Source organism: Artibeus jamaicensis, unplaced genomic scaffold (genome assembly GCF_021234435.1).
Source record: "Artibeus jamaicensis isolate MK-2021 breed Jamaican fruit bat unplaced genomic scaffold, CSHL_Jam_final scaffold_847, whole genome shotgun sequence".
Lineage (NCBI taxonomy): Eukaryota > Metazoa > Chordata > Mammalia > Chiroptera > Phyllostomidae > Artibeus > Artibeus jamaicensis.
Genome location: NW_026522057.1, coordinates 15,707,278 through 15,779,090, shown reverse-complemented (window position 1 = coordinate 15,779,090; position 71,813 = coordinate 15,707,278). Strand labels below are relative to the sequence as shown.

Here is a 71,813-nt window from a genome sequence, read left to right as displayed (position 1 = left end):
ATAGAACGCTCACTATGCAGCAGTCACTGGCCTAAACACTCCATGTGCAAAAACTCATTTAATCCTCATTACCAATCTTATGATATATAATTAGCCTAATTATAAAGATGAGAAAACAAGGGCGACTGGGGCCAAGGGATTTTCCTGGGATGCGGGGTTTCCAGTGCTAAGACTGAGAAAGTCCCAGGCAAACCCAGATGAGTTGGTCGCCCTAATGGAAACTGAGGCACAGAGAGGCAGTATCTCCCGTAAACGTGATACACAGGGTCCTGGCCCTAGGCCCCACACTTTGAAGGGCTGTGCTCTCTCTGCCCTCATCCAGCTGTGCCCCTTCTCATAGGCAAAGAGCATCCCCTGAGTCCAAGGAGACATGGCCACCTGGAGCCTGGTAACCGTTCCTAGACCATACTCAGGCACCCAGGACTCCAGAACTCCCAGCACAAACAGCCTGAATCCACTTTCAGCGTCTGCACCAGCCCCTCCCCTTGGTTCCTCCTCCAAAGGGTGAACTTCCCTGCTGGTGAGTGCAGGGCTGGCTGCTTGTGAGGGGTGTGGAAAGAACCAGGGCATGTAGGCCAGAAGGTGAGCACAAAACCTGGAGTAGGAAAAGGGAGCTGGCTCTGCCACAGTCTGACCTGGAGCTCCAAAGAATCTCAGAATTCTCAGCTCAAAACCTGGCTTTCTAACCGTGGCTGGTGTAGCTCAGTAGATTGGGCTTGGGCCTGCCAACCAAAGGGTCACCGGTTTGATTCCTAGTCAGGGTATGTGCCTGGGTTGGGTGCCAGGTCCCCATTAGGGGGCATGTGAGAGGCAACCACACGCTGATGTTTCTCTCCCTCTCTTTCTCCTTCCCTTCCCCTCTCTCTAAAAATAAATAAGTAAAATCTTTTTTAAAAAAAGGATACCTGGTTTTCTAGGTTAATATGGAGGTATATTTGTCAAGGAAGAAGGATAAAACACATATTTTTAAAATAGTGTGTTACCTTGATTTATCACTATTAAATACTTAGACCTAGGGTATATGGGCTTCCCTTTTACACTCTTGCCCGCCTTGGGTCTGTCAAATGTTAGCAGCAGGCTTGCAGAGAGATTTAATCACTGTCCAACTAGGCTACAGAGAAATACAGAGCTTTGCAGTCTGGCTGGAAGTCTATGCTTTTAGCTATCACTCTAAACTGTTTCATCAGGCTATTTATTTTATGGATTGGGGGAAAAGGCCCAGAGAACTTTAGACATTGGCCCAAGGTCACACAGCTAATTAGTGTCATTGTAGGAATTTGCATCTTGTACTTTAAAGGATGCTGCACGGACAGCTCAGTTGCTATTTGTGTGAACTAGGGCATGTGACTTCCCCTTTTTTGGCCACATTTCATCTTCTGTACATAGGAATAATCTTCTACCTCCGGGTTGTTGTCAGGGCTAGATAAGATATGAAAAGTGCCTGGCATTGTTTCTGATCACACCACCTTTCTGATCAAAACACTTCATTAATTAAACTTTGGGGAACATCATATGAGAAGGTAAAAATTCCTAAAATCTAAACAATTTGCCAAGTTCCTTGAATTACAGTCTGAGAGTCCTTGGCATGGCCCTTGAGACCTTCTATGAGGTAACTGCAATCTACCTCAAGATCAATTAAAACCCTAAGACTCTTTGATTCTTTTTTTTTTTTTTTTTAAAGAATATATGTAAGCCCTGGCTGGTGTAGCTCAGTGGATTGAGCGCAGGCCTGCGAACAGCAGGGGACTCAGGAGAGGCAACTACACATTGATATTTCTCTCCTTCCCTTCCCCTCTAAAGATAAATAAATATCTTTTAAAAAACGGAATATATGTATATTTTTTAAAGAATTTATTTATTTATTTTTAGAGAGAGGGACAGGAAAGGAGAAAAAGAGGGAGAGAAATATCAATGTGTGGTTGCCTCTCACATGCCCCAATCTGAGGACCTGACCCACAACCCATATTCGGGCATGTGCCCTAACTGGGAATTGAACTGGTGACCCTTGGTTCACAGTCCAGCACTCAATCCACTGAGCCACACCAGCCAGGGCCTCTTTGATTCTTACTGTACTTATAGATCTGTCATCTCAAAAAAGGATAATTACAGGGAAGCACAATTAAGATGCATGGAAGAACTGTGATCACTGGACTCAGCTAACAATAGAATAGACCTCTTAAAGAATGAATGAGATTCTTTTTTTTTTTAACTGAAAATCTTCCACCATTCAGCTTTATTTCAGTGCTAGTGTCTGGTCCCCAAGAGCTACAGGAGTGAGCACCTTGACCACATGACTGGGCCCCTTGGGGCACAAATGAGATTCTTTCAATGAGACGTGTCCAGACATCTACCCAGATGACTTGTCAGTCAGCCACTGAGGGTGTTGGAGGAGGATTCTTGCCATTTGGAGGAAGGTAGACTAAGCAATCCCCCTTCATACTTTGATTCTTTTGTAATAAGATTGGGAAAGGCTTGTGATATTGCACTAAATTAAATGAACTGACCAAGGCCACCCAACTGTGTGTGAAATATGAGCTCAACTAGGAGCAAAATATAATGAAGGAAATGCACCAAAATATGTGTCCGGAGGGTAAAATAACAATTGAGTTTAGTTTTCTTCTTCGTACTATTCTGGATTTTCCAAACTTCTTAAAGGGAACATATATTACTTTTATTAACGATAAAACAATTATATTTTTAAAATAGAGAAGAGTTCTGTCCCTCTCACTGACCTTAGGTCCTCCTATGTCTCTGAGGCCTCCACCCTTGCTTCCTCCATGCCTCCGAGTTTCAGCCTCACCAGACTATTTCTAACTCCTTGAGAGCACACACCTGTGTGTCGCAGGGTTTTCCTGACATCAGCCCTCAGGCTTGAGTCCCCTGGCTTCGGGTGTCTGTCAAAATCTCTCTAGCTTGATTAATCTCTCGGATCCTCACACACCGTGCTGACATTGTAACTATCCGTACAAACGTGCGTCTCCCTCACTGGAGAGTGAGCTCCTTCCGGGCAGGACTTTACCTGAGTCTGCCGTGCTATCCCTTCAGTGCAGTGAATGCACACCTGGCAAATGAGGAAGCGTTTGGCTGTCTTTTGGCCACTAAATACCGCTTAAGGCGGAGGCTCAAACAGCATGATTGAGGGTCTGTTTTGTAGGCTGGTCTCTTGCGATTCAAAAAGTACTATATTGGGGATATTTACAAATATACATTTGAAACTTTTAATTTTGCAATCTTTTTAGATTTCCAGAGAATTGCAAGGGTAGATAGAGAGTTCCTATTCACCCCCCGGCCAGCTGATGTTGACATCTTACATATCCAAACTAAAATGCTAACACTGGGTGCAACACGATGAACTAAACGTCTGGCTTTAATCGGGGACCCAGCTCAGGGCCCATCCTGCATGCAACACCATGTCTCCGTAACCAGTGACGTTTATTTGAATGTGGAGGCTGAAGGTTATTACTTTCTATTGTTTCTTCCAATGGACCTTTTCCAAGTAACGAAAATGTGAGCAAGAAAAATAGTGTGGAGATGGGGGGGTCGGGGCACTTGCCCTCTGCTGGGAGCTTCAAACAGGAAAATGCACTATTTTTCCCATATGAGGTGAGGGGGAGGATTTTCATTTGTGATCTAGTCCTTTCATTGAATGGGCACTTGGTGGGCCTAACACGGGGGGCGTTACTAGTTACTTTTAATTTCTTAAACTTCAGGCCCCTCCACAGTCTGTTTTTCCACAGAGTGGCACAGGAACATGGTCACAGTAATCACAAAACTTCCAACAATCTTATCAACAATCTGAATAATTCAGTGAGAACAGAGGTTACAGCTGTCACAGGAAGTTGAAACCAAGGCTGCTGAAATCACACCCACTCTGGGGCTGGGTGAAAGTATTCACTGAGCAGCATTCAAGCCCCGAAGGTGGGGGTGGCTGGGGTGTCAGGTGGGGAAGGGTGGGATGCTGTGTATGAGAAAATACACGAGGGGAAGAAAAGGTGTCTTACTGGAACTCAGGGCTGATGTGCAGAGCTTCGGAGGCTTACGGCTAAGCCCGTGCATCCATTAGTCCGCATCAGCACTGCAGGGCGTTTGCAGACCCCGCCGCTCTACGGGATCACTACAGCAGCCTCCTAATGGGTCCTCTGTCCACTCCCTCCCTCAGTTCCATTTCCTACATAGGCACCTGCCAACTCAAATCACTGGAGAGTGCAAGTGGGTATGTTACGTTTCTGGGGCTGCCTTAATAAAGTACAGGTGTCTATTATCTCACAGCTCTGGGGGCCAGAAGTCCAAAATCAAGGTGGCAACAGTGTTGGTTTCTTCCCTGGGCTGTGAGGGAGAATCTGCCCTGCTTCTTTTCAAGCTCCTGCAGCCTCAGCTGTTCCTTGGCTCGTAGGTGGCATTCATCCCACGTAGTCATATTGTTTTTCCCTCTACTCATGTCTGTCTCTGTGTCTAAACTTCCCCTCTTTATTTAAAGAAAATTATGATTGGAGAGAGAGTGTTATTGTTCCACTGAGTTATGCATTCATTGGTTAATTCTTGTCTGTGCCCTGACTGAGGATCAAATCTGCAACCTTGGCAAATCAGGGTGACTCTCTAACCAAATGAGTTACCTGGCCAGGGCCAAATTTTCCCCTTTTATAAGGACACCTGCCATATTGGATTAAAGGCTACCCTGATGACCTCACCTTAACTTGACCGTGTGTGTGCGAAGACCCGATTTACAAATAAGGTCTCATTTATGGATACAGGGGATTAGAACTTGAACATCTGATGAGGGGACATAATTCAACTCATAGTGGGGAGCTCCCTCTTAGCTTTGCCTGATGGCTGTCCTCATTTAGGGACCACCTGCTCTTTTTCAGTAAGGATCATCTCAGTGTGGCGCCCCGGAGCTCTGGAAGTTCCCAGCACACCTTGGAGCTTTGTTCACCTGGATGTTCAGCATTCTTACTCTGCATATTTAAGCACGTGCAGCAAAGATTCAGCACTCTTTCTGGGCCACTAAGCCTATGTCCAGCCCCACTGTGGCCCGGGCGCACCTACCAACTCCACCATCATAACAGTGGGATGGCACCCATTGCTTCTGTAAAGTGGCATCCTTCAGATACTTGGTGGCTTTCAGATATGCATACTCTTGATGGCCTGGGCTATTTCATGAGTGCTCTTAAAGTAAACACAAAGTTTGAACCTCTTGATTTGCATGACTTTTTTTTCTGGGTCAAGTGAATAGTGAACCATTTTCAGCGGTCACCTCCAGCAGCTTTGGAGAAGAGCACCACAATTCTTTCCCATCTCTCCAGGATCCTTTCCACTGTTCCTGCCATGTCCTCACCCACGGTTACATCCTATGAAAAGACGTGTCCTCTTCTAAATGTGCAATGCTGTTCTAGACCTCTGTGACTTTGCCCTCTTCCTTTGCCTGTAGTGCCCTCTCCCCTCCACTCTTGCTAGTCGTTGTTCAAGTACCTTCTTATCGCCACCCCGTCTGTGAAATCTTCCCTACCCACTTCCCCATGGTTAATCTCTTCCTTCTCTAAGCTTTCTCTGCACCCTGCACTTCTCCAGTATAGCACCCAACAGTTTATCTGCTATTGATCACAGGCCTGTCTCTTGTGGATCATGAGCTCTCTGAGGACAGGAACTACTGACCTGGAACTCCTGGCACAGACCACGGCACAGGGTAGGTACTCAGTAAAGGTTGATTAAATGCATATTCTTTGCACAGCACTCAACTAGGTATCATGAGGAACCCACAGAAGCATCATGGGGAGTCCCTGTTCTTGAGGTCTTTTCAATCAGTGGGGTTCACAAGATACCAAAGAAGAAGAGGTCAACCACAGTGGTGGTGTATGACATCAGGCAGAAAGAGAGGCTACCGGGGCCTACGGTGATCGGTGATTGACACTTTCTCATTTGGGACAGAAAAGGTCCTCTGTTGGTGGCTTGACAGAACACCGATTTTGCATGAAAAAAGGTCAAGACCATCTGGCAAACCCTCTCTGGAACAGGAAGTCCCTACACTGTGTGCTCAGGTAAGTAGGGTTGACTAGGGGGCTCGTTCCAAGAAGAGAAAGCGGATGGACAAGGAGAAGAGGGCAGGAGAACACACAGGGAAACAGAGAGAGAGAAAGAGGAGGGTAGAACGAGGAGGCAGACCTGGGGTTCCACGTTTGTCTCAGCTGCCTCTCCTGATCAGTTTTTCATACCCTACCACCTCTTCCCCCCCAACACACATTCACGCTGTGATTCGTTCCACCTCGGAACCCTCCCCACCCTGAGTCTTCCAGGGCCCCCACCTCTCTGCTCTCCATTAGATCACCATTCTCTGAAGGGCTGTCTTTGCAGCCCAGCCCCTCTCTGCCTTTGCTGTTTAACACTCTTAAGAAAGACTTGGGTTCCACTGTGCTACAGACACGACGCTTGCCAGGATCACCAGTGACACCAGTGACACCAGTTACTGCATCCCAGTTCCACGTTCGCTCATCATCCTTGCCACAGCTGACCTTGAATCACACAGCCCCAGCTGTGTCCTGGGGGCTCAGAGCACACCGGTCAAGAGTAGTAGGGGTTCTACACACCTGTGTTGTTCGAGGGTCAACTGTAGGTTTATTCTCAAGTATTTGAGTAAAGTCAGTGATGAAAACATGGTGATATTCATTGCTAATGATGCAAAAAATAGTGCAGATAATGGAATAATTGGCATAATGATAAGTGGCATTATTTGTCATTATCATTACTAATGCATTGATACTGTTGGTTAAATAAAATGTTCATGTTTTTATTAAATAAAAGAAAAGAGTGTGGGTTCTGGAACCAGTTTCTGAGTTCAAATCCTGGTTCTTCCTCTTCCCTTAAGAAAGTGGAACCCCCAGAGTTTCTGAATCTCTGGAATGAACACCGGGAAGATTAGCCCAGAGAAGAATTCACTGCTTTTGATGCTGATTGTCCTTCCATTTAACAGAGAGTTGCTGAGGAACTCCGAAGTTCTCTCTCTGAGAGAGAGGGCCTTAGTCAGGCCCTGCACTCTGGGAGCACACAAATGACAACGAGCTCACGGTAAATAGACCACTGGCTCAGAGTGACGGAGTCAGGGAGCTGACCTAGGCAGGGAGGAAGGGCAGGAAAGGCTTCCTGGGGGGGGACTGCTGTGCTGATGAGCCCTGAAGGAAGTCTGCAGAAGAAGAGGGCAGGGAAGAAGGTGCCAGGAAGAGGAAAGAGGGCAACTCAATGCCCAGAAGAGAGAGCACAGGCCCAGGGCAGTAGAGAACCGCAGGTGGTCTGCCCTAGCTGGAGCCCTCAGGCTGCAGTTGGTAAGTCTGGGTCAAGGCTGGGAACTGGGCTGGCGCAGGAGCACCAAAGCCCTTCAGGGTGGGGCTAGGACTTCAGGGCTGCCAACCTAGAATCACTAGAGCACAGGCTCTTTGAGGTGAGGGATTTGATGGGTCACACAGTCACCCTTGAGTCCCTCCCCTGAATTGTTAAAAACTAAAACAAACCCAAAGAGTACAAAGATGAAAACAACAATTACTCATATTCCCCATCACCCAGAATTAACCATTGTTTACATTTTAAAATATTTGTTTCTTATGAATATACAGTTTAAATTTCCCTAAGTAACATATGAATGTACTGTCATTTTTTTAAAGAAAAAATTTAAACCATACAAAGAAAGTTGAAGTTTCCTTTCACTATCTATGCCAACTTCCTCCCCTTCTCCCCAGAGAAAGCCACTCTTGTGAGTTAGGAGTATATTAAAAATGTTTTTACAAGCATAGGTGGATGTGCCGTGCCTTCTCACACAACCAAGTTTAGAGACAACTAAATATTAGCAACAGAAAACACAGTCAGAACACGGAAAATTGAACTTTTCGGAAGTCCGTTAACAACAAATTCTTCAGCCTGACCGGTAAGGGGCGAAACCAGCGGCTGGTGAAGCAGGATTGCACAGGAAAACTCGGTCAGACGGACTCAGGCTGGTGGAATCCAGGCGCAGGGCTGGACCTAGTGAGCGACCAAGCGAGCCACCAGGCGAGCGACCGCGGGGGAGACAGCGGGGAAGCGGTGCTGCGTGTTGACTGTGGTCGCGCATTTGTGCGCGGGCGGACAGGCGAGGGAGTGGGCGGTTGGACCGGGGATGGGCGGGTCCTCATGGCAGGCGGCAGTAGAGGGCGCCGCCATTTCCCTGCTCTGACCCCACCTCCACATACAGCGTCACAACCCAGCGACCTGGGAGTCCAAGGCGCCGCTTCTCACACTAAAAGGGCGCAAACAGACCAAAAATGTCACAAGAAGATCAAAGCCCCAGAGCCCATAGATCTAAGTGATGAATAAATAGCAAAGCTCTCAGACGCACAGTTTAAAACACTGGTCATCAGGATCCTCGCAGAACTGGTTGATTATAGCCACAAATTAGACAAATATATGAAGGCGAAACTAATTGAAATGAATGGAATTGCACGGGACACCAATAGCAATGAAAAGGAAACTGGGACTCAAATCAATGGAGTGGACCAGAAGAAAGACAATAATGGCCAAACAGAAAAGAGTCAAGAAGCAAGAATTCAAAGAAATGAGGAGAGTCTTAGGAACCTCCAGGACATCTTTAAATGCTCCAACATCCGAATTATAGGGGTACCAGAAGGGGGAAAGGCACAGCCACCAGTGGAAAACTTATTTGAACAAATAATAAAAGAGAATTTCCCCAATCTGGCAAAGGAAATAGACTCCCAGGAAATCCAGAAAGCTCAGAGAGTACCAAAGAAGTTGGACCCAAGAAGGAACACACCAAGGCACATCATAATTATATTAGCCAAAATTAAAATGAAGGAGAGAATCCTAGAAGCAGCAAGAGCTAAGGGGACAGTCACCTACAAAGGAGTCCCCATCAGACTGTCAGCTGATTTCTCAAAAGAGACCTTACAGGCAAGAAGGGGCTGGAAAGAAGTATTCCAAGTCATGAAATCCAAAGACCTACAACCAAGATTGCTCTATCCAGCAAAACTTTCATTTAGAATGGAAGGGCAGATAAAGTGCTTCTCAGATAAGATCAAATTCAAGGAGTTCATCATCACCAAGCCCTTATTATATGAAATGTTAAAGGGACTTATCTAAGAAAAAGAAGTTAAAGAAACATGAACAGTGAAAGGACAACAAACTCACAGTTATTAACAACCACACCTAAAACGAAAGCAAACTAAAAGGACAGCTAGCTCAGGAGTGGAAACATAGAAATGAAGATCTCAAGGAGGGTTAGCAACAGGGGAGTGGGAGGAGGAGAAGGGGGGAGAAGGTACAGAAAATAAGTAGCATAGACAGTAGATAGAAAATAGAAGGGGGGCAAGAATAGCATGGACTTAGATTCTAAAGGACTTAGATTCTATATTTCTAAGGGACTTTAGACACATGGTCATAAACTAAAGGGGGGGTAATGGTGGGGATGGGGGGTAGGGTGGAGGGGAATGAAAGGGGGAATAGAACAACTGTAACAGCATAATCAATTAAAAAAAATGTTTTTACAAATACCTGAATATGCCATGGAAAACCCACACTTCTATTCTATACATTGCCAATATTATATTAGGTTGTACGCATTATTCTGCAGCTTTCTATTTTTACTTAATAAATTTTGAGCTCTATCCATGTCCCTGCATCCATAGATCTAGTTTATTCAACTGTGGCCATTGCGACCCATTAGGAATATAAACACTATTTTTATTTATACTTTCCCTATTGGTGACCACTGAGCTGTTCTCAGAGGTGTGTTACTTGCTATGGTCCGGTGGTGAGCAGCCTCCTTGAATGCGTGTGCAAGAAGTTCTCCTGGGTGACAGGAGAGGAGCGTGGTGGCACAGGGTATCGGTATTTTCAGCTTTACTAGATAAGGGGAATGGAGAGACTTCTTCTTCCCACCCCTCACCAGTACTTGACATGGTCTGATTTTATTCCTTCTTGCATTTTTATGTAAGAGCAGACTGAGGCCTGGGGTTGTACTGCTTCTTTGCAGTCACAGAGCAAGTTTGGGGTCAAGTCTAAACGCCAGGTCACCTGGTTCCTCTCCGCACCATCTTTGCACCACGCCACATGGTCCCTGTCAGCTCTCCCTGGAAAAGTCAATGGAAGCCTCCCCCACCCCCCATCGTCTGTTGGGGGTGGCTGGGGGGGAGGGGGGAGGGCGGCGGAGGGTAGGGAGCGGCTGAAATTCTCCAACATGGTGATGCTACTATGAGTGGAAACGAACGACCCCATATCCTCCCAGAAAATGGCTCTGCTGTGCTACACAGATCTGCTCTCCCACCCGAGGCAGTTTCTACCTGCCTCTTTCACAGCGACACACAAGGATCTGATTGGCTCTTTCTTAGCGGAGATGCGGGTGGCAACACAAATGGCGTCTGTCCCCAGCCGCTGGTATTTCAGCAGACATTTCTGTTCTGGGAGAAAAGGCGGGGAGGCCACGCCTCGCTGGACTTGTGTTGGTGCGGAGCCCACGGTGGCCACCCTGAATCCGGGCAGAGCTCGCCATGCACCCAGCGGGGGTGGGCTGCCTCAGGCCGGGCCCTGCAGCGGGAGAACAGAGCTGAGATTTCCCAAGAGCCTCCCCAGCCAGGGCACACCCGGCCGCGCCCCCCGCAGCTCTGAAACGCTGGACCCCCGGAGACACGCGCAGCAAGCGTCTGCTGTTAACTTTGCGTGAGAAATGGAAAGCTGGGTCAGGGCTCCTGTCCTCCCAGTCTTTGGTTGGAGTGTAAGCTCCACAGCAGGGACCTCCACGGAGGGTGAAGACTAAACTCTGCTTGGCTCCTCCGAGGTGCATAAGGCGAATGAGGGTGAGGCCCCTGACCCCGGCCCCTCTTCACCGCTGACCTCGGTGTGGGATGTTTCTCCCCCAGGAGCTGGTGGCCAGATTGCCTTTTTTTTCTTCAAGGCAGGGAAGACCGGTGGGGGAATTTGAGGGAAAGAACAAAGCTGGCACCGCCCAGCCCACTTTTCAGAGCCTGGAAGGCTGTCTCCCTTCCTCTCACTGTCGGGATTACTTGGAAGGCCAGCATTTTTTTCTTAAGTTTTTTTCCTAGTTACCACCTTTTGAGCCTTGGTGTGTGCCAAGCACTGCACTCGTGTATTATCTCATTTCCTCCTCATGGCAACTCTAAAATAGTACTGGTTCAGCAAGGGTGAGCAATCCCCCAAGATCACACATATGTAGTGGCAAAACTGGGGCTGGAAATTCTCCCAGATTCTGTGTTTTTATTTTAAAAGTTTTTTTTAAATTAACTATTTGCTCACTTTTGCAAATCTTTCACAGATTCTTTTGAAAGGAAAAAAAAAAAAAGACAATTGGGAACAAACACCACAAACACCACCATACTATTTTTTACTCAAATCCATCCCCTTTAATGAGGAAATGGTCAGCCTCTAGGGACATGGCAGTAGCGATCAGCATGTAAAATACACATTCCCTGGGACCCAGCAATTCCTCTTGGAGACTGTTCTACAGACAAGTGGATGTCCTAGGGCATGGACTGAATGGGATGTATGTAAGGGCGCTCATCACTGCACCACTCAAAGAGCAAAAGATAAGAAACTACTTCAAAATGTATCAACAGAATGGATTAATTATGGCCCATCCATTTAAAGAAATTCTATGTAGTTATTTCTAGAACATGAGACAGTTCTCTGTTTTATACATAGAACAATCACAAAAAATTAAATAATAAGGAAAAAGTGCAAAATCATATCTGATATGCTACTATTTCTATACGAAAAAAGGAATGTACATTTATGTACGTATGTATATACATATATTTTAAAATTTTATTTTCCCAAGAAAAATATACAAGAAACCAGGTAACAGTGTTGCCTTTGAAACCTTTAACCATCATGTTTGGCTGCCTCCCTGATTAGCATTGCCTTTAAGGAGAAAAATCACAGCTAAGAGGACCAAGTCAGAGAAAGAGGGTTTGTCTTTTTTTCATTTTATAACCTTTGGAATTTTGTACCACGTATATGTACTAGCAATGCCAAATTCAACTTGAAAAAATAGATTCACTCAAATCCTACCTCTAGACCCAGTAATTCTCCTTTATGGAAATCAAGCTTCAGGAAATTACAAATATTTACACAAAAAGATATTCACTGAGGTGTTAGAGTGAAAAAAAAATGTAGGCAACTTAAACAGGGGAATAGTCCTAACAGGGGAATAGCTAAGAAAAATATACATATTGTACCTATCATGAAAAGGATGTTTATCAGAACACCTTATTAACATAGGAAAGTGCTTATAACATTAAGTAAAGAAAAAGATGCCAGGTAGAAAATGAACCGCACAGGATGAGCCCGGTAACAGCAGCAGGCGCAGGAAATAATGGGAAGGAATCGTGGCAAAGGGAAACGGTCACGCCCCCGGGTGCGGGGTTGTGAGTGATTTTGTTCCCTCCTTACAGCTCCCTACACTTTCTTCTACTTTATTATTATTTTTTTGCAATGGGCACCCATGTCTTGGATATTTTTTAAAAGGTAAAACTTAAACATAAATCCTCATGCTATTTAGAAAAAGTAAAGATCTACAGACATATCAACCCAGCAATTCTACTTCTAGAAATAACACCCTGTATAAATAGATGTGCTCAGAGCATTATTAATAACAAAATACTGTACATAACTCAAGTGTCTGTGAGAGGAAACCACTTAAATAAGTACAGAACACCCATAAATGTAGAATACTAAGCAACAGATATGGAGAATGGGAGAGGTGTGTCAACAGGGGAAAATCTACAGGGTAACGTGGCTGAAGTGGGGAAAGTGATTTGCAGAACAGCGTGGATGTTATGGTTGCATCCCTGCTGAAGAAAGAAAAGCTGAAACTCGGTATTTGTGTTTGTACACGCATGTATGGAGGACATTACCCTCTTCATAATAGCTGTCTGGTGAAGGGAATAAACTAAAAGACGATTTTTGCTTTTAACTCTACATTTATCTGTGGTGTGCCTATCTTTTCTAAAAATGCATTCCCATATCATTTGTGTAACTAAAATAATAATAACAATAATAATAATAATAATAATAATAATACTATAGGGAGAGAAGTATAAGCCCAGAGAAAGATCTGAAATGACACAACAAAATTATCAGTAGTTTCCAGCAGGGATAATGGATTGTGTCATTGTCTCCATTTGCTTTATATTAAATCGTATATTAAATCATAATTAAAACAACAACATTAAAAGCCCAGCTGGTGGACAGGAGCCTCTGCTTTTCTGCAGCTCTGCTGGCCCTCCATACTGGGGCTCTATTCTCTTAGGCAACAGATCCTGCTCACACGCACTACCCAGGAGCACAAAGCCCCACAGCACCAGCCTTGTTCCTCCTCTTATCAAAGAAGAGGAAACCGAGATGCAGAGACCCAAGCTCCCGGCTGCTCTGCCGGGAAAGTCGACTCAAATGAGGGAACAATAAACCCCATCATTTGCTGAATTCCCTCTGGGCTCAGCTTCAAGTTCCTTTCCCAGACAATGGCTGGTCACAACTCCACACAGCCTCTGCCAGGTTTTCCAGAGAGATGGTGAGAACACGGGGCCAAATTGGCCTCCGGTGGCCAACACTGAGATTTACCTCTAATGACATCCCCTATAAGGAGGGAGCTTGGGAACCCCCCCAGGGCCCCGGAGCTCATTGCAGGAAGCTCTGTTTGCTCCAGAAGCTGAGCAGGAGGCAGCTGGTGTGCGGCAGAAGGGCACTGGCCTAGAAGCAGAAAACCCAGGGCTTCAGGAGCCAGCGCCGCCACGTCTCCTTTTGTGATCCTGGGGACTCACCAGGTCCTGTGTCTGGGTGCTGGGAAGCAGAGAAGAGCTTCTGTATCTGGGGGAGAAAGGGTGGTGTCAAGCCCCCTCCCCCATCATGGCTGTCTCAGAATCTTAGAAGTCGAGAGTGCCGCTGCTGTTCCCTCTCCCCTCACAGCTGCTGCCTGTCTGTCTCCATGGCAACCAGGCCAAAAGACTAATTTGCCAGGGTCCATGCTCTGGAGCTTACCTTGGAGCTGGGTTTTAACTTGTCTTTCTGGAAGCCAGTCCACCGCCGTTCCCAGGAGCCTCTGATAGCATCCCCTTAGCTACTGCATAGGAGGGACACTTGTCCTTTATAAACCGTAACCACTTGGAGAGAGAGGAAAGACAGTCTCGTACCCAATGGCTTTGTAATCACCAGTGATCTCCGTTTCAAAGACCCCTGGCCCACTTACTAGTTGTTCTGGGCTGCTTGTAGGGATCTGCAGGAACAGATGGCTTAGAGAACAAGTCACATACAGTGAGGTCCCCAATCTTACCCCCTCTCCATTTCCTCAGGCTCCTCACTGCTCTCTGCTGCCTTCTGGCTAGGTCCAGAAGTCCTCCTGGGGCCTGTCTCCTTCTAACAAGACTAAAACATCAAAAGAAAATCTCGATGCTCCCTTTTCTCAGAAGGCCATGGAGGGTCGGGCAGTCACGCCAAGCTTTACAGATCTCTCTCTTGGATGTAGTCAAGTGTACCAAACTGTACTGGCTTCCCTCAGGCTGTTTTAAATCAGACAGCCATCTTCATTTGTGCTCTGATGCCCTGGCTGTAGCTTGCTAGGGGACAGAAATGACATGGCTGCCTCCTCCCAGGATGTGGCACTCTTCCCTGTACTCAGCAGGTGGCTTCGTGAACACCTCAACAGCACAGAAGTACCTCAACATATTGACTGAAGTCAGGAGACCTGGTTCTAGGCCTAGCCTTGCAGCTGACTTGCTGAGCAACTTCAACCAAGTGAGGCTTTGGCTTTGTCGGCCCTCAGTCTCCCCATCTGTGAAGTGGGACTGTGATCTCTAAAGCTTCCTTCTCAACTCCAACTCTCTCTGTCCAAAGGAGAAATTCACACAGAACTGCATTAAGATCAGGATAAATAAAAAAAAAAAATCTTGAAATGGCAACCTTGGACGCTATTGTCCCCATAGAAAAGGCTCAGAAAAATAGATAACGCAGCCTGTGCAGATTAAATGCCATGGAAGAGATGAGTTCTGGAAAGCTACGCGCCTGCTCCACTCACAGCCCCTTCTGAGGAAGGCGTCCTGAGGACTGTAGAAGGGTGGCAGAAGGGTGTAGTGGGACGGGGTGGCCTGGTGTACGTTGGGCCCAGGGGACACCAACTCCTGCCATGGTGGTATGGCAGAAGACCCTGCTTGATGGGATGAATTATGCCGGTCAGCAGGGAGCCAACATAACTGGACCTTCTCTCTCTCAAGAAGCACCAACAACCAACACTAGGCGCTCACCGGAAGGATGGAACCCTGGAGCTCAGGTTGTAACTGGACTGGCACTGCACTGACTTGGACACATACAGGCCCGGAGCACATCCAGCTAGAGCTGGGACAGTTTCCTAAAAATCTCTCCCCCCATGAAACCTCCTAACAAACAAAGCCCCATCACTGAATCTCATTTACATGGGCTTCCTTCTGCCACCCAGAGAGGCACACAGACGAGCACTGCTAGACACGCCTCAGAGAGAACTCCAGGGTGACCACCAGACTCCCTTCTGACAGTAAGAAACAGCTATCATCCTTGCCTCAAACAGCCAGTGCCCTGGCGATGCTGAACTACCCACAGACTCTCCGGAGCCTTGTACAGGCTCTTTCTCAGCTCTTCCCCAGCCCCGCTCCTCCCCACGTCCCCATCGCCCCTCCTCTCCTCATCCTCCTTTTGTGGGGCTTATTCTTGCTCCTCTTGCTCCTCACTGTACCCCTTCTACATTTCATACCACCTCTGGACACCTCCGTGAAAGGTCTCCCAATTTTGTACATCTCTTTAAAAGACCTCCCATCTATACAACTTAATTACTTGTTTAGGTCTCTCCTCTGAATTCTTCAAACCCTGGGGGTTTCCTTGGGTCCCCATTATTAAACACAGTATCTGGCACAGAGGAAGTATTCAATAAACATTTTTCAGCATTGAGTAAATGAATGAAAGAACAAAACAGTCCAAGGGCCACCAGCCAGCCCTCATTTCTGTTTAAAGACATCCAGAATCATGCTTTTAACATTCTCAAAGGGTTTCTGACATCATTTCTTTACTTTGATTCCCTTCGTACTCAAGATATAAGCAGGGAAAGGAATACATAGTGTTCTCGATAGTAGACAAAGACCTCAAGACACTGGGACATACAGTGACCCGCTCAAGGTCACAAGAGAGATGACATAGTCGGAGGGGACCTACTGTTGACGGCACAGGCACTTCTTACCGGGTCATCTCACATAAACCTTATGACAATTCTAGGGCAGGTACTTTTACGTATCTGCTGTAAATGGAGAAACTAAATAAGAATTCTACAAGGTCAGAATATTATTCCCATCTTACAGATGAGAAAATGGAGGCTCAGAAAAGCAAAGTAACTTCTCCAGGGTAACAGGGCAGAATCAGGAGTGGCTACACGCTGACTCACTCAGAGCCTGCTTTCTTGCCGTTCTCTCCGTTGGCTCACATGTGTCCTCCTCCATTGCTGGAACACTCTTTGCCTCACAGCGCCTTCCTTCAATGGCTCCGGCTGAGAGGCCCTTACCCTTTGTTTTCTCAGTTACTCTCAGTCGTCCCAGTGGCAGACTGGGGCACTTATTCTTTTTCCTACTGCCTTCCCTCATATGTGGGTCTCCACTGTGGGTGGCAAGCATTTGTTATCACAAGTGCACAGGGGCTAACTGAAAAGGGAAAATTCATGACGATTAAAATAACGAGACAGTTGAGGAACACCTCAGGCTGCAGTCTGCTCTCAGGGGAGCCTCGGGTCCTAATCCGGACCAAGCCACTGACTCCCTTCCCTGCGGGGTTGATTTGATTGTCTGTAAAATGGTGATAATAATGTCCACCCTTCTTCAGGGAAGGAGAAGCAGTGGATGTACGCGGGAGGAGTTAAGGCTTGGATGGGAGAGGATTGCAGATGAAAAAAACATGAGTTTCAGGCTGAATTTAGAGCATGACATCATTCATTTAGGAGTCGAGAGTGTCTTTTAATTCATGTTTAGGAAACTGCTTTCTGGAGTTCCTTGAATTCCTCATATTGCTAATTTTCTACCTCTTGTAAAAAAAAGGTCAGAAAAGGGAAAACTTCAGCCCAGAGAGGGCTCACATTCAACTTTTTGCAGGAGAAACTGGAGACTGAGAGGCTCACACAGCTCCCCTTCCCCCACCAAAGACAGAAGGATGGTGACAACAGGAGGAACTGGCAACAGCTTGGACAGTGGCTTCGGTGAGCCGTGGCGTAGGAACATTTTCAGTGGGGAACGAACAGGTCACGGAATGGGGCGCTCACTCTGAGCGAGGGAGGTGTCCCTCGACATCTTTCTGTTCCTTCATTCCCACACAGGGACTGCCAAAGCAGACCCTGCTGTCTAAGGGCTTGTGGTCTCTGCAAAGATAAAAATGATATTTAGCAGAAGAGAGAAAAATGGATTCAGCTCCCAGTCCAGTTACAATTTAGACGCTGCCGTGGGCGGAATAGCAATGAGCTCCTTATTTTAAGCAAGTGGTGGAGAGATGAAAATAGATCAAATGTGTTGAATCAATCCAGGCTTTTGCAATCAGTGAACTGGATTGAAGACCGCATCTTTATCAGGCAGAGAGAAGAGGGAAATAATGAGGAGTCTTTCTTAAAAATGAAATCTGTCTGTTTTCAGAGAGAGGTGATCATACTTCTATAGGGTGACTTCCATCTAAATCACCACTAGAGAAGGTTTAGGCCTCATCCTGCTGCTGGACTCGGGAAGGGGAGGAGACTCCAGCCCCACCCCGTGGGCCCCTGGATCCGAGTTCGACCCTCTGGAAACGAGGGATACTGGATTGGACGGACTCTCAGGATTACACAGCAAACGCTGTGACTGCGGCTCCCACCCTCAGGAAGCAGGTGCTCCCATCTACCTGCTGTAAATGGAGAAACTAAAGCCCAGAATAGGAGTTCAGCCCGAGGCCACACAATTAAAACAAGAGTCAAGATCTGAATTTAGGCCTGACTGACCCGGAAACCGTTTTCTCCACCAGGACACAGAGGTCTACGCTCAGTTGTCACTCTGAGCCAGGCCTTCCCCGACCACCCGAGATAAACAAACGCCCAGTGCCGTGTTGAGCACTCTATATGCCCGACCCTACTTATTTATCTTCTAGGCACCTTAAGGCATCTATATCTTTACTTGTTTATTTGCTTATTGTCTGTTTTCTTTCCCTAAAACCTAGGCTCCTGCAGGGCAACGATTTTTAGCCATATTCTTAATGTTGCCTAGAATGGTGTCTGGAAGGTTAATGAGTATTCAATCAATAACCTTTTGCCTGATTGCCTACTGGAAAGCTGACAGAGAAGCATAGTGTTTTTGATAAAAGTCAACCCAACCATCCTTTCGAAAACCTGAAGCTCCCAGGCTCTGGTGGTGTGAAAGGGAGGGTAAACAGACCACTGGCCTGCTTTTTGCAAGAAAGGTCACGTACAGAAGATGGCATCCAGGACGTCAAAGTGGGTGAGATGCTGATACGAAGTGCTAGTTCGCAAGTTAATTTAAGTGCACACAGTGATCTGTGAATAACGAAATAAAACAGGTAACTGGAGCTGCCGGGGCAGACAGCGGAGCCCAGTCTCCGGGAAGAATCAACAAAGCCGTCCCGCAGCCTCGTTTGGCAGCAGCGTGTGCTCGCCTGTCGCCAGCAACTTTTCCCTTCGTTCGGGAAGATGAAAGGGGCTGGGGAGATAACGCTTCTCTGCGGCACAGACGGGATTCTCAAGGTCGCTTTAAAGCGGGGAATTTCAGCTTGCCCAACCGTCAAAGTGGGGCACATTTCTAGACCTCAGTGGGGGTTTAATGAGATAATGTATGGAAAACTCCCAGTGCAAGGTCCGGAACAGGCGGCCCCACAATGTTCACTATTAAACCGATGTTCTTTTCTAAAATCTGGCAAACATCACTCACTCTCTCACAGAAAAATGGATTTTTGACTATTTACACAATTTCAGGGGAGTACTTCTTCTTTTTTTAATTCTAAAGATTTTATTTATTCATTTTTAGAGACAGGGGAAGGATGGAAAAGAGGGAGAGAAACATTGATTGGTTGCCTCTCACATGCCCCCAGCTGAGGACAGGGTCTGCAACCGGGGCATGTGACCTGATCAGGAATCGAACCAATGACCTTTTAATTCGCAGGCTTGTGCTCAATCCACTGAGCCACACCAGCCAGGGATTTTTAATTTTTTGATTACGGTTGACATACATATTATATTAGTTTCAGGTATACACCCCAGTGATTAAACATTATATAACTTCCTTAGTAATAAACCCAATAACCTTTGCACCCACCTGACACCATACGTAGTTATTAGAATATTATTGACTATATGCACAGGGGGCTCTTCTTATGAGCCTTCCAGAGGTCCACGAGTCAGGGGTCAGGAACAAGCGCTCTGATGGGACAGACGGGTTCCCGGCCAACAGGGTTTGGCCACCACTCACTAGAATATACTCACAGACCTAAAGCAACAACGTGTTGATTGGAACAGGGGTTAGGAGATCTTGCAAGAGTTACAGAGGCAAATATAGGCCGTCCCCACTCCAGCCATGCTAAGGGAAGGGTGCCGCGGCCCAAGAACCTATTTGTCATCCATCCCTGGTGGCAACGGTTCAGCTTTCCTATTGAGAGATGGACAGCAGGCATTAGCCTGAAATTCTGAACACTTGGATCATGTCCCTGAATTTCCCTGGCTCTGACTGCATCCATATCACCTGTCTTCTGATCAGAATGTGGCCTCAGCCAGTGGAGGGCCTGCATGGAGAGAGAGCTCTGGCTGATGGACGGCGCAGGTCGGGGGTGGTCTTGTCTCCTCCATTTACATTTTTCATTGTCAGTCAGTAAACTGGCATTCTGGTATTCTGGATTCATAGGACAGTCTGTGAGGATGGCTGACCGCTCTTCCTCTGCTGACATACATACCAGTTTTCTGTGCCCACAAGGCTCGGGTGATACACTCCAATGTGCTAGCACACTCCAGTGTGCTAAGAGCAAGACCTCTCATTGAATTTTCTTACGAGTAATGTCTCTCTTTGGAATCTAACCAAAGGAAATAATTACAAGTTGGGATGTACACATGTACACACAAAAGAGGTCCACAACAGTGAGTTTTTACAAACTTCTTGAGGTAGTTTTCAGATTCACATGCAGTTGTGAGAAATAGTATTGACAGAGTCCATACGTCCTTCACCCAGTTTTCCCCAGCAGTAACTGTCTTGGTCTGTTCAGGCTGCTATAACAAAAACGCCATCGACTGGGTGGTTTAAAAAACAAACATTTATTTTTCACAGTGCTGGAGGCTGGGAAGTACAAGACTAAGGTGCTGGCAGATTATGTATGTGGCGAGTTCAAAAGTGGCGGTCTTCTTGCCGTGTCCTCACATGGCAGGAAGGGCGAGAGAACTCTCTGGGGCCCCATTTATAGCGGCTCCACCCTCACAACCAATCACCTCCCAAAGGCCCCACCTCCAAATGTTATCCCATTGGGGATTAAGTTTCAACATATGAGTTTTGAGGGGACCCAAACATTTGGTCTACAGCGATCATATCTTCTACAATTACAATCAAGGAACCGACATGCACAGAACCCACAGACCTTATCCATAATTCCCCATTTTACATTCATTCATCTGTGTGCAGTTAGTCCTATGAGATTTTATCATATGTAGATTCGTGGGACTGTGACCATGGTCAAGACAACACAGTTCCACCACAAGGAATAATGTTAGTTTTTATATTAAAGAAGTAAAGACAATCTCAGTGGCCAATATTAGGAGATTGCCCACATAGTTTATGGCACAGTTATAGAGTAGAATATTACTCAGTCATTTTTAAATGGTAAATATAGCCCTAGCTGGTGTGGCTCAGTGGATTGAGTGTTGGCCTGCGAACCAAAGGGTAGCCTGTTTGATTCCCAGCTGGGACACATGCCTGGGTTGCAGGCCAGGTTTCTGGTTGGGGATGCATAAGAGGCAACCACACACTGATGTTTCTTTTCTTCTCTTTCTCCCTCCATTCTCCTCTTTCTAGAAGTAAATAAATAAAATCTTCAAAAAAATAAAAAATGGTGAATGCACAAATATAAAGATTGTTTCATATGGGAAAATGCTTAAAAGATACTTTTTAATTTAGTTAAAAAAATCCTCACCTGAAGAGATGTTTTTTTAGATTGATTTTTAGAGAGAGTGGAAAGGGGTGAGAGAGAGAGAAACATTGATTGATTGCCTCCCATACGTGCCCCAACCAGGAATCGAACCCACAACTTAGGTATGTGCCTTGACTGGGGATCAAACTCAAGACCTTTGGCTATACGGGACAACACTCCAACCAATTGAGCCACCCGGCCAGGGCCATATGACCTATAGTTTTAAAAGTCAGTGTTTCCCTGGCTGGCATAGCTCAGTGGATTGAGCGCAGGTCTGCAAACCAGAGGATTGTGGTTCAAATCCCAGTCAGGGCACATGCCTGGGTTGCAGACCAATTCCTGGTGGGGAACACATGAGAAGCAACCATGCATCGATATTTTTCTCCCTCTCTCCTTCCCTTCCCCTCTAAAAATAAATAAATAAAATCTTTTTTAAAAAGTCGGTGTTGACAAATAGTTAAAGGAATTACGCTAGAAGTGTATAACATTACTTTTAGATGGTTGAACAGGTTGTGCTTTTCTTCGGTTTTACTTTTTGTATTCTTCAAAATTTTTACAGGAAGCGTCTATTATGGATTGAATGTTTGCTTCTTCCCCAAGTTTAAGTGCTGAAGCCCTGACTCCCAATGTGATGGTATTTGGAAGCAGCAGTTAGGTGGTACCGTATTTTTAGGACTATAAGATGCACTGGACCATAAGACGCACCTAGGTTTTAGAGGAGGGAAATAGGAAAAAATTTTTGAAGCAAAAATGTAGTAAAATATTTAATAACATAAATAACGTTAGGCCACTGGCCTGCCCCCCTCCCAGTGAGCCAGGCAAGCCACATTCAGACTGTAAGACACACCCCTATTTTCCTCCCAAATTTGGGGGGAATGCGTCTTATAGTCTGAAAAATACGGTAATTAGGTTTAGAAGAGGCCGTGAGGGTAGGACCCCCATGATGGGATTATTATTAGTGTCTTTTATTAGAGACGAAAAGAGACCAGAACTTTCTCTCTCTCTCTGTTTTGAGGGCCCCCCTAGAGCCTCACCAGGAGCCAAGTCGGCTGGCACCTTCACCTTGGACTCCCCAGCGTGAGAACTGTGAGAAATAAACGACTGTTTAAGCCACTCAACTGCTGGTATTTTATGACAGTCTCAGCATCTCTTACTCAAAGAACAGGGATGGTGGGGGTGGGGGTAAAACACAGGGGCAAAAAAGAGAAATTAAAATGAAAAACAAATAAAAATAGTGACTCCAGGCTGAGACCCTAAGAAAGGAGGGACTGGGCCCTGGGGAGTCAGCTGCCCTGTTTACACCAGGAGTCAGGGATCCGGGGGCTGTGGATCTCTTTACCAGCCACCCACAGCAGTTAAGAGGAAGTCTTACAGGCTCTGCAGCTTTTGAACTGGGTGTTTTGAACTGGGTGGAGCAGGAAGGTGAGGGCATCCTCTGGGGATAGTTTTATTTATAAAAGACAAGGAGGTTGGAGAGACTGAGTAGCAGCAGAAGCTGGGGTGGGGGCTGCGGGCTGGAGCAGGCAGCTAGCTCACGCTTGCCCATTCCACCCTCACCTACCTGAACCGAAACCCAGGAGGGAGAGAAAGGGTTTGCGGGGGAGCGAGACAAAAAATGGGTGGGGCGTCTGCTCAGGCCAACTGCTCAGGCTGCTCATGGGAGACAAATGAGGGCAGAATCTGGGCCCGGAATCTGTCCTGCCTGGACCTGGGCCCACTCTGCCAGGAGACAGTACCCTCTCTGCTGAGAGAGTATTGGCTTGGGAGTCAGCCATCTGAGTCTTAGACCAATTGTGCCTTAAAGCAGTTCATATTGGCAAAGCCAATGCGATATGTGGGACATTTTGACAGGGGAGACATTTTGATAGAACTGAGTCAAAATAGAAAATTACCGTTAAACAATTACCAAGTAGCTTATGAAAGACATATCTAACTGTTACTTTTTCTCTGACACTCACCTTACCCCTGGCTTTCACTCCACCACTGACCTTGACTCTATTCCTGGTTTCCACCATGCCTATGACCACCCCCTCCTCTGCCGATCATTCCTGATTTCCAGAGGCAAGAGCCGGCATTGGGCGGAGCTTGGAGTGGAAGTGGGGATGTCTGCTTAACATGTGTACTTGAAAAAAAAAAAAAGCGATTAAAAAAAAAGGGCTCCCAAGTGAAAAAGCCAGAGGTCCCAGAAGGGAAGGAAAGGGGCAGCTCCATCTGGGAATGAATGCCCTAGGATCCTTATGAGGGGATGGGTGGTCTGTCTGCCTGGATTCTGCCCTTTGGGGCTGCCTGGCTTTCTGCCAACCCATGTGGTTCTGGTAAACAGTCATTCACAGGTTCATGACTGCCCTGGTATAAGAGTTGGCCCATGACTCGGGTGCCTGTAACCTGTCCACAGTGACCCTAGAGGTGCGTATAGGATCCAAGTACCGCCGGCCTCGTTCCACAGGGTCTAATAACATGGTTCCCAGGGGAGGACATCTCCAAGATCTTTCTCTGGGATTGTGGAGTCCTGCCAACCATGCAGACAGCCAGCAACCCACTTCGAACTTCCTAAGCCAATAATTTTTTTTTTTTTTTTTTTGCTTAAACTGGATCCAGTCTGCTTTCTGTCAGTTGCAACTAACAGACCTGTAACACACTGTTCCACTCCTTATTCTGGCACTTAAGGGGATCCCAGGACCCCCTAAAGGGAAGCCTGCTCATTGACAGGCCCTGCCCACTTATCAGATTCCACAGTCAGATCTCCCACTCAGGAACGAGATCCTCTGTGAAAGAAAACCTCACAGGCTTCAGAGGAAACCTACACCAGCTGTCTGTCTATACTGATCAACCAAGTCCCTTATTCATAAATGTCTTTCAATCAAAAAGAGATGCATATCTAGGCATGTATTAGTGAAGTGCCTGACCTTTGAGGATAAAGGTCGGCCTTCAAAGTTTCCAGAAATAAAGGGCCAAGACTTCGATCAGCATCAGCTCTCCTCACAATTGCACAGAGTGCACCAGATCAACCAGCGAGGCCTTCAGAGTTCAAAGGGACGAACTGCAGCTAGAATTCTCTCCCTGGCCAAATTAACACGCATATCTGAGGTCCTACAAGGACTCCAAGTTTCCCTCTGAGGCAACCTTTCAAAAAAGTATGCTTACGCTGGAAAAATAAAAGAAGGAATCCCAGAAAGAAAATGGGATACAGGAAAGAGAGGAACTAACCCAAGAGACCTGTGAAAGTGGCGTTTTATGATGCACCAAGAGTCTCCAAATTATTATATCCAGACAGTAGATTTGCAGGTATTCCTTGTGCTATTATTTTAGCTCTTCTCTGTCTTAAATTTTTCTTTATAAAAAGCTGGAAATGATAGAAGTACAAGGATTAGAAAGAAAAAAAAAGCACCCATTCTTTATGTCCACATGAAAAAAAGAAGCCGTTAAGTGTTAAGTTAAAACACTGGTTATTTAATGTTTCCTTAATAACATGGGTGTTTCCTAATTTACTGCATTTTACCATCTAGATATTTAAAGTCAAGTGATTTGCTGTTGTTCCACCAGAGGGGTATTGGTGTTTCCAGCATTCCAATACTTAACATATTTGGGGTAAGAAATCAGGATTTTATTCTTATGGAACAGGGGTGCACAAATGTGATCTGTCAGCCTGGCTTAATGGACAGGACAGTACCCAACACCTGGTCTGGAGGTGACACAATCAGGTGTGTTGGTTGCATTGGCTTGGCCAGGGACCCTTGTCCTTCAGGAAGCTAAGGGAGAACCAGGGTGCACAACCAAGCCCTGAATAGGAGACACACACAGCAAGACAAGTGAAGCAAACAAGCCTGAGGAGTAGCTGCGGGTGCTGTCAGGGGACAGGAGAGGGGAGGTGCTGCAGGACTTGCACAGGCTCGCAGGGGGATTTCCTGGGGACAGTCAGCCGCCAGGCTGTAGCAGAGGGGCGGGGCAAAGCTTGGTGAGAAGAGGTGAGGGGTGTTTAAGAAATTACGACCTGGTCCAAAGTTCAAAATCAGGAGAAAAGTCCTATGCACTAAGGGAGAGAAGGTGGGTGTCTGGCAGAAAGGATTCAAACTAAAAGATAATCAGGAAAAACAACAGAGAAGTGAAGTTACTAAATGGATCCATGCCTCAGTATATGTATCTTCCCTTATAAAATCAGGGTATCGGTAGTACCTTCCTCCTAAACTGTGGGGAAAGTTGCTGTGGGTAAAGTTATAATATTTCTAAGGCACTTGGCTTAATGCCTAGAAGAAATTCAATAAGGATTTGCTCTTTTTAAACAAGTCATCTAAGATCACCCAGCTGGTAAGTGGGTGTCTAGGATTTGAATCCTATGTCTGAGTCCAGGGCCCAGACCCCTAACCACTGCACTTACTGAGTGACTGCCATTTATTGAGCACAGTGCTCCTGATTCTACATTAGTTACCTCATTTAATCCTCATAACATCCCCGAGCTGGGTATTACCACTTTATGAAGAGCAAACTGGGCATCTTTTAACTCACTGGCCCATATTCACAGTTGGTACCCCCAGACCTGCCTAGCCTTGGTGCCCTCTCCCCAACACCACTTTGGGAGTCAGGAGGCTTGGGTCCCAGCCCAGATAGGCCACCAATCAACCTTAATCACCGAGCCTCGGTTATTTTTTAAATAGATTAGGGAATGATCTCTATGGTCCCTTTAAGAGAAACTTTTCTGGGAAGCTGCACCTGATTAAATCAGACAGCATTTCAGGTGGGAGGAAGGGAGGGTGTGTCTGAGTCAGGATCCACATCCCCGTCTGACTTGCACGTCGACCAACAGAGGTCCAGAGGCTCCCAAGATGAGCCCGGGTCTCCAAAGCATTATCATCATCTGCTCCCACTCCCTAGGGGACAAGCAGGGATGCTGCTCCAATTATACTGGGTGGATGAGGAAACGCCAGGATGACGAAAGGGTGGGAGAAATGTCAGAGGACACAAAGGGAGATCTGAGCCATTCAGCCCGGAGAAGAGAAGGCAAGAAGGGCCAGTCTTCAAGTCTCCAGTGAGAGTGGGGGCTGGGTGGCATGTGGAGAGATATGAGGTCAAGGTTGGGGTTCCCGTGCCCTGGGCCCGAGTCCTGGCTCTGTCATGGACAAGCAGTATGAATTCTGTCTGACAAGATATTTCACCTCTCCAATCTTCAGTTGCCATAATCAAAAAATTAGGGAACTAACTTTTAAAAAATCCCACCAATTCATACAAAAAACTATATAACATTATAGCTAAAAACAATTAGAAATGGCCCGAATAATCAGGCAATGGGACGAACTATTAAGCAGACCTGTGTGGTGGGGGGTGGATGTTGAGGCAACAAAATATGACATGCCATTTGGAATGCTCAGTAACCAACATTTACTAACTCTGAGCTAGGCACTGGGCAGACATTCATAGTCTCATTTCATATTCTTGAGCACCTCCCGAGGTAGGTGTTAGAGCCATTTTTCAGATGTTAGTTGAGGTCCTGAGAAATTAAATCACCCAGCTACTTGGTAAGTGATGACATCAAGACTCAGATCCAGAGGTCCCTCCGACTCTCAAGGCCATGGCCTGACCTTTACACTCTACTGCCTCAGACTGTTGGATAAGAGTGTTAAGTGGGAAAGAAAACCCTCAAGCCCCAAGAAGTGGTTATGTTGATATAAGAATGTTGGCACCAGCCTTAGGCTTGAAAATTTGAAAAGATGTCATTTAGGATGCTGGAAACTTACTTGGGGCTGCTAAAGTTGAAATATTTCTGTTCATTGTTTGGTAGTAGAGACAATGAGGCATAATAATACCTAAGTGAGGAGGTGAGTCCAGATGCTGGGGCCTCTGTAGCTCCAGTACTTACTTTTCTAGGTGTGCGGAGAAGGAAGGCAGAGCTGCACTCCCTCATCCCTGAGACTGAAAATCTGACCCCATGACTCCCCTGCTTCAAGCTCTTCAGTTACTTCCTGTTGCCTGCATCGCTGGTTCTCAACCCTGGAGTCACCTAAGCAACTTTTAAAACTACAGATAACCAGGTCTACTTCCAGAAATTCTTACTGAATTGACAGTGGTGTAGCTTTGGCATTGGAAGTTTTAAAATCTCCTCGGGTGATTCCAACATGCAGAAACATTTGAAAACCACTGGCCAACATGGTGAGACCTAACTCATGCACTTGGCGCAGAAGGTTCTCCGATTCCTTCTGTAAGCTATCCTATATCCTTATTTTTTCACGTGTTTTCAAAAAATCCTATGTCCTGAATATGTTATGCCCTATTTACCTGCCCTACTATTGATTTCAGAGGCTTTATATGGTATCTCCTGTCTGGAATGCCTTTCTTTTCTCTTGCCCATCCGGAATTCTGTTTGTCAATACCATGGTAGCCAGCCTCCAAGATAGTCCCCAATGAGCTCCATCTCCTGATATTCACGCCCTTGTACAGTCCCCTCCCATACTGAACAGGCCTGACCTGCATATTAATATGATATCATGGAAAGGATGGAGTATGACTTCCCAGGATGGGTCATACTATACATTATGGCTTCCATTTTACTCTCTTGGATCACTTGCTTTGGCAGAAGCCAGCTGCCACATTTTGAGCAGCAGCCCCAGGGAGAGCTCCTCGAGTTGAGGAACTGAGGCCTCCTGCCAACAGCCGTGTGAGTGATTGGCTCGGAAGAGGATTCTCCAGGCCTAGTCAAGCCTTCAGACATGTCAGCCGACGTCTTGATTGCAATCTCAAGAGAGACTTTAAGCCAAACCATATAATTGAGCCACTTGATTTCCTTAGCCACAGAAAGTGTGAGATGTTTGTTCCTCTAAGCTGCTAAATTTTGAAGTAATTTATTATGCAGCAACAGATAACTAGTACAAATACCCAGGTTAAGTATATGATACTCTGTGAAGCCCTTTTACTCCGAGGAAGTTGAACACGCCCAGTGCCACTGCTGAGCCTCATACACGCCCGTAGCAGTGCTGATCACACGGCTCTGCTGACTTGCCTTTCTTGCTCTCTAGTTTCAGTCTCATGAGGACGGTGCCAGCCATAGTATAGGCTGCAATGTGTGCTTGTAGAATGAATGAACGCACAGGAGAACTGCCACCTCAGTAGGTTCTCGCAGGCCTTCCAGCCAGGCTTCCTCCCTGCACAAAAACTCCAATGTGTGATTGCTTTCTGGAAATCAAGGATGTCACAGTGAATGGGTCCTGAGAATTTTCTTTTCTTCTTCTTCTTTTTTTTTTTTTTTTGCTAAAAAGGAAAGGAACTATTTATTCAAAAGTTATACAGGTTTAGAGTAATGTTGGCGTTAAATCACAAAGTTCCTTTAATACACTCACAAACACAGACACAGTCCTGCCTCCCCTTGCCAAACCAGGCCAGCCAGAGACACCGTATCTCAGGAGAAGAAACAGAAGTCCATAGCTCTGCTAGACTCCCGGTTCCTCCCAGTAATCTGTGCTAGGTCGGGCAGGTCTCCTGCAGTCCTCAGCACCATCAGCTGCGTCGCCATGATCTCCGGTTCTTAATCCAAAACCACGTGGCACCTCCTCATGGCAGGCTGGCAAGAGTCCTTTCACCCCTTTTCTTCCCGAATGGTTCCCATTGTTCTCCAGGATTTTCTTCGTAATCCAGTAAAGCCCTGTTGCCTGTGGATGTATCTAAAATCTAGACTGGAGTCCGAAGATCTGAATTTTAGTTCAAGTTTGCCAGGTACCTGTTGAACTTCTCTGAGCTCTGGTTTCCTCATAGACCAAATGATGTCAGGGCTCTTCCAAGTCCAAAATTTGATGATTGTATACAGGGCCCGGCACAAATAATGCCCCTTTTTATTACGAAATCATAAGCATGGGATTCTGGAACACAACATATCACACTCAAGCACACCATAAGACGTTTTAGGTGACATGTTCAAATTGCCATTTGTCTCGTGAGAGTCATTCATGTACTGCACAGCACACTCAAGTGGGCGTTAATTCTGCTGGACCCTGTATTTTCAGCCAGTAAACTCTTGTTTCATAGAAGAAAATAGGCTAAGAGTTTTAAGTCATAGATAGCAAATGTTCTCATATTGGCTGCTTATCAGAAATATCTCTGGAGCTTCCCTCTCTCTCTCTCTCACACAGACACCCCTGAGCTGACACCTTCTGAATCAGTATCTTTGGATTTCTGGAGACATGACCAGGACATGTGTATTTTTATGTAGCTTCAAAGTGATTCTGATGTGTGTCTAGAGCTGAGAATCACTAATCTATAGTATGTGGGTTAGAGACCAAAAAAATAATTCTGCCAGTTGATTGGCTCCATGGTTTATACAGTCCAGTACTAATGGACTGGTTCCCTTAACTGTTGACTTTACATGAGGTGGATGGATGGAAGGATGAACGCATGGACTCAGTGAGGTCTTCAACAAAAATGACTCTGTCTGACCCAGCTGCGTAGGGCATTTACTGGAGATCATATTGTGGGTTATTTTAGCTTACATAGCGTCAGAACCATTTTCTTCTTGTGAGATAGGAATGAACAGGAATCAAGAGCACTGACTTTGAAACCCAGCAGTTTAAGTTCAAATCCTGGCTCCAGCATCAATCTTTCCGAACCTCGCTTTCCTGATCTGTTGAAAGGGGGTAATGCACAAGACCTCACAGGAATGTTGTGAGGATTACGTGTACTCACAAGTATGTAAAATACACAGCACAGTATTTGGCACAAAGTAAGTGCTCATTGAGTAGCAGCACACTATAGCAAAAATAGATTTGAAACATTTACTATTAATAGCAACATATATTTGTCCAGTGCTTTATATATTACAAAGAGGTCTTAAACTTATCTAGAATCCCCAAAATATCAAGAGGCAAGGCAGACATTAGTGACCACATGTTGCAGAAAAAGAAACAAAGGCTCAGAAGGATTCACTGGTTCCAGATCAAATGGCAAAAAAGTGCCCTGGCTGGGTGGCTCCGTTGGTTGGAGTGTTGTCCTGTACACCAAAAGGCTGTGGGTTCGATTCCCAGTCAAGGCACATACACAGGTTGTGGGTTTGATCCCTAGTCGGGAGGCAACTGATGAATATTTTTCTCTTTCTCCCTTCCTCTCCCTAAAATTAATAAATATATCCTCGGGTGAGGATTTTAAAAAATGTCAAAAAAATGTCAGTGCCTAGATTCAGACCCGGGTGTGATTCCATAAAGATGAATAATTATCTATGCACACTTGGCAGGAATCTAGAGACCGCCTGGCGTAGCAGGCTGAGGACTGTGTTTCTGAGCAGCTTCTTTTTTTAGATGAGAGCAAGATGAGAAAAATAAGCCGGCAAACTGCTCTCCCTCGTTTTCAGCACTGGTGTGATCTGTGCTCAGTTCTGCCTCCCCCTAACTCTCAGTGGTACACGTCCGTGTACCTCTCACTTGCTCCAGACGCCCTGGGCTGCATCATTGGCAGTTCTGCCCTGGGCGCCACAAGCTGGGATCTGAGAAAACCAAGGAAAATGAGGCAGGGGCAGCTGGAGACATCAGAGGGCTGGGCGAATACCAGCTGCTCCCAAGTCTGGCTGGGGAACAAGAAGCCTGCTGATGGGGGCGGGGCTGGGGCACAGGGGACAGTGATCCCTGCTCCCTGTGCCAGTCAACAGGAGGATGCTTCTCCCAGTCCAACAGATAGGTCCTGCTCCTGGAACAATGTAATAAAGTACGATACTAACTATGGCACAGACTATATTTCTCTTGGGAAGCAGGAGGCCAAGAGATCAAAGGCTAGTAGAATTTAATCAAAAAGGCTTTCATAGGAGAGATGCAAGAGAAATGGGCCTAAGGATTAGCAGTACTTGGATATACAGGGAGGTTGAGCAGGCCCTTGCAAGCAAGAAAAGATCACGAGAAAGGGCACGGGTGTTTGGGGAATGAGTGGGCCTAGGCAAGGGACTGTGGAAAAAGCGGAGTGCGTCTACTGGGAAGCAGCAGAGGACAGGAATGGAGCAAAACCAGACAGAATGAGGGGTGGGATGGAACTGTACAGGAAAAAGGAAGTCCGATAGATTTCTGACAACTCAGCAACAGAGATGGTAAAATGCCAGAACTGAAGGGGCCTTAGGGACCACCCTACGTCCGTCCAAACTTATAGTTCAGGAAGCTGAGGTCAGGAGAAGAAAAGCATACACTCAAGGTCATAGGTTGAGAGACAGTGAGAGTTGGGACAAGAACCGGGGCTCCGATCAGTTTGTTCCTCTTTCCATTCGACCAGCTTTGCCAGGCTGGTGTTTTGATATAAAAGTGCTCTCTATCACGAAGCTCTGGCAGCAGAATGCAGTGAAAGGAGAAATTAGGGTCCAGGAGACTGTAAACGTGATTACAGGGGTGAGGATGGGAGGGACTAGACTCAAGTGAAATGGAAAGGGTGGGCTGTGAGAGAGAACCACCAATTGGGGAGAAGCAAAAGGACTTGGCAAGAAATCGGATATGGCAGTGAGGGCGAGAGCCATTCGGAGGTAGTTTGCAGGCCATTCTCCGATCTGGGAAGTTTCTCCTGATGTCATGGGGTACCTTCCTGCCCCCCCTGCCCTCACCCCCCCACCTTAGAGGAAGCAGACAAGAATTAACACAACTAGCCCCTACAAACGCCCTATCCCCAGGTCCTCTTCCCCTTGGCCAACCTCACACCAACCTTTCCCTTGGACCCTCCCACTCCCCATTTTGGGACCTGGGGTTGACTTCTGGTGCAGACATGTGTGTTCGGGTGATCAGGTGTGAAATTAAAGCCGAAACCAGAACCTAGGAGTGCAGACTTTCCTGGTGGAGAAGAAAGCCTATGAAGCTAGAGCGATGGTGTGGATTTTGACGTTGGATGGGAAGAGCAGGAAAATGAGACTGAATGTAATGTAAAGACTCTCTCTTCATCTAGCTCCACCCTCACACAATGGCACCAGTTGAGTGACGGTTTTGCAGGCTTCCTGTGAGGGAGGAAACTGTGAAACAGAAGCTGGAATGAGAACTGAGAGCGAGACCATCTGGGGCCATTGAGGACAAGGGCAAATTATAGCTCACCTTATAGGTACGTAAGGAGACCAAATAAAACAATACTAGTAAAAATAGTTCGTGTTTAATAACCCCTTAATATAGACACCATGCTAAATGCTTTACATGCATTATTTTGATTATTACAACCATAAGAGGTAAATACTACTAGAATTTCCATTTTACAAATGAGCAGATTGAAGCCCACATAAGTTAATTAGCATAAGTTACAAGGAAAATAGTGTTGGAGTTGTCTGATTTCAAAGACCATGTTCTCAATCCCTGAACCACTTGCCTCACCTATGAAATCAACGGAGCACCTGACCCACAGTCCTCGGTGAAGCTCAATTCTCTCCCACCCACTTCTCGGTAGTGCTAAAAATACCACTGACTCGCCATACAATTCATATAGAAACTGCTGGAGCATTTGACATTCTTGATTCCATCCGTCATGAAATTATATTCCTTATACCCTGAGAGTTTAAACAGACAGGGGAAGGGGCAAAAAACCAAGTATGTGCATTTGGCAGCATGGCCCAGTGACTAACAATTTGGATTTTGACACCTAAATCCCAGCTTTGCCAAATTCTTGCTGTGAGAGCTTGATCAAATGACTTCTCTAAAGCTGCCTCCTCATACACAAAATGAGGCTCATACCACCTGACCTCATGGGGTTCCTGTAAACGTAAATGAGACAAAGCGTGTAAGCACTGAACATAGTCCCTGATACATGGTAAGGGCCTAATCCATGTTGGTTATTACAGCGATCACCATCATCATCATCATTGTCATTTTGTCAAGCAGCTATGGCCAAGGACACTTGGCCTTTGCATCTGGCTGTGATGGGACAGAAAGTGAGCTTCCTAAATAAGGACTGGGTCCTGAGTACAGAGTATGGCCTCTCCTGTCCCTTATCACTTTGCAGGCCAAGGGGGAAGGGGTGTCCCAGAAGAAAAGGGGGCAGATAAAGGTCCCCACAAAGCCAACACGTGCAGTTGGATTCCATCAGTTGACACTTCAAGAGCCCAGCAGACTTCCTGAGGAAGGGCAGGAGGGCAGCTGTGTCAGGACACACACTAGGAAGGGGCTTGGGGACTGTGTTGGGAGCCTCTGCCCGATGGTCCCGGGATGTGGGAGGGATGAGGAGCCCCCCTCCGTCTGCATTCACTCACCCCTCCCTAACCGAAGCGCCATTCCCTGCACAGGAACCTACGATATTCCACTAGTGGGTCTCCCTGAGTTCAGTTTTGTAATGGGATGGGAACGAGATGCACAAGGAACCCGAGACATCTTTGCTTCTCAAAAGGATTCACTAGAGTGCAGTTTATCAACAGATGACAGTCAGTATGCAGGACTGTATTGCCTATCAAAAGGCCATTTATCTGGTGTCCTTCGAGTCCCTGGAAGTTAACCAAAAATCAGGGCAAAGGGCCAAAAAACCTTGTTATACCCCTTCTGAGCAGTCAAAGGAAGGGTTACAATTTCTAAGCACTAAAGGCAGCACATTTTAGTTGCAGGGAGTCCCTAAAGCCCTTTCTCAGTAACTACCTGATTTTACTTTAGATGGTTATAAATAATGCTGCTGATCAGAAGTAATAAATCTGAAGTGAGTGGGGAGAGCTGCGGGGGCCGGCGCACTGAGGGCAGTGAAGAGCAATGGCTGGCCGCCTGGCCACGAGGGAGGCGATACAAACCATGAAAGGCAATCAAAAGGACTAAGAGCACAGCACTGGGCCGTGTAACGTAGGTGCAAATAGCTATCCAGCAGCTTCACCGCTCTGACCTCAGGCCAGGTCACAGACATTTTGGCTCTCTGGGGATGCGGGGGGCTGTCTGGGATGGCCAGGCGACCTGCTTTGGCCAGTCATGAAATGTGGATGGAAATAATGAGCGTCACTCGTGGGCAGAAGCTTCCCCATGCTCTCTCCCAACACTTCCAGACTGTGGCCGCTCGGCCAGCCTGAGTCCCCAAGTGAAGATAAAAATGACACAGAGGAGGGCCTCCAGGTGACCCACAGAGGACAAGCAGCATGGGCAAGAAAGAAACTTCTGTTGCTTTTGGGGGTTGCTTGTTACTACCATAATATCTACTCTATCCTGGCTGAAACATCCTAAAAAGTTAAGTGAGGCCAGTTCACATTAAGAAGTGTATTATCTTTTTTGGTAAATTACCATTCAAAAAAGTCAAAGTTAATATTTTTTGGCTCAAAGGATAGCTTCTGATTATAGGGAAAATTCACCTACTCTAATGTTGCCAGATAAATGAGTCACTGCCAGAATATGAACTGAATTGGAAGAGGGATAGATCCAGTTTCCAAACAACTTGTCTCCAGAAAGGCTCCCAGTCTTTACAAAATACCCACACATCAGGTATGGCTCTAAGGTAGAAAGAAGCTGGGTCCCGTGCCAAAGCTGACAGAACCAGGGCGGGCACAAGGGGTGGCACCCACTGCTCCTGTGAGTGCTGAGGGCTGTGGTCCCCAGGCACGGGTGGGAAGGCCCTATTAGGTATCTGTCTGCACTCTCACAGAAGAAAATCCATCATGTTGTTGAGTATGCCAACAACTTCAGAATATAGTCTTTTCAAGCATATAAGGAACATTTACAAAATTGATCTCATACTGGGCCAACAAGCAAGTTTCAGGATGAAAACCATATGGGTCATTTTCTCTGACCAAAAGCAATTAAGCTAAAAAAACAACAGCTATAGAATAACTGGGAAAATCTGATATATTTGGAAAGTAGAAAACATACTTTTAAATAATCCATGTGCACACACACCCTCTCACTTAATCCTCTTAGCTATTCATAATGAAGATGCCCATCTTAAGAAATGCAGGAACCAAGACTGGAAAGAGAATGCAACTTGCTCAAATTTACCCCGTCTCGGTGAAACCAGGCCTCAAGGCCAGCCTGGAGACCTCCAGCGCTCAGGGCTCTAATGACATTCTCTCTACCCTATGTCTCACTGGGGTCACAGATCCTCCCAGGGTTCACGGCCCCCATGGACCTGAAGCTTCACCTCCTAGCACAACTGTTGAGAGGCGGGAGACCTAGTCGCAGTTTGTGGTGGCAGAGCTGACCTTGGACCTGTGGTGTGGAGACACATTTCCCTTTGGATCTTGCCTTCTCTGGGGTCCTCTATCTGAACTGAGGTAATAGGTCTAGAGTGGTGGAGAGGGGTGTGTCAGGCCGGTCTTCCCAGACAGCTTTGAACTAGATCACCGGGAAGACTTCCTTTCCTTTTAAAGTTTTTTCTCCACATGGGCACAAGTAGTAAGCGAACAAAGACAGAAGGAAAAGTTACTACCAGATGGCTCCCCATCTTGCTGTAAAGCAGATTAGACAGAGAATATTCCAACATATCATTAGGCAAACATGAGTATTAATATCATTCATATTATAAATGGAACGGAATAAAAATTCAATCTATATCTTGACTTAAATTTGGGCTAGGGCCTCAGAGCCAGAGAACAGACAAGTCATAGCACCCTCATTCTGAGCACGCTGGAGGGAGGCTCATGGCATCTGAGGTAAGAGGCGAGACCACTGTACTCCTGGGATCTCCAGGGGTGGCCTCCTGAACTCTGGCTGACCAACCTCCCTCCCTCTGTGGCAAGGGCCTGTTCAAATGCCTACTTAACAGTTATTCTACCTTCTCCAACTCAACCTACTTCTGTCAAGATACATTTTTAGCTAAACTCCCAGACATTCAGAGCTTCCGCGGCCCCCTACTCTGTACCTCAGCCTTTCTCCCTGTGTTAAGAGGACAATGCTGTCTGCTCTCCTCCGTGGGCTCACAAGGATATCTTAGCCCAGACCAAGTGCCCAGAACTATGTTTCACCCATTGAGAAGGCTAGAAAATCTGATGGTGGTCCATATCCTAGAAAGTTACCTCAAGTGCTGAGAACATGCCAAGTGGCCCAGGGGAGGGAGAAGGCTGAGAGGTACGAAGAGAGAGGGCCAGGTTAGGCTGAAGGTCTTTCAGCTTCATTTCTTCCCCTGCTGAAGCCACGCTGGCCCAAGGTGAGGGCGTAGCCCGCTGGGTTAATAGTGCTTGTAGTGTTCAGCTGAGGGCTCGGGTGCTCCCCAGCCCCACCCCACTGCTCGTTCCCTTCACCACCAGGGCTCAGGCCCCAGAAAGTCAGTGTGTCCATCGGTAAGTGATCCAAGCAAGCCCCATCATGAATTTAAGATCAACTAGACCAAGATCAAAGTGCCCAGTTACCCAATCAGCAGTGTTACAATACCCTTTTGATCTGTGAAGAAGGGCCAGATCGACCACTTCCTGATAGGAAGACCCCATATGGGCAGACCCCAAATGGGAATTCAACTCAGCTGCTCTCCCATTTGTGACCTTTTACAAATGGCCAGTTGTGCCTAAAGGCTGGACAGATGGTGTGGGGCCCCTGGGGTGAGGGATGGGCCAATGCCTTCAATGAGGTCGTTCCACTGGTCATAGTTCTCTTTCAGGTCTGGAAAAAACAAACAGGAGGTGAGGTGAACCACTGTAAGGGGAGAGCTGAGAGCACCTCCCACAGACGCCTGGGCCACCCTGGAGAGAGGAGCGCCAGGGACACAGGCCGGACTGGTTGTGACGGTGGTGGCATAATGCTAACTTTTATTTATTCAGTGCCTTTATAAACGTGCCTCATAAATGACTTGCTTAATTCACAGTAACTCAATAATGATAATAACAAAAAGGAACATTTATTGAAGAGTAACTCATTTAGGAACTGTGCTTAACATGCACTGCTTCATTTAATTTTCATAATATTCCAATAAGCTAAGTACTGTAATTAGCCGTACTTTATGTTTGAGGAAACTGAGGCTCAGAGAAGCTATCTGATCTGTCCAAGGTCATTGTAGTAGGTAAGTGACAGAGACAGACTTCACGCCCCGGTCAGAAAGCGTGAGAAATGGAAAGTCTACTTCCAGGCTCAGGGATGTCGCTGAGCAAGAAAAAGTCCTTTGCACACCAGCCAGCGGATGCAAATCCAGGGCCACCTCAGTGACGGGCAGAAGGAACAGCGTGGCAGCATCAAGAAGCAGTGTGACAATGGGTATGATTCGAGAGGGGGCCCTGGGGTCATGGGCAGAGGGACTGACTACGTGGTAAAACAGTCAGAAGGGGTCCACGGCCTCAGGCTGAGGGAGCAGGGCGCAGCTGAGCCCGCAAACGATGTCCTTGTTCACAACAAACAAAACCTGGGATAAAGGCAGGGACCACTCTCCTTCATCTTTGGATCCCAGTGCCCGCAAAGAACCCAGCATGGAACAGGTCCTCAACAAGTGCGTGCTATACATTCATTAATTCAAAAAATCCTGAGCACATTCATGATGTGCCTCAGTCTGTCCCTGGTTCCAAAAAGTCCATCCACAAACAAAGAGAAATCCTCATCTTCACAGAGCTCACAATCTAGTATGCAGAGATAACGATAAACAGCCAGTTACACAGGATGTGAAGAGGCGATACGTGCTACGGGGAAAAGAGCTAGATAAGAGAAACGGTGGTGGTGGCCACGGACAGAGGTGAGGGGACATAGGCGAGGTCCAATATTTTAAAAAGGCTTGTCAGGGTGGGCCTTGCTGGAAGGGTGAGATTCGAGCAAAGACTTGAAGGAGGCGGGAGTGGGCCATGAGACTGACTGCACAGGAAATAGGCTCCAGGAGGTGGGAACAGCACCACAAAGGCTTGAGGCCGGAGCGTCCCTGGAACGTTGGGGGCTTGTGCAGCGAGACTGGAACAGGCCAGGGGAAGAGCAGCGGGAGAGGTGGGGAAGGACTGGAGGGCCACGTCATTCGGCGTACCAGGACAATGGAGGTTGGCTTTGACTTTTGGAGAAATGGGGGGTCACCGCAGGATGCTGAGCAGAGGAGTGACAAGATCAGACACACTTTGTAACAGGGTCACTCTGGCTGCACTGTTAAGAAGACTGTGGAGGGGGCAAAGGTGGCAGCAGGGAGACCAGTTCGGAAACCGATCATTTTAATTTAGGTGCAAGATGCCTGGCACAGGATGGTAGTTGTAGGGTGAGGAAAAGCGACTAGATTCCATATGTATTCTGAAGATGGGGCCCACAGGATTTTCTGAGGACTGGATGGGAGGTATAAGAAAAGAGACACAAACGAGGACTTCGGCTTAAGTAACTAGAAGGATGCGGTGACTGCTAGTTGAGAAGGGAAAGACTGCAGTTTCGGCCAGTTTTTGTGTGTGATGCCAATGAGCAGTGGTGTGTGTGAGCAGTGGGTTATATAAATCTGATGTTCACAGAAGAGATCACACTGGAGTTACAGAGGTCGCACCAGGGCAGACAGCTGGAGAAGAGGTCCATGCACTCAGTCCCGAAGCAGATGGAGGAGGAGTGGATTCTGAGCCCGGAGAACATCTACACTGTGGCGTCTCGGAAGGATGGCATCACCGACTCTGGCAGGAGCTGCTGAGTTCCACAGAGACGGGTAGTGAGAGCTGACCACTGGATTTGGCGCTGTGGAAGTCACTAGCAACCTTGACAAAGGCACTCCGCATGAAGAACTGGGAGGCAAAAGCCTGGCTGGAAGGGGTTTAAGAGACAATGAGAAGAGAAGAAGCGGAGTAAGCAAAGACAGACATTCTTCTGAGAAGTTTTACTGTTAGGAAAAGAGGATGGCAACTGATAGGGTCAAGAGAGATTATTTTTAAAAGAAATTTCAGCCTGAACTGAACCAGCAGAAAGGAAAAGAACGGATGATCTAAGAAGATAAAGAGAAAAGAATTGCCCGTACAGCCATCTCAAGCGGACAAAAGGGATGAAGTCTGGTGTACAGGTGCAGGGGTTGGCCTCAGTTAGGGACTGAGCAGGAAATGTTAGTGCCCAGACAGAAAGCTGAGCACATGCATGAAGGCGGGCAGACGGAGTGTCGTATTCCGAGGAAGTGCTGATTGCTTCCCTTTTCTTGGTGAAGTGGGAGGCACAGTTGATCCGCTGGGAGACAGGAAAGGGGAAGAGGTGCCGGAGGTTTGAAGAGAAAGGGGAAGGTGTGAAAGTCTTCCAGGAGAGCGGGACACAGGATGAATAGGTGGGGGCAGGAGCTGCATGTAGTGAATATGAAAGAAGCACCCTTCTTCTCAACAGAAGAGAACATCCCCGTGTCGGCAGAATGTGCTCTCAGGGGTTTATTTCGGGAGTGGTGAGAGGCTCAGCGGAGCCACCTACAACCTGTTTTGGTTTCCTTCCCCTGTTGGCGATATACCATGTGGCCACCAAAACGCTCTTCTCTCTTTGAGAAGCTAAGGAACCCAGAGAGTCGCTGCCTTTTTTCAGCTTTGTCTTATGTTTCATCGCCTAGACATATCCTACCTGGGCTCTCTACCTCCCAACCTGCCCCACCTCGTCCATCCTCCATGATGCAGCCAGACTGGAAGTTCAAGTCTAAGCATGACATTCTCCTGCTTAGAACCCAAGGACTCTCACCGCCGTAGCATAAAATTCACACTTATTCAGCAAATACATGGGCTTCTAGATCTGGCTTCTACCCATTTCTCTACCTTCATCTTCCCATAATTCACCGTCCTGAACTCCAGACACACTAAACAGTTTCCCAACACTGACCAGCCCTGCAAAAGCCTTTGTGCCTTCTGTCTAGAAGACCCTTGCCCCTTCCCTGCCTGGCGAACCCTGCTCATTGGTTAAGATGAAAGACAAGGATTGCTGTGTCTAGAAGCCTCCCGCCCCAGCTGTCCTTTCCCTCCTGACAGAGTTAGGAGGGTGCCTGTCCTCTGTGTCCCCTAAGACTGATTGCATCGTTGGTCATCAGAGTCACTGGCAGAACAGTTGAGCAATTAAGCGCATGGGCTTTGTAATGAGATAGTGTGGGCCGTATTCTGGCTTTGCTACTTAGTGACCAGATAACTGTGGACAAATTACTGAAATGTCCTAAACTTCACTATCGTCATCTCTAAATTGGAGCTAATAATAAATTACCCACTAGAAAAAGCTGTCTTCAGGATTATACTAAAGTACTGAGTGGAAGGCCTGGTATAAAGCAAGTCCTCAAGGACTACTTCCTTAGTCTAAGACTCCCCCCACCCTCCACCTCCTCTTCTGCTGGTCTCCAGTATGAGCATCTTAGCTCAGCAGACGCTGCCTCTAAGGGAGCTCAAACGCGCCGTGGAAGGCTCCTCTGCATCCTTAGCTCCTACCCAATGATATGGTGCCTAAGAGGAAGCAGGGAAAGTGGGCTGAGGACTGTGTAGTCGGGCCCCTTAAGAGTCTTGAGACATGGATGCATTCCTCTCCCACCAGCTGATGAGAACGATGCTCTGCCCTAGACTGTATGGCTCAGTTGTTTGGGGCATCATCCCATAACCGAAAGGTTGGCGGTTCCGTTCCTGGTCAGGGCACAAACCTAGGTTGTGGGTTTGATCCCCAGTCTAGGTGCATATGAGAGGCAACCAACTGATGCTTCTCTCTCACATCAATGTTTCTCTTTCCCTTTCTCTCTCTCTCTAAAAGCAATTTTTAAAAAATGCCCTTGGGTAAGGATGAAAAAAGAATGACACTCTAAGATCTCGATAACACCTACACTCCCTAAACCCAGGCTGGTATAATAGCTGATGATAAGCAAGATGAAATGAACAGGCAACATGCATAAATATAAAAATGCAAATTTAGGTTAAAAAAGCTAATACTTTTATAATAGGACAGATACGCTTAAAAAGAAAACCCAATCCAAACCAAATGTTTTCGGCACTTGTTGAAAATGTTAATGCACTCAGGCCGTCCAACTAGTCGTCCAGTGTCCGGGGCACAGAGGGGACAGTCCTGCTGTACCAGGCACCATCAGACCAGATCAGGTCCGTCCAACTCGAGTCCAGGAACCACACAGTAAAAGGCGCACTGGCAAGCAGTGCGTCCAAAAGCGGTAATAAATGGCAATGTGTGGAACTGTAGGGGAAAAGGAAGTGTGACCACGGACATTTAGCTTCATGAACAGGAAACAAAGTGGACACCACAGGTGACTTCCAATACCTGAAGAGCTGCCTGCTGTGTGGAAAGGGACCGAGGCTTCTCTGGGTAGCTGCTGAGGGGACAACCAGGGCAAGTTGGGAGGAGTTACAAAGCATCAGCTCTTGGTCTTAGGTTAGAGTTAGGTTGGACCTTAGAAACCCAGGCTGCCTGGTTCCTTCCTGAAGGAAGCTGCCCCAGGCACAGCGCCTGCTGAGGGACCAGCCTCGTGCAGACAAGGGAAGACTGGTCCATTCCGACTGGAGCAGAAAGGGACATCTGATCAAGAGAGCTCCGGGCCTAGGTTGGGCAGTGGCCTATGACGTGCATTGGCAGGTAAAGATGAGCTGTGACGACAATTTGTCTACGTGGGGAATCTGGTCTCAGAAATCCAAGGAAATATGAGCAGCGGGAGCTGAAGATGGAAAGATGCCGGAAGGTAGAGAGAAGTCCGGAGTGGTCACACCAACTGAAGTTATAAGGAAATTCTGAGGAAGCAGAAGCTATGAATGAGCAGATGCTATCGGCAAGAGAAAAAATACGCAGTAGAAAGAAGAAAAATGCAGAGCGGAGCAAAGAGAAACTGAGATGTCAGAAGAGGAAGAGACACGGAGGCTGAATCCGGGAAGGAGAGAGAAGTCAGTCCTGCGAGCTGCCATGGTTCCTGTAACTTTTCACTTCCACGCTGGCAAAGTTCACTTTCATAAACAACCCCCGCTTTTTTTCTTGAGGTAAATCAGTGAATCTCTCTAGTCCTTGTAACCCCCCAAAAAGCCTAGAGTATCAGCTCTTAAAACCATTAGTGTCCAGCGGTGGTGAGGGCCGACTCTCATGGCAGCGCACCCCCCACGCTGCTTGACTGCGAGAGGACAGCTCTCAAGCGCAGGAGGCTGGACCAAAGACCTCCACGGGCCTTGCCACCTCGCCGGTCTATGATTTATGACATCAGTCATCACCCATGCTTGTTGAAGCACTTCTACAAATTTAGCCCATTTATCTTCATAACCTCCTCCACAATACAGATGAGGTCAGTGATAACAAGGCTCAGTCAGAGAAGTGAAATGTCTAGGCAAAGGCCATCCGGGTAGTAAAAGACAGAGGCAGGATCTCCAAACTTTCAGATAAGTGTTCTTTCTGTAATTCTATGTAACTCTCTCCTTCAGCCAGTTTCTTTTTGCCATGTATGTCCCTGATCCGAGACATACCAGTATAGACCACTGTGTGTGGAAATCCAAGGGACCCCACGGCCGCCCATAAACCCCAGTTCTATGCTTACCGAGGTGCTTCTGCAGGAAGGCCAACATGGCCCGCACCATAGTCTCCTGACCCTCGTAGGGGTCCAAGCTCCCGTGGCTTTGAGGGGAGAAGAATTTGCCGATCCAGTTCCCGGCCACAAAGGCAAAGTCAGTTTGACTCCGATGAACAGAACCACTAGAGAAGAAAAATTAATAAGTGATAGGAGTCTGGAAGCTGGGGCACACAGATACTTGTTAAATACCTACTATGTGCTAGGTGCTTTATGTGCATTATCTCACTTAATTTTCACAATAGGAGAAGCATATTCTCATATAAGGGAAGTATCATCCCGTTTGACAGAACCAGGAGAGAAATGATCTGTCCAAAGTCACACAGCTAGAAAGGGGACAGAGTGAGACTTTGAACATAGGTGTGCTTGGCCTCAGAGCTGCCTCAACTCTGAGACCACAATGTGTGACAGTGCAGGGAAGAGGCTGAGGTAGCTGGAGTGGGGACAGGGGCAAGGCGGCAACACCTGTAGCACCTGCCATTCCTACGTTACTATAAACCATAATGCCATGGTGTTCCCTGGTGACTTCTGAACATTCGCAGAACAGATCAGCTCCCGTCTTCACAACTGTATCAAACAGTAAACAGGAAAAAGGACTTTAAGGGAAGTCAAATGCTTGTCGAAGAGGGTTTCTGGCTTAGAAGTTAGGTCCTCTGATAGCAAATACATTTAATGCAAAGGTAAAATTCTCACTAGGTTCATTTTGGGCTAAATTACTTAGAACTAAAATTACTAGTTAAACTGATGATGAAAGGAAAATCTAAATGCTAAATTTTAATACCATGCCAAAAAAACCCCAAACCCTTTTTAAAAAGAGACTTTATTTATTTATTATAGATAGAGTGGAAGGGAGGGAGAAAGTGAGGGAGAGAAACATCAGTGTGTGGTTGCCTCTCAAGCAGGCCCCCTACTGGGGACCTGGCCCTCAACCCAGGCACCTGCCCTGACCGGGAATCAAACCAGTGACCCTTTGATTCACAGGCCGGCACTCAATCCACTGAGCCACACCAGCCAGGGCCCAAACCCTAACTTTTAAAACATGCATTTTTTTAAGGCACGTGAAAAAGCATAAAGAAAAATATAATGGACAGTGTAGTGTCCAGCGCTCAGTTTAAGAAGGAATACATCTTTCCCAACTGTCTCACCTCCTTTCCCTCCGGGACACAATTATCCTGAATCTGACTAGCTGGAGAAACTGCTAAGCAGTCTTCTGTTGCCATGAATCAACTCGAAAGGGGAGGGACCGGCCCCACGGAAGAGAGCAGGGGCCAAGATGTGCAAGAGAAGAAGTCGCTGGTAACTGACCGGATACCTAGCCTTCCTGGGCTGTGCATTTGGCATTTCAGCGGCGTGCGGGAATCCAAAGGTCTGGAGTGCAGTTACTTGCCGTTTTGCTATGACCTGGAACCCTGGAAGCCTGTGTGTGGTTAGGCTCACGTGTAGGACAGGGGCAAGTCAGAGACTTGTCAGGGAGCCTTCAGCCCCGTACCTGAAGCTCTGGGCCAATTCCTATGCGTAGTACATTTCTTAAAATTACTCAAAACTTTTCTCTGAAAAATGGCTTCTGAAAGAAAAACTATCTGAGAGTGCTGGTGATGGAAATGAAGAGAACGTGGTTTCTCTGAGCCAGAATATAAATGGTTTCTGGAAGATATCTGAATTTAGACAAACACGAAGGTCCTTAAAAATCTATCTTGTGAATGTCAAAGGTTTGCCACAGCCACATTCTTCAAAAGACCCAATAACATTCCCAAATGAGGTCAGAGATTTCCGGAGTCCACAAGGAACCACACGTCTGCCTCCCTAACATACAATGCTACATACCCTTTTCCCAGAACAGTACAGGTAAGTCCTATCCCAAAGTCCTATAAACTAGTGAAGAAATCTCTGTAGGTAGAACCAAGTGGGGGAAAAGAACAGATAAGAAATTCTAAAGGAAGTAAGATTTTGAAATTCAGGTATTCAATTAATAGGTGGAGCTTCTGGATAATGCAAAAGTAACTAAGGGAGCCGTAGCTGGCTAAAAAATGGAGAGGAGACTGGAGATCATGACCTTGGGGTTTACTCACAGGACGGTTATGATCCTGGATTGTTCATGTTGGGCACATATCTTCTTCATCAAGTTGACACTCTCCACTGTCTGGAATTTCTCAGCATTGATGAAGAACACAGGGCCGCGGGCCTTCGGGTAAAAATCACGTTCCAGAGGAAACATCCAAGCATCCAGAGCCACGGCACACCTGGAACAGGACCAGACATTTGGAATTAATTGCCTTGCAGAAGCCATTAGGGCAGCAGGGAAAGAGGCAGAGACCTTCCTTCAGTGGGATAAAGGTTCCAAAAGCCAAGAAGCTACCAGGGTCGACATCCTTCAGTTGGGATCTTGGATACAGACCACTTTCACCTGTTGCCAAAGATCCTTCTAGATTTTAAACTTGCTGAGAGTAAGAATTAGACCTTCTCCTTCCCCTGGATCTACTCTTAGGCAGCTGACTTCAGTTACGCAGAATGGCACTTCATTCATTCAACATTCATTGAGTATCAACTATGTGCTTAGCCCTGTGCACTGGATATAGACAGACGACACAGTTCCTGCTCCCAAGGAGCTCCCAGTCAAGAAGGGAAAACAGAACAGCTCGGCACCCTGACTGAACGAGCTGCTAGGTGAGCCCAGGGCATGCATGGCAGGGGAGGCCAGGGAAGCCTCGTTGGTGCCACAACTCACAGATCTAGCCAGTTTGTCAAGCAGTAACCAAGGGTAAAACTAAGGCCCTAAAATAAGCCCCCACAACTCCCCACCCAGCCCCAAATGCTCATCTTCTCCACCTCGGCCAAGGATGGTCAACTTCACTCAAATGATGGACACACAAACGAAGAAACCTGATTCCTCTCTTTCTTTTACCTCATTCATTATGTAGCCCTGAAAATTCTAAAACCTATCCTGACTCCATTCACTTCTCTCCATCCCACTACCTCCATCCTAGTGCAAATCATTATCTTGCATCTTGACTTTGAAAGAGCCTCTAACTTGCCTCCTTGCTTTGTCTTGTCCTGCTACAATCCACAGTTCACACAATAGCCAGTGGGATCTTTTTTAAATTAAGTATATATTTTTTCTTTGCCTAAACTCCTTCAGCGGTTTCTCATCAAACTGAGAATATAATTTAACTTCCTTATTCTGGCCAAAAGGCCCTGTGACCTGGCCGCTTACCTCCCTCATCACCTCTTTAACCTCTTCGCTCTCTATACTCCTTGCCGACTGACACAACAAGCTTCCTTCTACCCCAGGGCCTTTGCATAAGCTGTTCCCTCTGCCTAGAATGATCTTCCTTTAGAACTTTGTATGGATGGCCCCTTTGCCTTTTGAGTCTTGGCCCTATGTCACTTTCTCAGACAAGCTTCCAGATGCTCTAGCATATCAACCTACTTTATTTTCTTCACTGCACCTGGGTGCTGGGGATTTGGTTATCTGTTAGCTCACTCACTAGTCTGTTTCCTCCCACAAAGTCCATGAAATCAGAAACCTTGTTTTCTTGTTCACCACTGAATCCTCAGCTCGCAAAACAGTGTGTAGCACACAGGACTTGAGTGACAAATACGTGCCGACTGCATGAATGGGGTGTGGGCTGACAACGGCATCACTGGGAAACTCACCGAAACTGGGTCTCCTTGGCCAAAGCCAGAACGGCGGTGGCGCCTCCAAATGAATGTCCCATTACAGCCACGCAGCTCGTGTCGATGCTGCCCTGAGAGGAAAGCAGACAACTTGGCCAAGTCAGAAACTGCAGAGTATTTTTTTGAGGAATTCTTCAGGGGCAAGAGGAAGAAACAGTGAGACGGTGATGCAGAAGCCCAATCCCGTGGGTGAGCCCCTCCCTGCCGCCGCACTACTATGAACCTGCCCACAGGAGAGCAACCTGTCAGGCAACCCCTGGACTGAACAGCCTTCTGTAGGCAGGAATTCTAAACACCACGTTTTTCATCTTTATTTTTGCAATCTCACCACCTACAATACCTGGACTAGAGCAGACATTCAAATACTTATGAATCAATGAGTAGATAAAAATACGTGATTCCAACCGGACCCATCTAAGAGCACAGTCAGAGTAAAACCTCTGCATCCTCTAGATCCCTGCCTTGAAACTGGTCCAGCGGGGTGACACACCCGCCAAGTCCAGGACAGGACGGGGAGCTCCCGCTGCCTGTCCGCTTTGCCCCGAGGCAAGGCCTGCTGGTGGACAAACCGATGCAGGTCCTACTTCCCCTGGATCTCTGTCCTGCTTTTATCCAGCAGAGAGTGCGTGTGCTCGCTGGAATATGCTCTGCTCGTATCTACTTCTAGTTGTCTCTAGAAGCCTTCGGGGCACAGCGATATAAAAAGCCGCTGCAGCTGTCAGCTAAGGGGCTTGGGAAACCTCTGTAGGCTTTGCCACCCATCCTCTGCCCTGAACCCTCCTTCTCTCCAATTTCTACCCCAAGGCTTTATAGTTAAATTCTCTCCCTTTGCTCAGGGCCTCCAGATAAGCAACCCGGTAGGTGGCCTGTTCAGGTATTTTTATAGGTTAATATATTCTAAAATCAGGAGTATATAGAGAAGTCTCCCACCTACCACATTCCCTTTCCACATAGTCGCCACTCCCTGCCCCCACACAGGTAAGTTTCTTACGGGTGTTTGCAGAGCTTACTAACACACATGTGGGTAAACATGAATATATACTTCCTCACTTTTTATGCAAGGGATATTGTGTCTTACCTTTTTGCATCATAATGTCAGTAAATAAAGAGCTACATTTTTTATAGCTACATTTGATTTCACCACAGTACAGACAGCTAGTGATCACCAAATCTGTTCCTCCCCTCCCTGGACTCACAGCGGTTAGATGTGGCCTTGTGACCCCGTTCTAGCCAACAGAACGAGAGTGAAAGTAAAATCTCGACTTCAGGCCTAGTCTGTACAAACTATTTTGTACAATTCTCCATGCCCTTTCCTGTTCCTGGCTTAATGTACACAGTGAAGCTGGGTTTCATGAGTGGAAGAGGGCAGAGCTGCAAGATAGAAGGAGCCTGGATCCCCGAGTCACCCCTGGCACAGCAGCACCCATTTTGGATTTCGTGTGGGAGAGAAATAAATTTCTATTGTGTTAAGCCAATGTGATCTGGGGTTTATGTATTACAGCAATTAGCATTACCCAAATGAATACATCCTTTGTTCCATAATCTGTTAAACCAGTCCCCTTACGGGTGAACATTTAGGATACTGTCAATCTTTTGCTGTTACAAACAACACTGGAAGGAATGACCCTGTGTATATATCATGTTGCACATATACAGGTATCTGCAGAATAAATTTTGAGAAATGGAAATTGCTGGGTCAAAAGATACGTGCATTTGTACTGCTATAGCTATTGCCAAACTGCCTTGAATGGAGCAATCTCTATGTTCATGGGCAATGTATCTGCTTCCCCACAGCTTGGCCAACAAGAATGAATACTCAGTTTTCAGACCTTACTCAATCTGATAGGTGAACATTTACTTGGCCTTTTTTATTCTGTATTTTTCCAAAAGGCCACCTCGTAACTAACCCAACCACACTGTAGCCTGCCATTCCCCGTGTGTCTCCAGCTCGCAGGCATGCGGGCTGGACTTCACTGCCTGCAAGCCCTGCTTCTCTGGTCGGGGCTGACAGACACACAAAACAGTTGGCAAAGCGCTCCAGATTTTAGATTCTGCCTTACCTACTGGCCACCAAGGCAGATGCTTCTCCCTGAAGATTTACCAGAGCCTTGAAAAGGTATTTTCTAGCCCTGGTTGGTGTGGCTCAGTGGACTGAGTGCTGGCATGAGAACCAAAGGGTTGCTACTTCGATTCCCAGTCAGGGCACATGCCTGGGTTGTGGGCCAGGTCCCCAGCAGGGGCATGTGAGAGGCAACCACACACTGATGTTTCTTTCCCTCTCTTTCTTCCTCCTTTCCCCTGTCTCTAAAAATAAACAAATAAAATCTTTTTAAAGAAAGGATATGTTCTAAAGAGGCTTTGGGGCAGCATACAGCACCATCATGAGATCCAAAAGCCCCAATTTACATTTTAATTCTACTACTTACTCGGTTGTGTAACCTTGAGAAGATACTTAGCCTCTTAGATCCTTGGTTTCCTTCTGTGTGAAGAGATAATAACACTTATGGACTACATGTGTGTGAGGGGCTCTTACACAGTAAGGTCTCATTTAAGCAGTAATTATTATTTTATGCGTGTTTGTTAAGTGAAGAAAAAGACCACAAAACAGCATCCATGAAATAATATTAACTGGAAGGACAAATATCAAAATGTCAAAATAACTCTGTTTCTTTTTTATGTTTTTATGTGGTTTCTTAATTCTCTAAATAGAGCCTGAGCTACCTTTGAAATTAGAGGTGAAAAGACTGGGCGGGGGAGGAAAATGTACCTAATTGGCACCAAACTGCCAGGGCAGTTTCTACCCTGTTGGGAATTCTTGGGGTTCTCTCAAAGAAAGGAATTAGCCTGCATGCAGGGAACATAGGTTTTTTGCTGCCAGAAAGCCCTTCCTTTGGGGAAGGGACAATCATTCCCTCATCCATGTGGCCCGGTGGGGCTGTCAGAAGTGGGTGTGTAACCCAGGCAGGCCAATCAGATTACCCTATCCCTCTGGCACAGTGATTGGCTCAGAAGGGGCATGTGACCCAAGCAGAGCCAGGGCCTTCCCCAGATTAGTGGAAGCTAGTAGTCTCTTTTCCTTTTAAATCTGGAGCTGTGCTGAAATGGAGGTTGGGCCACCAGCAACTAACTATTCTGGTGAGGATAAAGCCCACATGCATAGCAGTGCCAGAGCTTTGACAGCAACGTTTGAGACGCTGGATCTGACTACGCTGGCTAAAAGCCAGTCTGCCTTTGGTCTTCCTAGTTATTTGAGCCAGTAAATTCTCTTTGGGTTTAAGCTAGTAAGTTAGGTAGGTCCCTGTTACATGTAACCAAGAAAGTCCTGATGAATACATGAGTTTGGGTCATCCCAGTTGCTGTCATACCTTCAAAGTCACCAGATCCAACCCACCAGGCAAGACATTGAGGACTGTCTGCCCAGCAGTGACCTCCTGCAGGATCCTCAACACCCGCGTACACTCGTTGACCCGCTGATGCACCTGCAACAGAGACAGTCCCAGTGGGAACTGGAACTCTGCACAAACCATCATGGGAGAATCTCACTCCCCTGCAGGGCCAACGCCGCGTTCAGAGACAGTGTGCTCACCTCCACCTCTGCGAGCACCGTGGGCCCCACATGCTGAGAAAGCCTCAGCTCCTTCTCAGTAACTCACATAAATACCACCTAATGGTACAAGGGAGTCAGACCTGCTCTTTACACTCTGTCTACCCATAGGGTTGTCAGGAGGACCAAATAAGACAATGTTATACAAACAAAAGGAGCCCTGGTCAGTGCAGCTCACTTGGCTAGAGCATCGTCCTGTAAACTGAAGGGTGGTGGGTTTGATTCCTGGTCAGAGCACATGCCTAGATGCAGTCTCCGGTCAGGGTGTGTATGAGGCAACTCGGGTTGGGCCATGTACAAGAGGCAACCAATTGATGTTTCTCCCCGCCTTCCTCCTCTCCCTCCCTTTCCATCTCTCTAAAATTAATAAGCACGTCCTCAAGTGAGGATTTTAAAAAGAGGAAATAAGGGTTCTCTTATTATTAACCAGTATTAGATTCTACTTGCCCATTTATTGCACACATCTGTTTTTTGTCTGCCTAGTACTTACCCATTTCACTTCTGCTATCCCTGCCTTTGAGGACTACCCCCCACCCTACAAAAAGAAAAAATTTAATGATGTATTTCTGATGGGAATTTTCTGGATTGGTAGTTTACGAGTCTCTCCCGAGAACTTCTCATACTGCAGCTTGCAGCAGGGGTGGGGGGTTGGGGGAGCAACCTCTAAACAGTCCCATTCTCTCAGATGATGAGGTCAAACATATGCGAATTCAGAGCTGTCAAGAACCGTGGTTCTAACTTCATAAAGTAAAGCCAGTTTGCATATGAGACCAACCAGCGGAGGACACAGGAATGAGAATGAAAAACAAACTCCAATGGCATTTGAGTCTGGTTCCAGGGGACTTGCCCTTTCTACAAGTCCACTTACATAAGCCAATCAATTCTCCTTTTTGCCTAGCAAGCTTAAGTTGGGTTTCTGTCACTTGCACTTATAGAGTCTTGATTAATACCCCGTTTCTCCTAATTGATGTGACAAGCCCAGACTCATTAAGACTGAGATTTTGAGACAGAAGGTTAGTGAAGTCTTCTCAGTGACTGCAGTACAAGGAGGACAGGCTTATTCTTTTTCCCTGGTTGGCACAAGTGTACCTGGCAATTCCGAACATCAAATTCCTTCTCCCCTTCCTTAATTCGACGGTAGGGAATCCATTCCTCCTCCAGCAGCTCATTAGCGGTCTGGTTCTCTTCGGGGGCCTGCTTGCAGAAACACGTGGTTGCAGCTGACCCATCCCTGAAATACATACGCCGCAAGAGAGAAATCAGAAGACACCCTGAGCTTATTTCTCCCTTTACCAAATCCTCCTTTTCAGCCAAGACACTCTGGACCATCCTTTAGCTAACAGGGAAGAAGATCTGGAGGCATGGGTAGAAAAGTAGGAAAAACACGGATTTTAGAGACTGACCTGGGTTTGAACCCCAACTCAGCTGTGTCACTTTCGGCAAGTATAATAATTGAACACCTTGGAACCTTGCTTTGCTTACCTTTAAAATGGGCATGATACCTGCATGGTGGCTGTGAGGATCGGGGGACTAGCCTATCTCCTAGCCCGGTGCGGGCACCCAATCCATGGTAGTCCTGAGGCTGTCATCCCTCACCTGTGCTCTACCGCAGCAACCACGAAGCCACGGGAGGCCAGCTCCATGCAGAAAGCTGAATACAGTGTCCTAGAGATTCCGGAAGAAACAGAAAAGTGATCAGAAAAATGGCCACCCTTAGTTCCCATACTAACCATACTCTGCTGGTGACCATCTCAGCAGATTGAACGGAGGAAGTTTCATTTGTAGAGGCCTTTCGCAAGGTGCTTTCTTCAGCCAGAATATCCCTGCTCTCACTGAGGCTCCAAACGTCGTCCTCTGGGAAGTGCGCACAGATCAGCCCACGGTGTTTCCCCACCTCTAGTGACTCATCGCCACACACACCCTCCACCCCTGCCAGTCTGGCTACTTCAACAGTGGTATTTTTAAAAAATTTATTTATTTCCGTTTAGAGAGGGGATGAGAGGAAGAAAGAGAGGGAGGGAGACATCCATGCGTGGTTGCCTTTCGCACACCTGCACTGGGGACCTGGCCAGCAACTCAGGCATGTGCTCTAGGCTGGGAACTGAACCAGGGACCCTTGGTTTGCAGGCCTGCACTCAATCCACTGAGCCACACCAGCCAGGGCAACAGCTGCATTTTTATTGTTAGACTGCATGTCTCCCAAGTGAAGTGGTTAGCACCTTGAGGACAGGGACTCTGGCTATTTCTTTAATGTGCAAATATGCATCTATGATTTAGCATGTGGAATTTCTGTCTGTCCTCCAACTTTACAGAAAAAGGAAAAAGAACCATGGCAGACACTGCCAAGTGCCCATTCCAAATACCTTTCCTCCTTCCTCCTCAATAATAGACTCTGATTTTGAGTTAAAAACACCATCATATCAATGTATGACATTTCCCAGCCTCCTCTCCAGCCAGGTTTGCCTGTGTGATTAAGTTCTAGCCCAGCAATAGAGATATACTAACTTCAGTAATTTAAAACTTTATAGTAAATATACTTTTAAAAGTTAAAAAAAAGGTGGAACTATTGTTAATATTTAACCCAATGTAGCCAAACAAGATCACTTCAACAAATAATCAAACTTTAAAAAAATAATTTAGGCCCAGGCTGGCGTAGCTCAGTGGATTGAGCACAGGCTTCGAACCAAAAGGTTGCCAGTTCAATTCCCAGTCAGGGCACATGCCTGGGTTGCAGGCCAGGTCCCAAGTGCGAGGCGTGTGAGAGGCAACCACACATTAATGTTTCTCTCCCTCTCTTTATCCCTCCTTTCCCTCTCTCTAAAAATAAATAAATAAAATCTTTAAAAAATAATTCATTATTTTAGTACATTTTTCTAATATGAAGTCTTTAAAATCCAGCGTGTACTTCATGTTTACATCACATCTCAGTTGGGACCAGCTATATTTCAAATGCTCAGAAGCCACGTGGCTAGAAGCTACTATAATGGATGGAGCAGCTCTAGTCAACGGGATGTGAGCAGCTGTTTAATACAGAACTCGCAGGAAATCTCCTTAAAGATGAGAAGGCTCCCTTCCTATTGCCGGGAATGTGGATGTAATGGTTACAGCGGAAACAGCCACCCTGGGTCGTGGGAAGTCGCCCGCCCGTGGCAGAGCAAGATGGTCAGAGAAGTCTGCTTCTCTGAAAACTTTGTGGAACTACCACGTCAGCCCTGTCTACTTCCAGCTCTCCTTTATCTGCAAAAGAAATCAACATTATTTAGGTCACTGTTATTTGGGGTTTTTCTGTTAAACACAACTTCCCTGCATCCTAATTGATTCAGGGAGGTCAGTTTCTTAAATTTCTTTTTCTCCTGGGAGGCAATGTCTAAAAATAAGAGTAAGAGAGATTTCTGATCCCTTTCTAGTTCAAACTGTGTAACCTTGGGCCAGTCTGCCTTTCTGAGCCTGTCTGCTCACCTGGAAAATATGTACCCTCCCTGCCTACACCAAAGGATTGAGTAGAAAGCAAAGGAGATAAGGGCCCAGAGCCACCGGTTAGGGAGTGTTTAAAGGGACACACCCATCCCTGGGATGGGAAATCACAAGTTTATGACCCACAGGAAGGATTTCAGAGCCTGAATCAACCAGACACTACCAAAGAACACCATTTCCTTTCCCTCCCCTCTTCTTGGAATTTTGCTCTGGTTAATGAAGAGTATTTATTTATAACTGGTTCACCCAGACCTATTGAGGTGTGAAGTCTCGATTTAGATGCTAGACCAAAAAGGCCATGCTCACCTGCTGTCTATATAAAATACCCGTGAACTTAGGAGAAAATGTTTCTTAGCTTCTTTCCCCCACTAGACTCCCTTTCTGAGGGCAGTGCTCTACCTTATTCACAACAGAAAACCCAACCCCAGCATGGGCCCTGGCACACGGCAGATGCTAAATTTACTAAGAACGCGATGTTGAAACCACCTACTTGTCTTTCTAGCCTCATCTCATATCAGTTGTCCACTTCCTGCCATGGGCCATAGTTACGCGAGTGCGTACTTAGGCTCCTCTGGGGGTATGAATTCTTTGTTTTATTTATCTCCGTATGTATCACCTTCCTCTCATGCCAGGAGGCTGGCACGGAGAGGTGCTCGACAGATATTTTCTGAATGAACGAGGACCTATAGAAACAAAGCCTTTGTATTCGTTCAGTGAATAGTTATTGGGAAACAGTTACTGCCCAGGTACTGCCCTATGCACTGGGAGAGATACGAGACAGAGAGTCTCTGTCTTCAGGCAGCTTACAATAGGGTAGAAGAGACAGACATTAAAGAGTAAGCATACAAACAGTTAATTTGTTACAATTAAGTACTGAGAAGTACAGCCTGTCTTATGAAAGAAGATTACTAGAACACTTAACCTAATACAATGTAGGGGTCAGGATGGGTGCCCCAACTAAATGACATACACACTAAGACCTTGAAGGTAATTTGGAGTTAGCTAGGCAAAAGAGGGAGAGAGGGAAGAGAAAGAGAGGAGCAAAAGAACATATGAGGTCTGTCTGGGAAAAGTCCAGCCAGTGTTAATACAACGAGCACGGTTTGTGCGACACCCATGTATTGTGGCAGCCCAGGCGAGTGGACTGGAATGCTCATGCGTGAACAATGACGACTTCACTGTACTAGTCAGTGGGGGCGGTAGATACCACTGAATGAGCATGCGCACTGTGTGGCGGTCGCATTTAAAATCACTGAGCACTCAGAGTAGAGGAAGAAATCTGCACCAAATTGAGATAAGCTTGAACATTCCTCCACAAAAACTATTTGGATGATTCAGAAGTTCACAGCTGTGGGCAACTGGTGATTGGCAGCTTCATCATGACAACATGCCTGCTCATGCATCGTGTCTTGTGCAGAGTTTTCAGTGAAGCATCAAATCACGCAGGTGACTCACCCCCCTATAGCCCACAGTTGACTTCTGTGGCTCCTGGCTTTTTCCAAAACTAAAATCACCCTTGAAAGGGAAGAGATTTCAGACTGTTGCTGAGATTTAGGAAAGTACAACGGGGCAGCTGATGGCGACTGGGAGAACTGTGTGAGGTCCCCAGGTGCCTACTTTGAAGGGGGCTGAGCATCATTGTCCTATGTACAATGTTTCTTGTATCTAGTATCTTCTTCGATAAATGTCTGTTTTTCATATTACATGGATACCTTCTGGACAGACCATATATATTCCAGGTAAAGGGAACAGCCACAGCACAGCACCAATGAAACCGGAGGCAGAAATTGACACAGTGCCTTATAGAAGGGAAAGAAGGTCAGTGTGTGTGGAGAGATGGGGTGGAACAAGTAGCAAGAAATGAGGCTGGAAACTTTGTCCAGGACCTGCCTCCAGGTAAGACCATGAAGAGCTGAATTAAGTACAAAGGGCTAGTAGGGAAGTTCACTCATTCATTCAATAGATATTTACTGAGCACCTCCTACCTGCCAGGCACTGCTTTAGACACTGGAACGACAAGGTCATATTTGGTTTTAAAATAGGACTCCGTGGCTACAGTGTACACAATGGCTGAGGGGACGAGAAGGCAAAAGTAGATGCCTTTGAGAAGTGTAACACTCTGGAACATACACCAGACTGAGATATGCTAATGAACGGATGTAGAGAACATTCACAAGTTTAAATAGAACACAGGTACTACAGTTATTAAGCTAAATAACTCTCCAAGGTGAGAAATCAGAATTCATGGAAAGAATTCTGACTGGACATTGACTTATAAAACCTGGGGAGAGTCTCCCAAAGTCTGGTAAATGAGCTCTTACAGTTCCCAAGCAGGGTTCACACCCGGGTTCCTCCACGGAGAAGTGAAGAGGACTGTGCGTGTGTGCTCGTGCTAGGTGCCGGTGTAACAGAACCCTCCCAAACTGCCCGGGGGAGCAGCCTCCCCCCTTGACAGATGATGAAATTTGGGCTCAGAGTTCTACAACTGTCCCAAGCTCACACACAGCACAGGTGGCCTGGCTGGGATTTAAAGGTGAGGCCGAGAACTCTACAAGGGCAGGAAGCGAGTCTGTCTATGCGCTGCTCTGTCAGTGCAGAGTTATCCTTCACTGTCCGTTGAATAAATGACTCTGACAATAAAGCCCAAGTTCCTAATATTTCTTGACTATTATATAGGGAGAAAGCGAAAAGTGTTGATTGATATAAATGCTGGATCAGGAACAGTGAAGGACGTGAAGCCTGTGGAAAGGCTCTGCCATGTGAAAGGAGCTTAGGAAAGGCCTTTGAGAGGAGGTGGACCCAGTGCTATGGAATGAGGCAGATGGTAGATAAGACAGCGGGCAGATGGAAATGTCTGTTTCTCCGGCCTTTGAGAATAAGACTCCGCAGCTGCCACCAGGCACGGAATATGACAAGGTCTAAGAAAGAGAAGCTCTTACCTGAAGCCTCCCAGGCCATGCGAGAAGATGATCAAGGGGTATCCAGAGTCCTTTGTCTTAAAGGGGCCATTCCAGCTAACAGGCAGGCGACAAGACCCTAGAAGAGACACGGGCTACAGAATCTCTGGCTGCCCCCGAGCTGTAATCCCAAGGGCAGGCTGGGCACAGGCAAGTGTGGGAACACAGATCCTTCCTTTCTGGAGGACCACCATGTACCCCCGAGCAGTCTGGGGAAACCAATCACCTTTTCATTTCCCCTCTTCGCTCCTAGAAAGCATGAACACGATAGAAAATAGGAAGATAAATCCAAATGGGAAGTACTGAACCACCAGGGGGTAAATCCCTGAGATGCCAAGGCAGTAGGTAGAGTTTCTAATGGTGGGGCCTTTGGGGAAAGTGGATGATTCAACGTGACCCCACCTACAAGAGCAGAGAACGGGCAGGGAAACTGCAGGAGACAGTATGTTCTTTGGCAGTTCATGCTTCTTTAATCTACACAGCTGGCACAGAGTGGGGATGACATGCCAAGTAAATAAGTAATAGCCACCACATATGCAGCACAGTCTCTGTCTGACACTACACGAGAGGCTTCACATGTGTCCCAGAGCAGCCTGCAAAGGCGGGTATCTGTGCAGGCTGCGTAACCTGCCTACAGCATCTTACAGCGAATGAGTGATAAAGTCTCGACTCAGATCCAGGACAGTCTATAATTCTCTCCCCATGCTCTTATTATATAATTCTCCCTCACTCTCTACCCACTGCTGGCTAATGGATGCCCCACTACAAAATAGCTGGACAATGCAAGCTATAAGGGACTGGGTGTACCTGGGGATCTCCTAGGAACATAACCAAGAAGCTGGGAATGCATCTAGGGCTGAGGCCAGCTCTTACCCACAGCCAGGTTGAAGAGCAAACCCCACCAGCGCTTATTAAACTGCAGATAATCAGCCAGGCCAGTGCAGTACTCATAGCGGGGAATCCACAGGGGCTGCTCTGTGGCCTCCTCTGCCTCCTGGCAGGGGTAGAAGAGTCGGAAGAAGCTCCCCTGTAGGGAAGAAGAGAGCAGCTGCTCAGAGCAAGACACCCCAGCACTGCTTCAGTCGGTGTTTGGGGCACCAGCACAGCATCACAATGGGAAAACTTTATTTTCAATTTACATATCTGAGTTTTGTATTCAGAAAATCCAGAAAGAAGCAATTTTATTCTTAGAATACACATGAAGTTTGTATTATTTCAAATAGCCAACTGTATTCTGAATGACATCTGGGGGACACCAAAATCTTTTCCGTGCTTGGGACGTTGACAGATTTAAATCTGGCCCCGCACCCGGCCTGGAGGAAGCCTGGAGTGAGAGATTAGCCCTGGCGCTGACTGGGGCGGCATCGGCAGGTCGCCCCTAGGCTGGCACTGGGGAAGCAGCACTGCACGCCTTTTCCCCAGGAGTAGGTAAGAGGTTTACCAGGACATATGTGCCTCTCACAAGGGACAGGGGCGTGCACGGGCCAGCAGAGAAGGAGGCTAGAAACTGATGGGGGAAAAGTAGGGAACTGAAGCAGGAGGGGAAAGAAATGAAGGCAGGAGAGGAGGAGGAGGAGACTGTCTTCCCTTCCTGGTTGGGAGTCACAGGCCGGGGCACACGGTCCACTGCCCTTCCTCTCACAGACGCAATGAGTCTGAGATCAATAACCTTTCCGGGATCAGCATCTGCTCTCGAGACGGGTGAAAGGATCTGAAAGCTGCCTTTGAAGCCAGGGCCGCCTTTCCTCTAACTGGCAAAAGAACTTACTATCTCTACTGAGAGGTTTCTAACTGGGAGAAGGAAGGAAAAGGTCAGGGAAGACAGACCGGGAGCTCTATAGGCAAACCCAGATCAGCTCTAACTCAGTTTCCCCACCTGGAACTGCACCATCAGACTGGCTATCGGGGGTAAGTCACGGAGCGGGCAGAGGCGGTGCAGCTGTGCAGAGACGGAGCTGCAGACACTTACCTGGGGACTCTGGCCCTCCATCACATCCCCGCAGCCCACACGGTGGGGTCCGGTGATAGGTGGAAAGCCCACGGACTGGTTGACCCCCATCTCATCGGACCAGCTGAACCTGGGCTGGAGGGAAGAACACAGAACAACCTCTTTCTGGTTCCCTCTTAGCTTCCGGTGGCTTATGTGTGTCATCTGTCACCCCTGACCACCCCTTCTTATCGCCCCGTCCTCCCTGCCAGTGACTCATTCAATCTTTCGCATCATCTGCTTTGCTACATCGCCTTTGCCAAGGTTTAGGGGCCGCTTTTCCTGTTGCTGGGGGAGGAGTGGAAAGATGTCTGTGAAGAGCAGAGCGCATTTCTATGCTTCTCAAAACCCACCAGTAAGTATTGACTTTGCACTCAGCAGAGTAGTAACTGCTGCAGAGAGTGTAACACAGATCTTGTTCCCATGAGGCAAAGAACAACTACTTATGTCTATTATTTCCTGTGTCAGCATTGAACTTAGATCTTTACATACACTACACCACCTCATTCTCTCAACAAACCATCTGAGGAAGGCGCTCGGTTAATTAAGACCGTGTTGTAGAGGTGAGGAAACTAAGGCAGAGAGAGGTTGAAGAACTCTCGCAAGTCACACTGCTTATGGGTGGCAAAACCCAGGTCTGTCTGACCCAGACCTGAGGTCTTGGTCCTTACTGATCCTGCTCATGGGGGACAGCCGACCCTTGAACAACGTGGATTTGAACTGCACGGGTCTGCTTATACACAGACTTTTTTCAGTAAGCATATAGTTGGCCCTCCATTTCTCTGGGTTTCACATCTTCAGATTCGAATCAACAGGAGAGCAAAACCAGCATTTTTGACCCCTGCCTGGGAATCTGCAGATGGGAACGGCCAACTGGATGTGTTCTAAGGCATTTTATATACGAAATTTGAGCATCTGTAGATATTGGTGTCTATGGTGGGGGTGGGGGGTGGGGAGGGCTGGAACCAATCCCCTGTAGATACTGAAGCACAATTTCAGTTAAGTTTCGGGGAAGTCAAAAGTTATGCATGGATTTTCGACTGCGTGAGGGTCAGCACCCCCAACTCCTGCGTTGTTCAAGGGCCAACTGTAAAGTTACAAAAGCACTGACCTAAACTGTTGACTGTAAAGGTGACACTTATCCTAGGCCTTGAGACTGAGGGAGACTGAGGAAGATTTAGAAGCAGGGAAGAAAAAGAAAAGCACTTCCAGACAGGACATAATGTAAGAGGGAAATGCAGAGACAGGAAAGAGTGTGACGGAGGCAGCAGCTCAAGCAGGAGCCTTTGGCGGTGGCAGCTGTGCATGTTTCTGACCGGAAAACATCCCTGTGACTTGGCTGCTTCCTGCACTGGGGCCAAGGCCAGTGCTCTGCACCCCTCTTCAATCCCATCAGCACCAGCACTGCCATCATTATTTATACTTACTCTGTGCCAGGAACCACACTAAGTGCTTTACATGTATTATTTAATTGAATCCTTTCAACAGTCCTCTGAGATAATTACTGTTATCTCATCTTATAGATGAGGGAAATGATGCTTGATAAAGGCAGGTACTTTACCCAAGAACACACAGCTAACAGAGCCAGAATCTGATCATGGGTGGCATGGCTCTGACGGGGAGACCATCATCGGACTTCTCGGTATCCACTCTATCTTGCCCTCCAACGCAGTAGCTTTGTGATTTGGCTGTGGCTGACCCATCCCTAACCTCCAGAGTGGGGCTAACTGACCTGAGCCAATCAGTCCTTCGTGTCTCTGGTCAGTGTTCAGATAAAGAGTGGGTACATGACATACGTTGGTCTGATCAGAGTAAAGCCTGGGACTTTGGTTTGATGGCTAAGGATGGAAAAGTTCTTTCTTGTGTGAACTAGAGTGATGTGCAGATATAAAGCCTTGAACTGCCCGTTGCAGCTACTTTGCTACCTTGAGGATGAAGCTACGTGGCAGACCAGAGAGAATCAGAAAAAGAGCCATATTTGAAGACATTAGGAATCTCTGGATTAGACTATACCTGAAACCTGACCCAATCCTAGACTTTCTAGTTACATAAATCTCCCTTTTTGTTTAAACCACTGAGTTTAGATTTCTATTGGTTGAAACAAAAGCATCTAAACTGATATACACTGAGCCCTGAGCCCACATTTTTAATTACTACATTATTCTGCTTTCTTTAAGATGCTCGGAGTTGGGCCCTCGCTGGTGTAGCTGAGTGGATTGAGCACCAGCCTGCAAACCAAAGGGTTGCTGGTTTGGTTCCAAATCAGGACACATGCCTGGGTTGTGGGCCAGGGCCCCAGTAGGAGGTGTGTGAGAAGCAACCACAAACTGATGTTCCTTTCCCTCTCTTTCTCCTTCCCTTCCCCTCTGTATAAAAATAAATAAAATAAAATAACAATGCTCTGAGTTGGATCAGAGTTCAAGCCAAAGCATGTCTGGCAAGAAGAGACCTTAGAGATCATTTCTGTCCATCCTCCCCACAGTCTTCTCCACCCTACCTCCACCTCCCCACTGGCCTGGTACATACTGAACACATGTGCTTTACTGGTGAAGAAATCAAGGTCCTAAGTCATTTGTGAGCAGCTCAAGGTCACAGGCAGAACTATTATTATATATACACCTCCTGATTGCCAACGATCTGGTGCCGTGGAAAACACCAAACACCCAATAATCTTAATGTTATTCCATTTGACTTTGGAAAATAATAAATGATTTTCTTTCCACTGCAGACTTCATCTTGTTTCTCTGAAGCAAAATTCAAAGGAAACCCAATTCTTTTTAAGACTCTGAGCTAAACTCCCGGTGCAGTCAGTGGACCGTGTAGCCAGAGTACAACGAAAGTCGTGCTGCTGAGTCTCAGACGCCGGCCTTTCCCCTCGTTGCTAATGGCATACGAAAGGCCTGTGCTGGGGCAGGAGACACATATCACCCACATGACAATGAAGCAGCGGAAGGTTCTAACTGTCATATAAGAGGGTCAGATAAAATACTGCAGGAGTTCTGAGAAGAGAGCTTCTGAGAAGAGAGCTCCTTTAGCTTGGGAGTGGAGGAGAAAGGGGAAAAGGTTGACTCTCAAGTAGGAGGAGAGCGAAAGCAGGAAAGAGAGAGCTCGCATAAGAAAACATGGACAGTCGGTGAGGGATGCTGGCTGAGAAATGGAAGGTGTGACCAGAACTGGAGGGTGGCAGCCCCTCCAGCACTCGATTATGGAGTTGGAATCGGCCCTGAAAATGAGGTTGTAGATATGAGAGGGGTGAAGTCTGAAAAACCCAAGTCTGAGCGCCAGCTCCTTCGCTGCTAGCTTTCTCACCTGGGGCAAGTTATCTGCTCTCTCTAAGACTGATTCCCCATCTGTACAATGGGAATACTATCCATCTTTATAGGGTTGCTATGGAGATAAAATGAAATAGTGCATTTTAAGCACCTAGTGTAGAACTTGGCTCTCAGGAAGTACCCAGGAAATATCTGTTGGTGGAATGAAAAGTAGAAATAAGATTTGGCAGCTGAGTGGGTTTGGGGAGTCAGGGGAGAAAGAAGAACCAATGGTGAGTCAGGTTTCAGAATTGGATAGAATGATAGCAGCTTCTTATGGGGAGAGATTTTGGTCTTATCCCACAAAGAATAGTACTTGGGATTAGAATCGGGATAAGCGAACTTAAAAACAGCTAAACAGGGAGAGTAGAACCCTCTGGGAGTCCTGGGAAGATGATCAACTAAATTAAGTTTGTAAAGAAATAAAAACTAAAGAAGCTAATTGGCCACAGTGAGGCTAACATGAAAATGAATCTGCACTCCTGAGCTCACACTGACTGATGCCCGAGGAGAATGGGGAAGTGGAAAAATCCAATCTGACTTGCAAACTTTGCCTAAGCAACATCCACACAGAACATCCAGAGTCATTATAGTAAATGCTATGAAATTTTCCAAAGAAATCAGCCCAGGTAGCTCTACCTTCTTTTGCTCACCTTACCTAAACAATTCATAGTGGTGCTTGTCTATAAGACTCTCTGCCCTTCCAAACCTGCCCCACTCATCGAGGCCCCATAAAATCCCTGGTCTTCTCTGAAGCTTCCCCTAGTTCTTCCAACCTTTCCTCCTCTCAACTCTAGACACTGTCTGCACCCCGCCTATCCTCCCTCACACCAATAACCAATCACAGGCTGCCTTACAACAGTTCTTTGGATTAGTATTATCCTAGCAGTTTTCCATCAGTGACTTGCTTACAAGTGGTCCAAGCAGAATCAAGATCAGCGGTTCCTGAACCTATCTTTGCAATTACCTGGGAAACTTCAAAAATAGAGATTTTAGGGTCTCCATTCCCAGAGATCAGGTAATTTTAAAAAGCTTCCCAGTGTTTCTGATCGAGGTTTCAAAACCTCTGGTCCAGGTGGTACACAGGGTTCTTCTTTTATTCAGACACCTGTGCATGCATCATTTACTGAGAGTTCCATCCCATCCTTTTCACAAAGGGCTCCAGTTCGTTTTCATAGTAATGAAATGATGGCCATAATTTCATTTGGTTTAATCCCATGACCACCAGAAGCATATTCCTGCTACTCACTAGGCTTAATGTAGTGTCCTGCAATAAGAGGTCTTAATAATCAATTTATCCAATACATGCCAAGTTCTTACATACTTACACCTTATGTCTTCAGATATACTAGACTGTATTTTGTACTTCTTTGTAGGTCAAACCAATCTAACTTCTTGCTCTCCCCACATAGTAGGGACCCAATAAATGTTCCTTTATTTGGATTTTATTTAAGCTCCCTCAATTCTTTAATCTTTTTATCTAAAAATGAGGTTATATGTTATAGTGAAGAAAGGCTTCGGTGACATCTAAGTTCCAGGTCTGCCAGTTAATTAGCTGTGTGTTCTTGGGCAAGTCCCTTCAATTTTAGTCTTCAATTCTAGTCCTCTGATAATTTATCCACATGACAGAAACAATAGCAATCACTCACTGATGATGATTAAATAATATATGTAAAGCACTGACATTTAGAAGGCACTGTAACCATAGATGGTAGCTCTATGGTAGGTTGTATGTATAACTAACTCTCTTTGAGCCCAACTTCCTTACATGTAAAATGGGGGCATAGTAAAATTTAAGAAAATTGATATTGCCTAGCGCCTGGTCCATTTTAAGTGCTCATAAAATGTTAGGAATTAACTACCAATACTACGTCTCTGTTTTGTCATAGCTAGCCAAGCCACACTATACCATACCATACCAAGGTCTCTTTAATTTTTTTGTGGGTTAAACTCTTTAACAAAATAGATTCTTTCCTCCCAGCCTCTTCCGGCCTGAGACACCTCTACCAAAACCACAATCTATTAAACAGGCCCACAAGAGCCCAGAGGGAATGAATAGGGCTTATGCTGCAGCTGTCTGTCTCCTGCTGGGGTCCTATTTCCAGTGAGCAGGAACTTCCCTTCTACCAGCTGTGTGGACTCCTCATCACTGGCTATTTCAGGACCGAGTTCAAGATAAGCTCTTCTTTGGGGCTGCCTTTCAGGGAAAGCTCTCTGGAGACTTCAAGCTCATTAGTCTGACCTTTGGGTCTCTGGAGGAAGTGAGGAAATATCCTGCTGCTCTTCGACAGTGGAGACACCAAGCACTCAGAGGACAGGTTTGAGCAACAAGGGGGCAGAGCTAAAAAAGGAGCCAAGATAAGATTGTTCCAGTGCATTAATAATTATAACAAAAATAATCTCTCTCGCTTGTGGAGGCTTTACAGTTTACATAGCACTTTCACACATAGTAGCTTATTGGCTGCACAACGCAGCCTCTTCCTAAGAGTGACAGAAAGACTGTCATCTCCATTTTGCAGATGAAGAAAGTGAGTCCCAGAGAAGTATGGTTTGCCCAAGATCACACAGCGAGTGAGCTGTCGACTTGGACTAGAGCCCGTGTCTGCTGACTTCCAGTCCTGACTAGGCTTTTCCGCGGACTGAGAAGTGGTAGCGAGCCTTCTTCCACTAGCAAGAAAAACAGCAAAGAGAGGGTAAGAGTGAAGCACATAGGAGGCGTGGCACCTTTTAAAGTCCAGATTTCAGACAAGTGACGCTGTGGGCTCAGGATGGGGTTATGGGGGCTGGGTTCCAAGACGAGAGCGCAGGATGGGTGAGATTCCAGGGGCGCCGGGAGTGAAGGCTGGAGAAGCCAGGGGGAAGAGTTAAGAGCGTGGGGTGGCTGATGGAGGCGTCTGAATAGGAACCAGAAAGGACGAGAAATTAATGTGAAGTTCCAGAAATAAGAAGAGGAGAATCAAACCGGGCTGGAATTTGAAAAAATCTGCAGACACCGCAGTTGAGAACAGGAGCTTTTGCGCTATCAGACTTACCAAGTCAAGTTGACCTGAGATCTCAGAAGCAGCCCGACCGTCACCTAGTCACCTCGAGGGAAACGAAAAAACTGCCTAGGAGCCCATGGCCCTTTGGTAGTTGTAGTTTCTAGAACTCAACACTGGTGCTGGAAAGCATTTCCCGCCTCTCTGTCACGAACTATAACTCCCGTGGTGCACTGTGCGGGATTGCGAATTTTGAGTCCCCCCCCACCCCCGCTCCGAACTACAATTCCCACAGTTCAATGCGGCCTTTTGTTGCTGGGTAAAACCACCCAAGGCAAGAGTTGCGGTACGATTCTTCCCCCTGGTGGTCAAGGAGGTGCCGCCACGACTACGAGGCTACAGCAGAGGTTTCTGCCTGCAGTCCTTTTGGCAACCAGCCTCCTCGCCCTTCCTTAAATAATTCCCGGGCATACCAAGAAATAGCGTGGTTTCACTTTATTTTTACCGAGGGTTGGGGAGGTTGGAATTGTTTCGTGTCTGCCCGCAGCTTTGTTACCTTTGAGAACGAGACATTATTCAAGTTAAGGGCACATTTCTAACCAATCTTTACCTGTTCACACGAGATTTTTTCATTGTCTCCAAGCCCCTTCATCTGCCCTCACGTTGCTGACCCTGTGCTGGTTCTTAGGGACACATTGGTGAACAAGATACCGTCCCCAACCTCAAAATAATTCACAGTCTAGCAGAGGATTCCACCAAATGAATAATGACAGCACAGTGATATATGCTCTAGTGGGGGAAACGCAGGGGGTTGTGGGAACCTTGAATAGTGGCACTTGCATAGGGGGAAATGGAGCCAGCAAGGCTTCTTAGAGATCTCACAGAGAAGTTAAAACTGAAAACTGGAAGAATAGCACTTAGGAGTACAGGGAGTGTGAAGAATGTTTTACACTCTGCTGGAGCGCGGAGTGTGAGGAATGGAATGGAGAGAGTGAGAGAGACCCGGGGTGATAGGCAGCACAGCATCCTCGTGAGTCTTACAAGCTTCCATAAGAAATTTGGATCGTTCAGGCAGCTCAGAAACTTTCACTGGCTTCCTACTACCGCCTGAATGAGGTCCCTACTCATTAGCCTGGCATTCATAGGCCTTCCCTAACCTGCTCCCCTACCTTCCTCTCCAAAAGTGTTGTTCATACTCATCTCTGACAGGAATCCCTTCTCTTCTGCCTTGGTCTGCTCCCAGCTACATTTACCTCCTCACCATTGTCGGGGTGTATCAGATTCTTAGTTCCTTCCACACTCACGCTCTTCCCACCACTAGGTACATTTATTTACCTGCCTGGTGTCCTGTCTAAGCCCGTTCTTCCTTGGAAATTCCTCTAGGTCCTCCTTTTCTCTCCATGAAGCTCTCCTGGTCCCTCCAGTCGCAAAGGGACGTCTGCCTCCTCTCCGTTGCTGGGACATTTGTGTGTGTGTCTCATTTGGGGGCTTACTTCACACTGCCTTGTGCCATCTCCTAGGTGGGAGGTCTTAACTCTGTAATAAATTGTGAGCAACTTGAGGTCAGGTGCTGAGCTGTACAACTGATACTGCACCCACCAAGTGCTTGTTCCCTCAAATCACCCGTGTGCAGAGGCTGTGCTATAGGCTCCCTTAGGCTCCTCTCCCCTGCCACACTGCCACTGCCACCATCCTTCCACGAGCCAAGATAAAGTCATCAGGATAGTGTGATGGCAGCACTGCACTGTGGTAATTAAGCCCCAGCTTTAATTAAAGCTGTGGATGTGGCAGTGATGGCAGAATATGAAAAGCTTAGTGCACAGCAGAGTGGCTGCCTTTGGCTAATTAATTGGTGTTGTGCAGCTGGCCCAGAACACTCATGACGGACCAGAGTCCCAAGTCACGGGAGGGGCATATGGAAGTTGTTTCTCTGTCTTCTGCTCTACACCAGGCCACGCTGGGGACATTTGGCTGCTGAGTTTTAAACTTACCAGAAACGGCCTTGGCTGGTGTGGCTCAGTGGATTAAGTGCTGGCCTGTGAAACAAAAGGTCACCACTTTGATTCCCATCAGGGCACATGCTTGGGTTTCAGTCCAGGTCCCCAGTTGGGGGCATACAAGAGGCAACTACACACTGATGTTTCTCTCCCTCTCTTTCTCCCTCCCTTCCCCTCTCTCTGAAAATAAATAACTAAAATCTTTAAAAAATAAAAGTAAATAAATAAAAATTAAAAAAATAATAAACCATTTCTTTAAAAAAATTAACTTCCCAGAAACAGGGACGTCACAGCCTCCTTTACCTCTTTTGTCACTGTTAGAAAGATCTGCCTTGGACCCACACTCTTTTGTTTTGCAAAATAAAATACTTAAGTTCAATTGTATCTCCTTCCAATCTAGTCTCTTCTGGTATAAACATCCAAATACTTTAAGTTTTAGAGAGCAGTTGATTTTATAGCCTTTTCATCATAGATCTTATCCAATGACCCAAGGTTCCCTTCTAGTCGGCTAAAATCCCACTCTGGCCCTTATCTTGCTGCTATTACTTTAAGTTGGTGTCTCAGTGACCAGCTTTGGATTTCCTGTTCTCTCCCTGATAATAGAGAAAATGAAACGGAATAAGCATTGCTAAAAGAGTCACTTAAAATGCAGTCGGGAGGTCATTAAGGGGGTAGAGCCTATGCATGTCTCATGTCTCAGTTCCTGGAATTTTTATTAAGTTGCTGACCTGTTGTTAACCTCAGCTCAAAGCTGAGACAAACATCTGGATCAGCGATTGCTGCAAGGACATATATGGACCTTGCTTCCACCGTATCATGGCGATCAGACCATCTGCATTCTTCACCTTGAAAGGAACTGATCCATTTGAACAACCTACATCCCCCACTTATGTAATGGGCTTAACCAATTCCAGCTGACCTAGCCAACACCCTTCACTCACATGCAGGGCCAAAATGAGGACTGCAGGTACGGTTTTGTCCTTCATGAGCCCTGACTGTCTTTATTTCCTCTGGAGCACAATGCAGGTTGCTACCTGACTCTGTGTCCCTGGATTACCATTCCTCCTATGTTCAAATGCTTTTTATTCTTTATTACAATTTATACCTTATTTTTTGTTAACATCCTCTACCTGCTGAGGTCGGTGGACAATTTTTTTAGTCAAAGTATTATATGTATACAACAAAGTGTATGAAGTGCATTAATATTAAGTACTTAGCTTTTAAAAATTGATGTAGAACATTTCCAATACCCTGAAAAGGTTGCCTCATCTCCCTTCTCGGTTTATAACCACTCATCTCCATTCCCCAAAGGGAACCACTGTTTTCCTTTCTATCATCCTCAACTAGTTTGGGGGAAACAACATTTTGTAACTTTTGACAATAATATTTTGTGCTCAATGATCCTTCAGCATATGGTATCTGTGTCGATGCCGTTCCTAGTGCTCCAAAGAGCACCAGAGACACACATGTAGTTGAATCAGGTGGCCGCGCACTGCAGGGAGGCAGAAGGCGCACGATGGGAAACGGGGCATCTCAGAAAGAGGGTACAGGAAATACTTACAGGATTTGGGCTTTCGTTAGATGATCTCGGGAGGGTTTAAGGAAGCAGGGCTTTGGTCTGGATTGGATGCTGTCAGGAAGTGGGGGTGGTTCTATGACTGGGGGTCTTAGTGATTCTAATCTAGAAGGAGGGAAGACGACCGAGGCCAGAGCAGTCATTGGTGAGAAGCAGGAGTGTCTTATACGAGGGTAGAGTGGTGGTTGGGACTTTTTGTTCACATGCTGTCTGTGGTCAGACATGATTCTGGAGTTGTCCTATTTGTACCTCGACCCATCAGGGTCACAGAGTGGCCTTTGTCTGATGTGAATGTTCTGTGAAATTGTTCGTGTTCAGCCAGGGAGCACCAAAGACCAGCTGAGTGCCAGGCCAGCTCCCAGCCACTGGGGACCACTTTTCTCTTTTCCATGTACTCACTCACGTGTGTTGATGTTGCCTCTGGGCTGGGTGCTGGGGGTATACAAGCGATTTGTCTTCAAAACCTTAAGAACCTCAAAGTTGGTGGGGAAAGTAGACAAGAAAACAAATACATACCATTGAGAATCACTACAGTTAAGGATCTAGACTCTGGAGACAGGCTATAAATTTTAAATCTCAGATCTACCATTTACTAACTGTGAATTCTTAGGCAATGGCTATTCTCCAAGCCTCAGTTTTCTCATCCGTAAATGGGGATAGCAATGGTATCTACAGGCTAGATAGATGCAAGGATTAAATAAACTAACCCATGGATCACTGGTGACTTAAAGGGCTCGGATTTGATAGGGGGCACAGGTGCATCCAGGTTTTGTGGGGCTTGAAGCTCATACAATTTGGGAGACTTTCTTCATGAAAAAGAATTTTAAAATATCTTGCTTTTTCGGAATTTGAAAACATATATGGTAGTGTGAACATATTGCAAGGTACCTCCCAAGGCTGCAGAAGGGAAACTGAAGCTTAAATTTTTTAAAGATTTTATTTGTTTATTTTTAGAGAGAAGGAAGGGGGGAGAAAGAGAGGGAGAGAAACATCAATGTATGGTTGCCTCTCACGTGGCCCCCCCTGGGGACCTGGCCTTCAACCTAGGCATGTGCCTTGACTGGGAATTGAACTGGCGACCCCTTCGTTCGCAGCTCGCGCTCAATCCACTGAGCTACACCAGTCAGGTCGAAGCTTAAATTTCATTAGCTTCTTTGTAACTCTGACTCTGAGAAGGAGCAAAATTTTGAGTTTTATTCGTTTCAAATCACTGCCTTCCAACTCTCCCAAAATATTCTAGCTGTGGCTCAAACCAACTTGAACTTTCTTAGCTCTTTCTGGTATTACAGCCTGAAGTTAGTAGACAGTGAGCCAATGATGAAATAATGGACTGACTTGGGTCCTGCTCTGGGCATAACTGCCCCGTCTGACGGGGCAACGGTGTAATGTCACCGTAATGAGGAGGCATCTTCACACCAGAAGATGAAGCCGGCAACTCCATAGGATCTAATAGAATTTTTATAGAGTAATTTACTCACAGGACGATCAGGCGAGGGCAGACAGAGAGAGGAAACTATTCTCCCCTGAAGCCTCCAGTCACTGTACTGTTCTTATAATATAACTCGGGTACTAATGACAAGACAAAGGGACCAAGATGCAGTAGTGCCAGGGGACCTGCTACCACCAACTTGACATTCATCTTGGTTGTCATCTGGCCATTACTAACAAAAATATTTAGGGTTACCTTTTCGGGAACATATATAATCATTAACTAGAAGGCTTTGGAACACTTACTAAAAATAGCAAGGTCGTTCAAAGGTCACTTCCACATCTGCACTTGCACCTACTGTTTTCAGCAGGGGACGCAGCTGGAGCGTGGATGAATCCTCTCAACACCCTGCTAACAGGTAGAGCACATGCTTACTAAAGGCCAAGAGTGGGAACTGTGCTTCTCTAATGTTATTACTCTAATGATTCTTCCATTCGAAAAATATTTATTGAGCACGTAGTATGTCACAGGCACTGTGTTTAATCCTGGAGACCAAGCAGGAAAAGAATTAAACCACATTGTGCTTTAATTCTGGTGAGGACAGACAGATAATAAACATGTATACAACAAGATAAGTACATACTAAGTTAAATGCTCTGCAGAAAATAGGATGCTTTGATGAAGAATAAAAAAGTGAGCTGCCCTCAGCAGGGTGGTCGGGGAAGGGTTCTTGGAGCTGGCGTCGGTGCTGAGCCCAGCCACACCTCCATTTCTTGATTATCTGCTGTGTCAGGTCTTTAGAAACTTTCAAATGCTTTACCTCATTGAATCCTGGGAAATATATTTTATGCATTCTATTTTTCAGACAAGAAAACAGAGGTGCCCAGACAGTGGAGCCTGTCTAATAAGACAGTGTTGGTACCTGCCTCGTATCCCCTCACCCCTTCTCTGAGCTCCCTTACCACCGTGGCACTTTCTAGTGCATTGTGAGCCCCACCACTCAAGTGCCTGCTTCCTTGCCTGAAAGAACCAACAAGGGAGACATCGTGGGACCCACCCCGGGGCAACCTTTGGCCATCAAGGTGGTACATGCCTCCCCATTCTCAGATGGGAGGAGCGTGAGGTACATTTTATACTGTCTTGCAGAGAATCCTCGGAAGAACTGAACCTAATTGTTCATGGCAGCAGGCTGCACCTTTATGCACCCAATATTAGCTTTTCTTCCCTCCCCGTCCCACCTTCTCTGTGCCCTCACTTCTGCTTCTTGAATTCACTTCCCAAACAGACTACCAGCACCCAAACCTCAGAGGCTGCTTTGGGAGAATTCAAAATAAGATAGGACTTAAGTGACTTGCCCATAGCCACCAAATCAAGTGACTGAACTAAAATTTGCATCCAGATGCACATGGATTACATTTCAATCTCAACCTCTACACCTTGTGACAAGGAGCCTGTAGACGAGACTGAGTCCCCTTCCCGTCCCGACCTTAGCAGATCTTCCCAGTCTCATCTCCATCTTCTTGTTCTCAGCCACCTTGCACCAGGCAGAGAAAACTGCTTGGGGACATAACATTCTCAAACCTACCCTGTCCCGTCACCCTCTGTGCCTCTGCGAGCGCTCCAATGCCCGCCTTCACCCCCTCCCTGCCACCCTCCACCAGATGAGCTCCAACTACCAGTGTCTAGCACCAGTGAGAACCATATTTGTGCCACATGCTTGGCATACCTGATCTCATTCTGTTGGCGCGATGATTTTTGGATACCAGTAGTGTCATTCCCAGTTTGCAGGTCTGGAAACCAAGGTTCACAGAGGCCAGGGGACTTAGGCAAGCTCTTAGAGTTAGTGACTGGCCAAGCCAGGGTCAGAACCAAGATCTACCCATCTGCTACTATAACTTGATGCCTGGCTGGAGGAAAACGATAGGAATTGAGGTCCTTGCGGCTGTTCCAAATTCTGCCCCCACCCGTAAGGTCTAATTTTACAACTGAGGGGATGTCCCCCAAGACAGTCACCGGAGCCCCAGCTGGAAGGAGCAGGGATTGCAGAGCCCAGAGGAAGGAGGCCAGGCCCAGGGAGCTTCCCGCAAAGGGAGGGGCTGTCCATCCTGCCCACTCCACTTAGGAGGGGAAAACTGGTAAGGCCAGTACTCTTTCAGGATCCTTCCATTCCTTCAGGAGTTTGCTTGGCCTTGGCAATGGCCTGCTTCCCAGAATCTCTCATCGAAAATGATTCTTGGAGGCTAGGCCAGTTCAGGGAGGCCCAGAGGCCAAAGAACTCCTGAATTCCCACACTTAATCTTCTTTTCCTGCCTTCCAGCCTTGTTCTCATCAGTTCCATCAACTGCCTG

The 71,813-nt window shown here is 46.7% G+C and overlaps 1 protein-coding gene across 1 annotated transcript; it reads right to left on the bottom strand.

Annotated features, from left to right (window-relative positions):
* Positions 1-32,252: 32,252 nt before the first annotated feature.
* PAFAH2 (platelet activating factor acetylhydrolase 2) lies at positions 32,253-64,603 on the bottom strand. Its single transcript, XM_037135871.2, has 11 exons — positions 64,518-64,603; positions 58,157-58,270; positions 57,061-57,214; positions 56,170-56,266; positions 51,353-51,421; positions 50,846-50,987; positions 49,518-49,631; positions 46,132-46,223; positions 44,547-44,717; positions 42,448-42,602; positions 32,253-36,659 (listed from the first exon to the last, which is right to left on the bottom strand). The coding sequence occupies exons 2-11, from the start codon at positions 58,244-58,246 to the stop codon at positions 36,565-36,567; spliced, it is 1,179 nt and encodes a 392-aa protein (XP_036991766.2). The 5' UTR covers positions 58,247-58,270; positions 64,518-64,603; the 3' UTR covers positions 32,253-36,564.
* Between the last annotated feature and the right edge of the window lie 7,210 nt (positions 64,604-71,813).

Coding starts and splice junctions, on each gene's coding strand:
- PAFAH2 (XM_037135871.2), bottom strand. CDS start 58,246: ATGGGGGTCAACCAGTCCGTGGGCTTTCCACCTATCACCGGACCCCAC. Junction 57,215..58,156: donor TGGAGGGCCAGAGTCCCCAG/GTAAGTGTCTGC, acceptor TCTTCCCTACAG/GGGAGCTTCTTCCGACTCTT. Junction 36,660..42,447: donor CTTCCTGCAGAAGCACCTCG/GTAAGCATAGAA, acceptor TGTTTTTTCCAG/ACCTGAAAGAGAACTATGAC.